The 72089-nt window shown below is 35.1% G+C and overlaps 4 protein-coding genes and 1 long non-coding RNA gene across 5 annotated transcripts in view; 4 read left to right on the top strand and 1 right to left on the bottom strand.

Annotated features, from left to right (window-relative positions):
* Nucleotides 1-17839: 17839 nt before the first annotated feature.
* Nucleotides 17840-20038, top strand: LOC111877654 (geraniol 8-hydroxylase). Its single transcript, XM_023874172.3, has 2 exons — nucleotides 17840-18922; nucleotides 19011-20038. Exons 1-2 carry the CDS (start codon nucleotides 17990-17992, stop codon nucleotides 19656-19658), a joined length of 1581 nt encoding a protein of 526 aa, XP_023729940.1. The 5' UTR covers nucleotides 17840-17989; the 3' UTR covers nucleotides 19659-20038.
* A 21980-nt stretch (nucleotides 20039-42018) lies between these two features.
* LOC111877655 (uncharacterized) lies at nucleotides 42019-43330 on the bottom strand. The gene is made up of 2 exons (XR_002845487.2): nucleotides 42532-43330; nucleotides 42019-42406 (listed from the first exon to the last, which is right to left on the bottom strand). It is a non-coding gene; the product is annotated as an uncharacterized LOC111877655 (long non-coding RNA).
* Nucleotides 43331-44387: 1057 nt separating this feature from the next.
* On the top strand, nucleotides 44388-46111 carry LOC111877682 (geraniol 8-hydroxylase). Its single transcript, XM_023874197.3, has 2 exons — nucleotides 44388-45317; nucleotides 45406-46111. The coding sequence occupies exons 1-2, from the start codon at nucleotides 44388-44390 to the stop codon at nucleotides 46051-46053; spliced, it is 1578 nt and encodes a 525-aa protein (XP_023729965.1). The 3' UTR covers nucleotides 46054-46111.
* Nucleotides 46112-62419: 16308 nt separating this feature from the next.
* Nucleotides 62420-64474, top strand: LOC111877657 (geraniol 8-hydroxylase). The gene is made up of 2 exons (XM_023874173.3): nucleotides 62420-63527; nucleotides 63640-64474. The coding sequence occupies exons 1-2, from the start codon at nucleotides 62583-62585 to the stop codon at nucleotides 64270-64272; spliced, it is 1578 nt and encodes a 525-aa protein (XP_023729941.1). The 5' UTR covers nucleotides 62420-62582; the 3' UTR covers nucleotides 64273-64474.
* A 7384-nt stretch (nucleotides 64475-71858) lies between these two features.
* LOC111877613 (secreted RxLR effector protein 161-like) overlaps nucleotides 71859-72089 on the top strand; it is a 666-nt gene continuing 435 nt past the window's right edge. The window contains exon 1 of the mRNA XM_023874132.1: nucleotides 71859-72089. This exon is cut by the window's right edge and continues 435 nt beyond it. Within this exon, the coding sequence (XP_023729900.1) occupies nucleotides 71859-72089 (231 nt within the window).

Below are 72089 nucleotides of genomic sequence, written 5' to 3'. Positions count from 1 at the left end.
TGGTTCTTAATCATTAAGACCTATCATAAAGCATAAAAGGTACTCTCCCTTCTTCTTAGAATGGAGAAACTTTTATCTTTCTGCCTACTTGATTCTTTTTATTCGTTCTGCTATTGATTTAAACCTTTTTTAATCAATTTAGAATTACACTTAATCTTATAAGTATAATCATATTTACTAAACCTTTAGTAAACCATGACGAATATCTTTGTTACTCTTATGGTGGACTTGATCAACACGCAACTTTGTGTATTCGATCTCCTAGTCCTTCACTTGACACTTTGTCAATGAATTAGTCTAATTTCCAAATATGAAATTTCTCATTCATCGTGCAACCAAGTTGCATGATTCCAAGTTTATGTCCAATTGAAACTTGGGCGATGAGAAACTCTCCCTATTTGGTAAATTCTCGACATTTCCACAAACAACATAATTAAGAATCAAATCCATTATTGCTAATATTAGAAACCTTCAAACATCAATTTTCATGCATGCCATTGCAAGGATAAATAATATAAAATCAAAATTTATTTTATTGCAGAAAAATTTGTCCTTACAATGCAATTCATTGAAAAACTATGCTAATACATATTTCTTAGCAATCTAACTCTAACTCTAAGTAGTAGCTCAAGAATCTAATCTTCGAGAAATGCAATCGAAATCCATTCCTTGACGGTTAGATTCTGCTCACTTCTTCCCTTAAGCTTCCTTTCTTTTCTTCGATCCTACAAAACATCAATTGTAATCTTATCACATTATGTATTAAGAATCTAGAATAGAAGCTTAAAAGAGTTAGTTAATGGATTTTACCTATATTAGAGCCATATGTTTTGACTCTCCCATCTCTTAGATCTCTTAGGTAAATGGGGCAGCTTCGTCTCCAATGCCCTTTCTCTTGGCAATAAAAGCAAATTGACTCTTTTGGAACAGGACATGGAACTACTTCAGACATTTCCTTTCTCTTATGATCAAACTTTTCGATCATAACATGTCTTTTGTTGCCATTGTCTATATCCATAGAGGTCTTGAAGGCGGATTCACCAATCAACTTTGTTTTTCTATTGCGCCAAACCATTGCTGATTCAGCGACAATAAGCATATAGGTGAGATCTATAAGGGTCACGTCGCAGTTTATCACATAGTACTCTCTTACGAACTCACTATATGAGTTAGGAAGTGACTGAAGAACCCAATCAATAGCCATCTCCTCACAGACAACGAATCCCAACATTCTTAACCTATCAATGTGTGACTTCATCCCTAGGATGTGTGCACACACCGACTTTCCTTCTTTATGTTTGCTTGCCAAAAGGGCTTGAGTGAGCTTGAACTTTTCAAGCCTTCGAACTTGTGGGTTAGGGAGAATAATTGGAGGAGGTGGAGCAAGTGAAGCATGATTTCTTGTTCCTCGATCGAATCGTGGAATACCATCTTCATGTGGAATGCTTGTTCCATGGGATTTGGGAAGACCATAGTTGTCGAACTTTGACATCTACAAAATGGGAGAAAAACGACTTCAAGTTAGTTGATTGATTGAGTCCTTAGTAAATGACCCAAATGAGATACTAAGGCTAGGACCTAACACAATATGCTACAACCTAGAAAAGGGATGCCGTAATCTAGTTGCAGAATATTTGAAGGTAAGTGAATGACGATTCACTAATTTCCACCATGAAAAATGAAAAAGAAATTTAAGTTTTAAATCTATGAAAACTCCTAGATCCTTTGAGATTCATTGAACATTTTAATGGCATGTTTAAATCTCGATATGCCCCTCTAGTTTGTGACTGGGATGCCGAGGATCACAAAGCGGGTGTGAATAACCATGCAAACTTACATGGTGCCCTCACATGTTACATTCACCTATTCGATGTGCAGGTAAACCACACACGCTCCACCGAACTATGACAAACATTTTTTTTGAACCGGCAAATCTAATCTACTCCTAAAATAATACCACCTAATTCCACCTATGTCCACAACGGGACTTGAACCCTCGACCTCAAAGAGGGAGGGCACCACCGAGTCACCCTTTGCTACCTTTGCTTAGAACCATTTGGTGTGTCGGTAAACCACACACGCTCCACTAACGTCTTTGCAAGGGCATAAAGTGTAATTTCATGGAATTGCACTTTTGCCTAAGTAACTAAGATTGGGAATTTGTAAAATATTTAGTTACTTTTGTAATTCATTATACTTATAATGGAAGGTTTCGTCCTATCCTACCCGTTCGGCTAACGACCCTCCACTAGTCAAGAGTGCGGTGGGTAAGAGTGGATACCCATTCAATCGCCATTTTATAGGCAATTTCCTTAAACACTCCTTATAGACCAGCTTCGTGAATGAGGCCTACTAACGGTAAGACTGACTTTTACTCATACATATATATAATGTTAGACTTTTAATGTTATATATAGTATAGGGTGTATTTTACAACTTTTAAAATACTAGGTGGTCAAATTTAATAATCATACTTTTAATTTAATTAAATTGTAAACCAAAACTTTTATGGATTTATTAAACCTCTTTTAATTATACACCTTAATTAATTAATAAAACCATAAGGGAGTGATTTGAACTTTTCAAAACAATACTAGGGTTTTAGAATTTAACATTCCTAATTAAACTTTTAATCAACTTTTAAATTCCAAAACTTGAGGGCAAGTTTTGAAACATTTCAAAATATTAGGGTTTAGAATTTAAATATACATCAACATTAAACTATTAATCAAAATTTAAATTCCAAAACTTGAGGGCAAGTTTTGAACCATTTCAAAACATTAGGGTTTCAACTATTTAAATTTCAAAACTAAAACTTTTGAGTTCAAATTTAAACTATAAAACCTAAAGGGGGAAAATATGAAACTTTTCATAATACAAGGATCAAATAACAAATAATCTAAATTAACAATTAATGACATAATTATCCATATTTGATTTATTTAATGATTTCTTACAAAACAATTTACCAATTTAATCAAAATAATTAATCAATTATCACATAAGGAAACAAATATTTTATTAATTGATAAATATCTTCAATTAGATCAAGAATATGGTCATATATATCAAAAAATCGGATTTATATTGATCTAATATGATAAGGCAAGTATCCTCAAGCAAAAACAACAAGAAATCCTGGTTTTCCCTCATTCTGACCAGCCGACTCGTCGAGTCAGGCATGGACTCGTCGAGTCAGCATGGACTCGGCGAGTCAGCATGGACTCGGCGAGTTCATCTAGAGACTCGGCGAGTTCAACAAGCAGAACCACAAAAAACAAATTTGTTTTTAACATACAAGGCATCAATACAATAGAAACCAATCTAGGCTCTGATACCACTGATGGGTTTTGCAATAAGAACATCCTATGTGCTCATAGAAACCCTAATGCTTGGATCTAGGTTTCTCTATTGTACATGCAAGTTATCCAAGACTATAAACCCTAGATCTAGAATATGATAACCAATATAACATATAATTAGGGTTTAGATCATACCTTGATTGTTATATAGCAATAACAATCCCAATTCCTCCTTGTATTGACTTTAGAAAGCTTAGAGTCACAAATGTCACTCCTCTAATTGTTCACAAACACCAAGAGCAAGAGGATGAAGAGGAGAGAGGATGGAGGCTGCCCTAAAACGTGTGAAACCCTAGAAGGATGCTTAGCCACGTTTTTGGGTCATAAGGGATCTATATATATAGGAGGTTATTAGGGTTATCTAACAAGGAAACCCTAATTTAGATGCTTAAGCCCTAATCAACCCATGGACTCTTTTCCTTAAGGCCTTGGACGATTTCTTCTTGGGTTTCCCCATAGAATTCGTCCACTCCTTAATATAAGGCAATCCATAGCCCAAATTGCAATTATCTTATAATTACAATTCTAGTCCCTTAAGTTTAATTAATCTCTTTTAGTCACAACACTAATTACCAATTAATTATTGACTAATATTAGTTAAACAATATGATTTCCCCTTTAATATATTATTCCCATAACATATTAATAAATCATATTTAATCCTTTCTCTCCATAATTCATCCTATCAAGTTGCTTTGGTGAAGACAACCCAAAAGGACCATGCACCATCGGGTCAAGTACATACCAAAATAGTTATGGACTTAGACACTAATCCAACAGATGGTACCAAGGCCGACCCTTTGGATTGTTATCCTGGTTTATCGTATGATCGTATGCTATAGTGATTTGTTAGATCTATATCCTTGTATATAGGATGATGTTATGTGTAGTTATCTGTTAGATATGTATCCTGGTATATAGGATGATGCTATGTGTGGTTATCTATTAGATATGTATCCTAGTATATAGGATTATGCTATGTTTAGTGATCTGTTAGATCTGTATGATTGTTTGTATATGCTAGCTAGTGTTTGATATGGTATATGTTGATATGTGCTGGTGGGTTGGGTTGAGGCGGTCTTGCTGTATGCTGAAGACCGAGAGACCCAGGGCGGCCCGGATAGACTGCAGCCCAGAGGGGTGTACCAGTCAGGTCGAAGTCCCGAAAAACGATCCAGATAGGCTAAAGGCCCGGTGAGGCGGTCCAGTCATGCTGAAGGTTCTATAAGCAGTCCAGATAGTCTGTAGGCCGGTAGGGCGTTCCAGTTAGACTGAAGGCTCTGTATGCATGTTGTTTGATGTCCTTATTATGATTATGTGTTGTTTTGGTACTTTAAGGGAAACTTACTAAGCGTTGGTTTACAGTTATGGGTTATGTTTTAGGTACTTCATAGGATCGTGGAAAGGTGAAGGTGTGACCGTAACATCCTCATGTTTTGGACTTATGATCTTGAGAAAACTCTGATATTGAACATGTTCTGAAAACTATGTTGTAAACAATTTATGATTTTGGGTAGATTTTAAAAGTTTAAATTTTTCATGATTTTTATGGATATTACATGAGAAGTGTGTGAATCAATCGATGATGCGAAAAACGAGGAAGTAGTAAGTGTCACACCATTCTAATGTGATATGCCTAAGACGCAATCTTCCCTTTCCTAAGAGCATCTCTAACCTACCCCCAAACTCTATTTTTCCCATTTCTTGTCTCATTCTCCTTTAACCCTACCCCATTTCTACCTCAATATTTGGAAATATGAATAGTATTCCCCCCAAATGTGGAGAAACACTATTCATTTATCCAAAAGTGGAGTTGAAGTTTCAGTTATCGAAATGTAATATATTAATTATAATCTAAATGTAATATTTAATAATTGTAATATCCTATTGTATGCTAAGTTATATTAACTAATCATAAATATAGAGTTAATATTTATTTATTGAATTCATATAAAAAATTAAATATATACTAAAGATTTGAAACATGGTAACATATATTATAAAACCTTATAATTGAAATATATCTTATAAATATGATAACATATTCTAATAAAACATACAATACTAGATGATATAATAACTACACACATTATTTTACATAATATCAAAGGTGAACGTGATCCTGACGTACAAATTCAAGTTGCGAAATAAGAGGTCGAAAATCGATGGATGAAGACAGTTAATTCTAATAATTTCTTGCTCGATATAAACATATTAATAAATATAGAATATATATTTGTTATAAATATAATCTTATTTATATAATCATTATTCATAATAAATTAATAATTAAATCAAATTTATTATATATAAACCTTTTATTTTGTTATAATTTTATGTAATATAATTTATAATATTATTGTAATGAAAAACTATAATATATATTTGTTATAATCTAATTAGTAGAGGAGTGTGTTTGACTATATATATATATATATATATATATATATATATATATATATATATATATATATATATATATATATATATATATATATAAGTTACAAAAATAAAATATACTAACAATATACTTTTTAGTGTAAAAAATTAAGGAATGTTGGAGACGAAACATTATTTTATCATATTTTTTACTCCATTTATAGGATAAAAAATAAAGATGAGTTGGTGTAACATCCGTAAAAATTCATAAAAAATTTAAACTTTTTAAACCAACCAAAAATCATAATCGTTTACATTGTAGTTTTCAAAACAAGTTTAACATAAGAGTTTTTCCTAAAAACACAAAACATAACATGAGGAGGTGCATGATCAAGCCTTTTCCTTCCCATGATCACTTGAGGCACCTGAAACATAACCCAAAACTGTAAGCCCAAAGCTTAGCAAGTTCCCCTAAAATACCAACACAACAAATGACACATATACAATAACAACATACTATGGGCCCAATCAACCATCGGGTTGGAATACCCCAGACCCCTCAACCATTGGGTTGGAATACTAACATACTATGGGTCCAATCAACCATCGGGTTGAAATGCCAACATAATAACATACTAACATACTATGTCCTCAACCATCAGGTGGGAATGCCTCGGCCTGTTGGTTTACGCACAAAGCAGTGAAGCCTCAGCCACCGACCAAACATGTGCTCATAATACAGATAAGCATACTATTAACCAACCAACAAACAATTAAATAGATCTTACAAATCACTAAGCATAACATTATCATATCTACCAGGATACCAATCTAACAAATCACTATAACATAACATCATCCTATCTACCAAGATGCAGATCTTAACAGCACAAAAACATGCATAACAAGATATCAATCCAGGTGCCAACATTGGTGCCTTCGACCCGCAAGTACAATGAGGAAAACTCACATCACACTGCTGAATCACACTGAAAGTCTCCGGCTGGTAGCTCACTAAAATCCCTACACTAACACAACATAATAATATCCAATTAATAATTGGATTACAATCCTTGACTAATAGATCACACTTAGGGTAAATGGCCACTTTTACCCTTTCTTTAGATGGGCTAAGACCCAGGCCCAAATCTTGATCCAAAAAGGCCCAACAATAAATAATCATAGAAGGCCCATAATTGGCCTAATTTTCCAAATTGGGCCTACTCCTATTTGGGCCATACTCCAAGGTCCAACACTTCACTTTGCCCAAAATACTTATAATCAGATGGACCAATAATGGCCTAAGCATCTAAGCCTAAAAGGTGGCCCAAATCTTGAAGCCCAAACTCGAAAACCCAACAGGCTGAGTACGTGGGGCGTACCCAACTGTATGCTCATCGTACTCTGCATTGACCGAAAACGCACCGCTGACCACCTATGCCCAACGTATGCCTTAGTAAACCCGACGTATGCGGTGGCAATGCAAAACTTGATTAATTAAGAACTTATCTCATTCAGTCCAACGTCCAAATTTCAGATCTAGGTCCAAAGAGGTGTTCCAAACCATAAAGTTTCCAACCTTATGGTCATGCATGTCTTAATAAGGCCCAACATCAAGATTTTAGCTTGTCTTAACCACTAAGGACCTCATGCATGCACCAAAAGAGCCAAGATGACATTTTTATGACTTATTGCACCTCATTTCTTCAGAAAGGACAAATCATTTGGTCTTATAGTAGCACATACTCATTAACACCAAGAAAAGGGACTAAGAACACATAGATTTCCCTCATGGAAAGATCTAAAAGAAAACAAGGCAAAGATTGAAGCTTTATACCTTCTGAAGCTTCTCAAGAAGGTAAGAATCTTAGATCCACAAGTTGCTCCTTCATGAAGGCTTCTCCAAGGATCTTCTTCTTCCTCTAACACACCACAAAGCATACACTTGAGCTCAAAAAGGCCCACTCAAAGATTAGGGTTTGCAAAAACGTCCCAAGGGAATAGAGGCTGAATGGTGGAAAGGAAATGAGCCAATATGATGCTTAAATGCCCTTCAAACCCTAAAATTTAGGGTTTCTTCTGACGTGAGTATGCCCAACATACGTGTACACCCACCGTACTAGGGTGTGCCCTAGTACGCTTAGTGTACACACATGTATGCTTAGCGTACTCCTCCAGCTCATTTGACCAAAATACCACTAGGGCTTCAAGGCATAATTCTTGGACTTAGGGATCAAATTAACTTATAACTTAAACCAAATGATGAATTTGAAAATATCTGAAATCCGAGGTATTACAGTTGGAGATGGTCTAATTGCCTAATTTTAATTCTGCTAACCACCCCCACCCCAAACACAAACATAACTCCAGAAAATTCAAGGGAGAAGGAAGGGGGGGGGGGGGGGGGGGGGGGAGGTAGTGACTAGTGAGGTTATTTTTCTATTTTTTTTATCATTAATAAAATCATACTTCTTCAAGAATGCTCCGTGATGTATGGAAAAAACCATTTCACCCTCACACAGTTAGCTATGCTTAACAACAAACAACTGACGAAAGGACCAAACGTTAAAGTTTTGAAACTAAAGAGACCAATGTTGATGACCTAAAAAGTTAACGACCAAACTCGATTTTTTTTTTAAAAATCACAATGACCATTTTTTAAGATCTGACTTTTCATGATAGTAAACAATAATGTGCGATCGGTGATTATTAAGACTGTTTCACATTTATTTTTTATTATTAAATAAAAATCCTTATATTTTACAGGAAAAAATAATGAATGATCCTTGGCTAAACAAAAAATCCTTAGCATCATCCAATAATATATGCAAAAAGGAAAAATATCATTAAGAATGGAAAACTTACCTATATGAACGCTTTTTGTATACTTTTAATCAGAATTTATGTTTTCATAAGTATTTATTTAAAAATAATAACTCTGATTTTGATTCATCATCGACAGCAATTTTGATTTATTATCATTAAAAATAATTATAAACGATCAATCATTAACCCAATCTTTTTATTTGATTATATATATATATATATATATATATATATATATATATATATATATATATATATATATATATATATATATATATATATATATATATATATATATATATATATATATATATATATATCAAATCAAATAATAAATATTTTTTACACAAATAAAGTAATACACATAGAGGTCACGTCTCTACCATTACCAATTATGAAATAAGAAACTATGTATATTCTTTCTTACGAACTTGAACATGAGACCCCTATTATGTAATATAAATGCACGTCTCGAATACGACTATCACCACCAAAATTGAATGATCATCAACAACCCTTTTTGCACTCTAAAAATGTTCATATTGCGTTGGTACACCCGTTACCTATCAAAATTTGGATTCGGGTTTCTTGATACACCTTTTATTGAGCCGTTTCATCCTAACTCAGAACCTGTAGAATGCGCTGTGTGTTTATCTACAATCAAAGAGGATGATGAAACAAGAGTGTTGAGATGTAAACATCTTTTTCACAAAAAATGCTTGGATCGTTGTGTGGAATACAGGCACACAACATGCCCCTTGTGTCGGGGGTGTTTAGCTGGCCCTCGTTTAGTATCCGAACTTGGCTGGGAGTTGCTCTATCTTGGTTTCTCTTTTGTTAAGACTTCAACTGATGACGATTACTGTAAATGGTGGCTACGTTGATTCATCAATCATCATCATGTATTCAATTAATTTTCATGGAATATTATTAATATCTTGATCGATCAAATATGTACGTACGTGTTAATAACGTTTATAATTGTAAATCACTATGAATTCCATTCGTATTTACTTGTATCAATTAAATATATACATTGCACAACTCACAAGCAAGTATATATATATATATATATATATATATATATATATATATATATATATATATATATATATATATATATATATATATATATATATATATATATATAGATAGGTTCAAATGTTTTCACTATCTATTGTGTACCTGTATGATTGATTCTAGACCAATCATTTTAGTTATTTTAAGAAAATAATTAATGCTTATTAAATGCTGAAGATGTAATTAATACCTATTATATCTTCAACATGTAATATGCATTAATTACTTTTTTAAAATAACTAAAATGATTGGTCCAGAATCAGTCATACAGGCACACAATAGATAGTGAAAACAAAATAACCTAACCCTATATATATATATATATATATATATATATATATATATATATATATATATATATATATATATATATATATATATATATATATATATATATATATAGTTCCTAATTACTAGAAAACAGGAGGCATTATATTTCCAACGTAGCGATGTGATCATAGTTTACTGACAAGAATATCAGTTAGTGAGTAGCGACATACTAACATTGGTAAATTTTGTTATGGATTCGTTTTGAAACAAACTACGATCGGATACATTTTGAGATACTATTTGTGTTGGATTGCCAACGGAATGGTTTTTGACATATTACCAACGAAATCTAATCTTTTGTGACTGTCTTTGTGAAATTTGGGATGGATTTCCACTTGAAATAATTGAATTCCAGGCAAATTAGAGCCGAAATTCCTTCATAATCCGTCGACAGTGACAGTTAAAACCCAATCATCCAATCATGTGTTACAATTTCAACCACAAATATAATGAGTATAAATCTACAAAATATCCAAATATATTCCATAAACATAACAAACACGTGTCTTCAAAAAAATATTTAAATAACAAACATAATGAATGGAAACAAAGATGCATTAATTTTCGCTTTTAAAAATTTGTAGGTTAGTGAAGTTGAAATTCGTTTTGTGCAGTAGCAACAGTAGAGAAATGTTTTTTCCGTGATGAAGTTTGTTGAGTCGAATTTCTGGACAAGTTGTTAAATAATTGTATAATTTGTACGGTGGAAAAAGAAGAATTTATCAAAGTTAAACATGATAGAAATTGATTCCAAATGATGAGACCTCAATAACAATTGCAAAAATAACATTTAGTTTTACATTTTAATGTTATTCTATTTTTTTATTATTTATTTATTATATAATAGATCCTAATTAACTTTTGACATGATAAGAGGTTGATTTTGTACAAATAAAAGTAGCTAAGTTGGTGAGTGTGGTGTCACACTTGTCACGGTCTACGTAGACGTCACATCACACTTGCCACATTCTTATCAAAAGTTGTCATTTGGTATGTGCGAGTTCTCATACTTGTCATGCTATTATTTATTTATTTATTTATTTATTTTTAAATATACAAAATAAATCTTTCAATCATAACAATTTTTAAAAACTAAAAATTCATTAAACTTAAAATAAAAACATAGAAATTCAAAATAACAACAAACACACCAATAAAAAATAGAATTTAAAATTAAAAACATACAAACTAAAATTACCAAACTTAGATAGACCTAAAGAACATCTTCATCGGAAAATTGACCTTCCAAATTGTCGACCGGTTCCGTGTTAAGATCAATGTGATTGACGTTTTAAATATGTTCCGTCAAGTCCCTACGAAGAACATGATGCTTCTCAACATCATTAACTAGTGCCCTCCTCGACATGTACTCCACGCTTCCAACCTCAAAAGCTTGTGTCGGTAGAACGATCTCGTTTTCGTTATACTCACATATTGCATTTATTTCGTCTTCGAGAATCATATTATGCAATATGATACAAGTATACATCACCTCGCTCATTTTCTTCTCCTCCAAATACGGTACGAGATATTTAAGGATATGCCAACGTTTTTTCAAAGCTTCAAATGCTCGTTCAACATCATTTCTCACTCGCTCTTAAGCTCTCTTAAACTTCAACCTCTTCTGATCATTTGGACAATACAACGACTTCACAAAACAAGCACACTCCAGATAGATCTCATCTGCCAGATAATACTCGTTCCTATACGATGTTCTAGTTACTTGAAAAGAAGAGTCTGGTGTAGTCCCTTTGTACATGTCATTAAGTAACGAAGACATATTAAGAACATTGATTTCATTAAAGGAGCCAACTGAGCCAAAGAATGCATGCCAAATCCACATATCCTGTGACACCACCGCTTCAAGTATAACGGTTGGATAACCATGATCACCTCGGGTGTATTGCCCTTTATGGGCATTCGAACAACAACCCCATGCCTAGTAGAGGCAATCTAGGCTTCCTAACATTCTAGGAAAGTTGTGCACATTTGAATGATGAGTATACAATTGTTGGATGTTACTACAAGTAGGTTCGTGCAGATATCGTGGACCATATAATCTCATGAAATACTTGCAAAATTTGTGAATGCTAGTTCGTGCAATATGTCCGAACATCCTAAGGTTCCCCTCCAGTGCATCGGGGCAAGTGGCATACACTAATTGACGAAGTGCAGCGGTGCATTTTTGTATAGAAGTAAAACCAATTACACCTCTAGCATTGCGACTTTGTTGAAAAAATGGACACGTTGCCGTGACGTTGTTGACTATACGCAAAAACAGATATTTATGCATACAGAACCGACGAAGAAAATAATATCCTATAAAGTTGGCATCACCCACAAAGTAGTCTTGCATGAGTCGATCATTAGCCGTCTCACGAAATCTTTGTATGTATCTTCTCTTCCTCCGACGTGCATTCTCCGCATTTTCTTCTTGTAGTTGTTCGATCATATGCTCCGCCTCCTGAATAACTTCTATAGTCGTTTCAAGCAAGGCATCAAACATGCCCGATAAATATGACGAAGAAGTCATTTTGAGAGAGTGTATTTGAGTTAAGTTGATGTTATGAGTTAAAATGGTTTGAAGTTGTAGTATTTATAGAAGGTTTTTTTTTTTAAATTAAATGAAAATAGCCGTTGCCAGCTACCCCATCTTCCCATTGGTCAACAATAGTCGGCATATATTAACTTTGATGTCGAGCCAAGGGGTCGACCAGGTTTGCGTCGATGTTGTCGAGACCCTCGCCAAGCCCACACCCACCAACCTTATAGTTTTTTTTTAACATTTCAACTAGCGGCAACTAGTAACTACGGTCTATCCCAAGGCCTTCTTTAAATATTATTAAAAGAGAAACTTTGTGACATCACTTTCAACAATCAGGGTCATTGATTTGTTTAATTCATATATTTTCTACCGTTAGATCGTTATGCTGACATCATCATTTGGTCAACTTTTTTTTTGTCCACCAATTTTATGAAATCTATTAATGAAAATTACTTTTAACATTAGGAAATCTATTAATTACAATTAAATCTAACCAAAAATAAAATTATTTTTAAAATTAGGAAATCTATTAATTACAATTAAATCTAACCAAAAATAAAATTATTTTTAAAATTAAGAAATCTATTAATGTCAAATAAATCTCACCAAAAATTAAATTATTTTTAAAATTAGGAAATTTATTAATGACAATTAAATCTCACCAAAAATAAAATTATTTTTAAAATTAAGAAATTTATTAATGACATCATCATTTGGTCAACCTCATCCCTCATTACCCGTTTCTTTTGTTCTGGTTTGAAAATCACTAACACAGTCATTATTTTCTTTTCAATTTATTGCAGGGAAGAAATTATGAAGATCAATGGTGCTAGAAGATACATAAGAAAGATTCTCCCACTAATTTCAATGATGCGTACATCTTCTTTCACAACGATTCAATCGATTCTCCCTTCTACGACCTCGAATCCAGATACAATTTCTCTTCCCATGTCTCTATACGTAGACAATCCATAATCTTATCTCTTTGATTCCTCATTATGTAACCTCGAATCCCTTTCATCTTATGATCACAACCGCAAGCACTCATCTATTTCGTCTCCTTCTATTTCTTCATATTTCTTGTGTTTCACCTTAGGGCTCTTCTTCTTCCAGCCAGTTATTTGTTTCTCCGTACAACGACTTATAATTGATTTGTTAGGTTTCGATTTCTAGTGTTTATTTCTCAATTTTGATGAAAAAAACCTAATTTCTACCCTTGCTTTCAGGAATTAAGGGAATCGCCACTCCTTCTTCGCCTCCCTTTTTCTATCTGTTGCAGAAACTAGAAAGATGACATACATACACAGTTAACGCCTTCGTCTTTTTGATTTATTCATAGGTTTGTTTTCTACACCACTCCAACCTCTTGCTTTGCATTTTATACGATTTTCATTACTGTTTTCTTCCTTTCCCTCATTTTTTTCACCATTTTCTATATATATATATATATATATATATATATATATATATATATATATATATATATATATATATATATATATATAGCTTTTGTTTGCTTACTTTTTTCTTCAGGGCTATCTTGATGTTGATTTTGGGTTTTTGTTGAACACAATTATGATATGTGTTCTTGATGTTAACTGACATTCACTCAGTACCTCAAGAATATCTATCACCATCTTGCAAATACCATTTTTTTTATCGTATCAGCAAATGAAGATAAACAAAAAAGGGAATAAAAAAGGAGTCGATTTGCATCAAGTAACAATTCAATCTTCAAATATGTTTCTTGCTAGATTTTTTGTTGTTAGTGTGATAGTTAAATATATCTCTTTTTTGTATTTGTTTTTAGTTGTAGAAAACGATAGAATAGACAAAGAAGTTGTCGTCAAAAGATATTAGGTGAGTTATCCAGAGTTCAGATTGATTGAGTAGTTGGTAAAATAATATAAAAAAGTGGTCAACATTTATTTGTATGATCATAAAAAATAGAAGTGGATAATTTTATAATTTTGCCTCTAAAATAAGATGGAACTTTTCTTTTGGACTAAAAAAGAGTATCAAAAAACTCCCAAAATAAGACGCCCAACACTCAAATGAACACGCTTATTAAAAAAAATAAAAAATGCTTTTATTTTTTACTGAATTTCTAACATATTTTTCCTATTTTATGTAGATACCAACCAGTTTCTTTCATGTTGATCCTCATCCTAGAAAACTTGCAATTGGTTCGGATGAATAATGAATCATGAATCATTAATATACTATGATTTTGGTATGATGAGGGAGATTAAATCCTTGACCAGAAAAAGACTGATAGATCTTTTCATGCAAATTATGAAAAAGTTGCAAAAAATGTATGAATTTTTTTATTTATTTTTCTAATACTGTAAAGCAGGGACACCATAATGTAGTTTTTTAGGTACTCAAATAGAATTTATATTTGGATTAAGATTAAAATATTATGTTATCATTATAGATTATGAACAATTTCATAAGTATTGAAGCGCTTCAACCCATTGGAGACATGTCGTCAATATGTAAAAGTTGAGAGAAGAAGTGTGAGAAAAATATTTGAAGCTCTGGAGCATTTGAGGTTATTAGGTATGTATTGTATGTAGTTCTTTAGTTTATATTCATATCCTTAAGCCGTTATTAGATGCTTAAGCTATTGAGACAAAAAAAAATTGTAATGACCGTGTACTATCAAAGTTTATCATCGAGAAGATTTAGGATTTTTATGTATAGAATGTTGATTATCAAAACAAAATATATCCACTTCTAAGAATTTATAAAATTTATATATTTTTCAGTATAACCAACGAAAGAATCGTGTTTTGCCATCAAGTTCCATATGACCTTATTTCTTACTTTCTTAGATAATATACCATCGAGGTAATGCGATACAATCCCCTTCATTGGAATAAAAAACCAACCGTGAGACACTATACTTGGGAATCTTAGTAGTTAGGTCGTTCTTAATATTCTTACATTTGAAGACCAAACGTGTTCTAACCTTATTTCATAATATGCATGCTTTCTAAAAGTGCAATTCTTATATGATTTATATGGTTGTATAACTTTTTATTTTTTTAACAGAAGCAAGAATCGCACATGAGGAGAGTCGAAGTCTGTGTAAAAGGGATATGAAAGTGGATGTTACTCAAAAATGGATGTTGGAAAATCAATTCCATATCCTTCACTTGCATTAACCAATACAATTGTTTTCCAAGATCCAATATAGTAAAGTCGGATGCATATGTTGTCAAAAAGGATCTCAGTTTTGGCTTATTTATTTATTTTTAATTTCCTTATAGGTAAATTGACATTTGCATTATTAAAATGATGTATGTGTGAAGTAAGTATGAACAAAGAGCGGTTCTTTTTTGCAACCATCTAAAGTTTGGTAGATGACCCTTTTACACTTCTTTTTTAGGGCGTTTTATTTTCATTTTTTTTGTAAAATCTTTTAACTTTTGCATTATAGGAGTATTGATTATAGACTGCACATCTATACGAATTATTCTAACTTCTTGACAGCTCAATATGAAGTCACCTCATAGGAATTCGACATTCAAAAAGCTTTTTAACTTGCCACCAAATGAATTTCTCATCGGTGATTTTGCCATGCTCTACATGAGAAAATTAGCCCTTCAGGTATACTCGGACGGTTGTATTTGACTATGGACTGCACATGTACACGAACTGGTTCCTTATTATAGTTTCCGATTCATTTTTGTAGAGTAGACTCTTCTTATATTCAAGAACTGTTGAGTTTTATGCCAACTTATTGGTACACAAAACAAGGTTTTCATTGCAACTGTTTTTTATTCTTTTATTTGTTCTTTTAGTGTATGATACAAAATTAGATGAGTTAGGTTAATGTTATGACTTATGAGCTATCATTTTAGGGTTTTATACCATTTGTAGCATTGTACTCTAAATTTTTTTCATACAACAAAATTATGTTGTTTTTTCTTTTGTTTAATCCCAAAAAGAACTTAAATGAAAATGAAAAATAACATATAATTCAACTACAAAGACAACTTATAACATTTCAGATTCTAGAGGACATTTGATAGTTTTCATATAGGTCGCACTCGTGTTCTCCAGGTTAAACTTTTTTGTCAGCTCAAGAAAAAAAGAGTAATTTGCCCCTTGATTAAAATTGACTTATATTTGGAGATATGTATACATTGATACTAATACGCTGAATAAATGTTATGATAAACACACGACAGACAAACACAAGGGTGTTGTCGTAACTTGAGTTAGCAGTAGATTTACTTACAGGATTCTTGAAAAAAAAATTATGTTATTTGCTAATGTTCAATGATTGTCAACACCAGTCTTTGGTAACTTCATCACCTTAGAAAGTTAAACAATAACATCAGAGGGGAGAGGAGTGTAAACATCATATATGTCTGGAACTAAGAAAATCAATGGTTGCAATAAAAAATGCAAAAGAGCTTGAAGGAATAATTCTTTTTGAAAGGTTAATTTTTTTTAAAAAAAAATAACTTGTTGCAATGAGTCAAATGTAATTCCTACAAGTGTTTGAGGACCCTACTACACCAATCATATTATTATTATTACAAATCAATAAAATATTAACTCGAAGAAAATATAAAAAGTTGTAATTTTTTTGAAAAACACATGAACTTATTGGAAGATCATTAACAAATCGACTAATAACACTAAAAGCTCCTAATGTAGCACCAATTTGTATTTCATTAATTGATACATCAACAAGAAAAAAAGACAATTGACATTGGTTCCCGAACCTAAGAAAAGTATAAATTAAAAAGATATCGTATTGAAGGTACTCATATGTGACAAGGTCGTCCAATTAATAAAACAAAAAACGTTGTTTACAAAAAGGTCCTTTATCTGTTATAGATATTCAGGCATTTCAATGTTTTTTCAATGTTACCAATAAAACTAATTCTATTTTTGTTACTTTCTTTTTAACTATTGTGCCAACTTTTTATACTTTTATATGTATTTTTTATATGTTCCCCGTGTTTTACGCGGGCCATAATCTAGTTTGATTTCTATAGGTGGGGAATGTGAGTGTCCTTGTATCTATTTTTTTCATTAATAAAATTTATCGACCCCTTTACCAAAAAATAAAAATAAATAATTGACTAGTGCAATAATTCATTTGACTTATTTTGACGCAGTTTTGTTGCTTATTTATTTGTACATATTCATGAGTTCATCTTTCCATATCTTTCAATATTTCTCTTTCAAAATTATTTAGGGTCACCTTGGTTGCACGTCATATCATCTATTTATAGTCTACGTAACATTTTCTTGGCTTTAGCAAAGTTTTTCCTTTTTTGTGTAAATATTCATGTCTCGTTTTGTTTAATTTTTTAGATAAGATGGACCCTGGTTATTCTTTGTTTATCCACCACTTATATATAAACCATTCCTATTTATATCCATCTCTCTAGTTTTATATTTCGTCAAGATTAATTGTGATTCACTTTGGTAGCTTCACAAAATGCTATCAGATACCCAGTGGTCATGGTGGTCGGAACTAATTACCAACAAGAAAGACGAGTTCACATTCCAAGTCCTCACCATTTCAGTCATTTCGTTAATGGCTATCTTATGGTACAGATCACGGAAGACATTATCCACGTTGCCTCCTGGACCTCGTGGTGTTCCGGTGGTGGGGTATCTTCCATTTCTTGGCGCCAACTTCCACCATGAGTTCACCAAATTGGCCCAACGTTATGGCCCCATTTTCAAAATCCAACTGGGAAGTAAGACCTACATCATTCTCAGCTCCTCAGACTTAGCTAAAACTGTGCTCCATGACCAAGACGATATCTTTGCTAACCGCGATCCTCCGGTGGCTGGGCTGCTCGTCTCCTATGGTGGCAAAGATATAGTCTGGTCTAACAACAACTCATACTGGCGTAACCTACGTAAAGTGTTTGTCTACGAAGTCCTGAGCAACAAGAACCTGGAAGCAACTCAATCTTTCCGGCGAGGTGGAGTGAGAAAAACCATCAAGCAGGTGTATGAAACAATGGGAACCGAAGTGGAGATTGGTAAGATCGTGTTCTTTACATCCCTCAGTGTCATAACCAATATGATATGGGGGAAAAGTTTGGTTGAAGATGAAAAGAACAATGATGTTGGGGTTGGATTGCGGGAAGTGATTTCAAAGATATTGGAACTTCTGGGTGCACCGAATGTGTCGGACTTTTTTCCGGTGTTGACGAAATTCGATTTACAGGGGGTGCAGCGAGAAATGAAACGTCAATGGAAGACGATGGATAGGATTTTGGAGAGGATAATCGAGGAGCGACTTGCCATTAAAAAGGATGAAGCTGGAAGAAAGGATTTCTTGCAGATTTTACTAGAGCTTAAACAACAAAATACTACATCGGGTTTCAGTATGACAGAAATCAAAGCTCTTCTCATGGTATCTTATATCATATACTGCTTTTTTGTTTTGATATCCAAGAATCGTTTTAATTTGTTTTTTTTATGCACCATCTTTTCTCAAACAGGACATTGTAGTTGGAGGAACAGACACAACATCAACAATGGCAGAATGGACAATGGCCGAGCTTCTGCAAAATCCCAATGAAATGAAAAAGGTACAAGACGAATTAGAACAAGTTATAGGGAAAAACAACATTGTGGAAGAATCTCATCTTCCAAAATTACGTTATTTAGATGCAGTAATTAAAGAAACATTCCGGTTACACCCTCCACTTCCTCTCTTGATTATGCGAAGTCCAAAACTACATTACATATATTCAGCCATTAAGGTAGGTGGATACACAATTCCTAAGGGTTCCAATGTCTATTTAAATGTCTGGGCAATACATAGGGATCCTCAGTATTGGGAAAATCCTCTAGAATTCGATCCTAATAGATTTTTAATGGCTGATGGAAGAAACAAATATGATTACAGCGGATACAATACCAACTTTCTCCCATTTGGATCTGGTAGAAGAGGTTGTCCTGGAGTTCCCTTGGGTGAGAAGATGTTGCTTTACCTTTTGGCTTCATTGTTGCACTCATTCAATTGGATTTTACCAAATAATAAAGAACATGAGTTGTCTGATAAATTTGGGCTTGTTGTGAAGAAGAGAAACTCACTCATGGCTATCCCTTCTCAGAGGTTACCAGATAAAAATCTCTACATGTAGTAGAGACTAGAGGCAATCATTTGCATGCCTAACAATTTCTTAAGGGGCTTCTTCAGAAAAGCAACCAATGTACTCCCTCCGTCCCATATTAATAGTTTATGTTTCCATTTTGGTTTGTTCAAAAATAATTGTCTACTTCTAAAAATAAATATGTCTTTTACCATAATATCCCTCATTATTGGTTAAATTACCATAAAATTAAATGCAACTACCATAAAATTAAATGCAAGGTAAGACTGTCTTTTTCTTTAATAAAGTTAATGGTAATTAATGTTTTCTTAAACTGTGTGCTTTTTGTCTGTGGACTATTATTTTGGGACGGAGGGAATACTTAATTTTGTCGACCCCTGTTCAAATTTTAATAAAAACCACTTGATGAATTTGTTGTGGTTATTAAATTAAACATGTTTACTTGTTTAGTTTAGACGGTGCTTTTACATACTTTGAATTATAATGAAATATCTACATATAATTACATAATGAATCAAATATATTGAAGGATATGTTGCGGTTTAAGCATTTTTACAAATAACATAACAATATCATGCAAAATAATAATGCTAGCGAGAATAGGAACATAATATTTCACGTTGTTCATATGATTACAATGATCGGTTATGTTTATAGGAGAACTCCATAAAGAGATTTTATTGCTTACTACCTATTTGTACCAAATGACTTACACATGATTTCGGTTACACGAACTCAATGATTATATATATATATATATATATATATATATATATATATATATATATATATATATATATATATATATATATATATATATATATATATACTAGGTTATAACCCGTGGAAACCACGGTTCGCAAAGTAAAATAACATTCAAATTATAAAAATTAGTAATCATTATTAATAGATTTGCAATCATTAAGTTTTTTACAAAATTTAATAGGTTAACTGTAACTATAGCATTTTTATTTTAAATTAATATGATCATGTTGTTGATGGAGGAAATATAGAAAAGAAGTCTTCTCACCGGTCCCTAACAATAAAAAAAAGTTTATTAGCAAACATGAAATAAACTGAAAATCAAATTCATAAAACCCTTCGATCACAATTCATGTAATCGTGTAACAATTAATATGTTAAAGTTATCATAGTTTAATTTTCTATTCTGCTAAATCTCCCCAAATACGATTTAACAATTTCCTTCCATAAATGTAAATTGAGATTATATTTTCCAAAAAGAACCAAACGAATTGTAACACTTTAGCTTAGGAAGAATAAGTGACGCACTTACAATAATAGAAGCTAATAAACTCACATCGTCTAGATGCCTTTATAGTTAGATTAACGAAGGCTAAGAGAATTCCCATCAAATAAGGTTAGAGGTGGACCTGTAAAAGTTCCATTAAATAAATAATTGTTCCCTTTTGGTTTGGATTGTGGATGAAAAAATTGTCCACCTTAAAATCAACAATCAAAGATAATTAATAGCCCTCAAACAAAAGTATAACAAAAACAACCCACACAACCAAGTGAAAAAGCTATAATATAATGAGGGCAACATTTCTATAAAATTTACAAAATAAAAACTCATTTACAATTTGATCAGATAAATCAAACAAAAGTATAGAAATTAGATTTAACCAACCTTTAAATTATATGTGAAGCTAGACTAATACTATTGTTTAATTTAAATTATTAATAATTTATTGATTTTATATATATTTGAATTTGTATTATTATTTTTAACATTTCTCAAATAAACAGGTTCCCTTTTCCAGTTGATAGAAGGGTAAATGGCCATTTACTTTAATACAGATGATTGATTCAGTTTTTTTAATCATTTATCTTTTTAGTACCTTATTTGTAGATGACATAGTAAGAAAAGAAACATGCCCTTGGTTATAGTGCTTAAAAATGTTAACCGATTAGATTAGACAAATAAGTTTTAGTTGGTAGTTAGGTAGCACCTATATTCAATAAACAAAACCATATCAGGTGGTGGAAAACCAAAAAAATGCAAAGTACATTGCCTTTTCATGCCCAAAATAATATCAGGTGACTGGAAACCCAAAAAAATAAAGTACATTGCCCTATTATGCAAAAAACCAAAATGAATGGAAACATAGAAAAATAATTTAAACCTGAGTATTTTTTCAACATCATACTGTTTTTAGCATCTTGCATTCCCTCAATACCACTATTTGAAAGGTTAGTGAGTTTAGACAATTTTTTAGCATCAAAATCTTTATAGCATTAATTTTTCAACATGTATGCAATGTTTTTTCAAGTGATGGCTATAATTCTATACTTTTAAAGCGACAACAAAAGACTTTTTACTGCATCCTACATTGTCTTGTTGCCACTGTTGAAAATTACGATGATTTTGTCTTTTTTTTTTTTTTTTTTTTTTTGACAATTTTGCCTTGTTGTTTCTCATGAGGGCATTTAAGTAATTCAATAGATGAAAAATTAATTCCATGATATAGAAAGAACTCCACATTTTGCTCATGTCCTTTTTTTCATGTGCTAATGAGTCGAAACAACAAAAAATCCAGTTAGTTATAGCAATGTTCTTTTTATTCAAATCACTAAAAAGCTAAAAAGAAAAGAGTTTTGTTTAGTACAAGGGTGTAACAGAAAATAATGAAATTATGATGCTTTACCTTGTTTGCTGCCATGTCACAGATGGAAGTCTTGCATCTAGTTATGTTTTTCATAACCATTAAAAAATAAGGCATAATTTAACAATATTAACGACAAAGGAAACATGTTTAACTCCAAAAAAAACATCACCATAAGCAAAATCTGCATAACTTTCAAACAAAAAAGAACTTACAGATGTGAGGAGAAGTATTATTAAAACGACTGATCCACCTGTCATCCTCGTGGGAAAAATACATTAAATATTTCAAGCATAGCTACATATATCCAGTACAAATTCAGAAAAGAATCTATGTAAATATTTCAAAAGTGTACCTTTAGAAAAAGTGTGATTATCTCTATGAAACTTGTAGAAACAATGTTGAGCAAACGTAAAGTAGAACTGCACTGCAAATTCATGTAGACATTTTATCAAATGGTTGTTGTGCACATTAAAATCTATTAAACCAAGTTAATCGATTACATGAGTGGTGGTGGTTATAGATAGTATTGAGAATATTCTGCCAAACGATGGAGAACATGGTGAGTGGTGGTGGTGGTTATAGATAGTATTGACATTGACGGAAGATAACCAAATCAGCCGTAGTTAAACTCAAAATCAAAACCCACATATTTCCAATACCGTCGAGTGGAGAGAAAGAAACCTGGGAGAATTAGGATTAAATACAATACATCAAACAAACTCTTCAAATTAAAAGTGTTCATATATTCACATAGTTGTTATCAAATTACAAAAAGAAATGTTGAATTAGTTCCTGATTTCTAGGGTATTCAACTAAAGAAGGCACAATTTAAATTTAAAAATTCATTGATATCACTAATTAAATGGCTGATTTTTCGGGTTCAGCATGGAAAGTGGTATAATTTTTATGTGATTTTAAAATTTAAAATTGATTTGGATATGGATTGACGAACTGAAGCGTACATAGGCGGGAAAGTTTTTAGTGTATTGCCTCTTGTATTGCCACGTGGCAGATTTGTAGTCTAAGAGTTTGACAAGTGGATTCTAGGAGAGGTTTTTATTAGGATTATATATATATATATATATATATATATATATATATATATATATATATATATATATATATATATATAAAATATAAGTGTATAATAACCTAAACTATCTCAAAAAGGTCAAGCTCATAAAACACGGACGAAACTTGCACACGACTCGTTTTAATATCATAAATGATATATGAACTAGTCCACAAAAAATTTCTTCCTTTTGGTTGAGGGGCAGAGCCAGGATTTGAATATAAAAGGGGCTTATAAAAAATTATCGAATGACATATTACTGTAAAAATATAAAAAAATTCTCATATATAACAAATTGATTTTTTTTGTAGTGATCATGGACTAATTTTTATAATTTTAAACAAAAAGCAGAAATTTTCCTATTTATAACACCAAAGGATTTTTAAAAAGTGAAAAAATTCTTTAAAGACATACAAATTAAATTTATTAATATATAAACAAATCTTTATAGGATACAAATGAAATAATAAAAGAATTATATTATAATATATACGTACATAGAAAACAAAAGATGATTGACATAGGGTATAGGCTATCTTTTCTTTACAATCAATTATTTATACTTTTACTTCATTTTTCCCCAAACTTTTACTATTCACGATTACATTTATATAAAAAGCTCCAAGGAAAAAATATTGGTTAAGAAACATACGATTCATTGAGAAAACCCACATTACTGATTTGTTGTGAGCGAGAGTTAAACGATGATCGACACCACACGACTTGAGGTAGTGGTTGATAAGTGGAGACGCAAAGCCTTTACAATGATTAAAGCAACCAATGAATCAACAAATGGCTAAGAAGTAAAAAAAAAAACGTGAGAGTAGAGACTAGATTTGTGGGAGTAACAACTGAAAGCTCAACAACGTATAATGGTAACCTCTTGAAAACGAGTTTTGAATTTTTTGAAAGATTTCAACCTTAGTTTTTTTACTAGGAATTGGTGCTTTCCAAAAGTATTTAAGTTTTTTTTTTTGAAAATACTTATCTGTCTAACAACTGAGAGCAAGTTTTTTAATTTCTATAAAAGATATTTAATTATTTTAATTAAAAAATAGAGTTATGGGACTTATATCAACTTATTGCCTCATTTTTAATTTGTGAATGTGTTCATCTGTGATAATATAATGGAGGCATTTTTGTATTTTGTTTAGAATTATATATAATTTTTTTTGGACAAGTTAGGAGGGGGGCTGATAAATTTAACAACATGATGGAATTAATAAAGATTAAGAAAAGATTATACTTGAATGATGCAGAAAGTTATACCTGAATGATGCGTTGGTTTAGTTTGATGATAGATTGTGTTGAATGATTAGATGATTATATGGATATGTTTGGATAGAACTCTGCTATTCAGAAATAGAACAACTATTTCAACAGAGAAGACAATTGAGATCAACTCAAGTCTTAAACACTCAAACTTAGGTTGTTTATTTCATTTGGGCAAAGGCCCTATTTATAGGCTCAAGAGAGCCGGTTACAATTATTGTTGCAATCGTTCGATTTTTTTGCGGCCTCATGTTTGATCTACCTAGTGGCTAAAGGACAAATGGTGAATCAATGTCTGTGATTCCGATTCATATACAATAACTTTTTTTTGTCATACACAACAATTTCTTGCAAAATATCAATTTTACTTTTTCCTCAATTTTATGTAACTTTATATTTTACCCTCTCTCACTAAAATATATATTTTTGACCTAAACGTTACATGAATGCATTTTTTTTCTTTTAACCCTTCCCCTAAATAAATGTTTTCTACCTAATTACTTTTTTCATACATAAACTTAAAATATATAAAACACTCGTATATATTTTTGTTGACACTAACTTTTAAAATTAAAAACATGTTATATCACCAAACGTTTATTAAAAAAATGTTATCAATCAACCATCCAAAATAGAAAATTAAACAAACGTCGACATAAAAAATAAAAAGTACTATGACATACTCAAAAGGATTGTCTAAATCAGATGTATTTAATAGATATACATTAAAATCTATTAAGTTTTGATCATTCGCTTTATTGCATCTTTGTGATGATGCACAAATTGTGTCAATGATGTTTTTAGTTTTGAAAATGTTTGAGATTGGTTGAATACATGTAGAAGAGATAAAATCATTTAGTAACCATTTCAATAAAATATCATTTAGTTATATTTTTAAGTGGAAGCTCACACTGCAATATTAAAGAGCCCAACAAAATGTCAAAATTCAAGTCCATTTTTTCCAAGTTCTAAGTCCAAGCATGAAAGTTTGATCGTTCAAAAAGTTCATAAGGGAAAGTGCTCATCTACGCTTTTTACTTCTTATGCAAGAAAATACAAGAAAATAGGAAACAAATAAATCTTGCATCTAATAATGAAGATTGAAAGAGTTTACCATGATCGTGTTCTTTTTTGGATGCATAAAATCTTCATATTTGTCATCGATAGAAGGGGAGCCATCGTCTTCATCACCCTACATGAACCTAAAAACACCACCATTAAAACCAACCTTTCTCCACCAAACGCAGCTTATACCATCACCAAATTGTCACCCTTCATCACCATCAAACACCCCTAAATCCACCCTAACCAGGAAGACGTCTTACCATATTCACAACTTGAATGTTTCGCCATTACCTGACACAACCAAAACACCAATAGTATCACTCCATTACAACCATCAACCACCTTCATCACCCTTCACCAGTTTTAACGAAATCTACCATTATCATCTCACCACATCCAAATCACCCACCATACACTACTAGTATCCTTCCTCTATTGTAAAGCACCTCTTGCCCCTACTACCTCTGCCACAGGCTCTCCTTAGACCCATGTCCGTTCTTTTGCGGCCTCATGTTTGATCTACCTAGCGGCTAAAGGAGAAATGGTGGATCAATGTCTGTGATTCTCCATTACTCATAGGAGTGTAAGGATGCTCAAAACTCATCAGGTTCATGTAATGCTTTCGTGAAGACATCATGCAACTGATCAATGGATCTTACAAAATGTATCTCAACATTACCATCTTCCATGTGATCTTTTGAAATGATACCTCAGTGCAATGTGTTTCGTCTTTGAGTTTTGCACTGGGTTATGACAAATGCGAATGGTGCTTTCATGTTAATGCCATAATCATGAAGTTGGCTTTGAATCCGTATGACCTGTGAAGTGCATGATGCAGTAGCTATGTACTCTGCTTCAGCAGTTGAGAGGGATACACAAGTTTGCTTTTTCGTCTGTCAACTTACGATTTTGCCATTCGAAAATTGGCATCCTCCCGTTGTACTCTTTCTATCCAGGCCGCACCCTCCTAGATCAGCATCTCAAAATGTTTGTACGAAGAAACCTAAGCTAAATGGATATCATATGCCTAGTGAGGTGGTTCGTTTTATGTACCTGAAAATGTTCTCGACAGCTACCATGTGGGGTTCGCGAGGATTCGCTTGGAACCTAGCACAATAACAAACGGAAAACATAATGTATGGTTGACTAGCTGTTAAATACATCAATAATCCTATCATCTGATGATAAAAGGTCATATCAGCTGCTGGTTTTTCTAGAGATGGTGTTAGTTTAGTTCAGAATGCCATTGGAACCTCCATTTTTAAGTCTCCTACCATTCCAAACTTAAAGATGACGGTCTTTGTGTAGGTCTCCTGGTTAATAAAGATACCCTCTTGACTCTATCTTATGTTCAAACCAAGGAAAAAGTTAATCGGACCCATGGATCTCATCTCAAATTTAGTTTCCATCAACTTTTTGAATTCAGCTGTTAAGTTGGGGTTAGTAGATCCGAAGATGATGTCATCAACATAAATTTGGACAATCATCAAGTGGTCACCATCTTTCTTGAGAAAGAAGGTTGGGTCGACTGAACCTTGTTTAAACTTAGCATGTTTCAAAAAACGAGTAAGGGTTTCATACCAGGCTCTTGGAGCTTGCTTTAGATCATAGACCGCTTTGTCCAGAATATAGCAGTGGTTGGGATACTTCTCGTTTATAAAGCCTGGTGATTGCTCCACATAAACTGTCTCCTCTAGCTCCCCATTCAAAAAGGCACACTTGTCATCCATTTGATAAACTTCAAAATTCTTATGTGCCACATAAGCTCGAAAGATGCGAACATATTCTAGCCTAGCAACAGGTGTGAAGGTCTCTTCGTAGTCAATGCCTTCTTCTTGTCAATACCTCTTTACGACTAGTCGCTCTTTGTTTCGTATAACATTTCCCTCTTTATCAAGCTTGTTGCGAAACACCCTGTAACAGCCCGGAATCCCAGGTATTATTAAAATTATGTTTTTGGGGTAATTTAAGAGGGGACTCGGCGAGTTGGAGCCTAGACTCGCCGAGTAGGATCGCGGACTTGGTCGCGGGTCCGCGACTGGACTCGACGAGTCCAGATATGGACTCGGCGAGTCGACGCTGTTCAGCAGAAACCCTAACCGTTCAGTTTGGATCGTATTTAACGCCTCTTAGGCCGTCATTTTCAGTCTTTTGGTCAATTGAGAGAAACCCTAATCGCTGTGGACGCCTAGAGCAAGGGAGAAAGCTTTGGAACTTGGAAGAAGTGGTTAGGCAAGAAGAAGAAGGATTTGGCTAAAGGAATATCAAGGAGGATTGAGTCCTGAGATTTGGGGGACACAGAGAGTGCGATTTCAGGTAATAACTCGGACCAAATCTGTTATTTTGATGTATTTATGAAATTAGGGTTTATAGAACCCATTTAGTGATTTGATGAAGAAATGCCTTGTTACCCCACGATTATAGTCATGTATTAGGACCTTTAGAGGTCCAGAAGGTCCCATGCATGTGTACTTCGGGACGAGACCTATCTCAGGAAGCAGTTACTCGTCTGCATGGCATGGACTCGCCGAGTTGTTCTTCAGACTCGGCGAGTAGCTTGAAGATGTGCTGGGACTCGCCGAGTTGTTCATCAGACTCGGCGAGTGGAGTCGGGGTAGCCCCGCGATTCTTCCACGAGGACCTCGTCGAGTTGAGAGGTATACTCGACGAGTAGAAAGGGAATATTCAGGAATCTGTGAGGACGACTAGACTCGCCGAGTCGCCATGGTACTCGCCGAGTCTAGTCGAGTTGACGTTGACCAGAGTTGACCTAAGTCTGACTTCTTAGGGATAGTCACACTTAGCTGATATGAGTGTTAATGAGTTATGTAATGTTATAGGAGGGTTGTAGCTCGTTGGTTTGTGCGCGAGTGATTTCAGGAGTTGCTAGCTTTCAGCACTTACGAGGTGAGTCTTCTCACTATACTGTACCCGGAAGGGTTTGACTGTGTGACCGGAAGGTCGGATATGATATGTGTTATGTATGCTATATGTGGTATGTTATATGTTATATGTGCTATGTATTATGGGCCGGAAGGCGATATGATGTGTGATGGACCGGAAGGTCGGCGTGGGTAAGGCCGGAAGGTTTACCCAGCAGGGACGGAAGTCCCCTGAGACACATGGACCGGAGGATGTGTGATGGACCGGAAGGTCGGCGTGGGTAAGGCCGGAAGGTTTACCCAGCAGGGACGAAAGTCCCCTGAGACACATGGACCGGAAGGTCGGGCCTGGAAAGGCGTATGTGCGTAAGTTGTATATTGGGGAACTCACTAAGCATTTATGCTTACAGTTGTTATGTATGTATGTGTTTCAGGTACTAGCGAGGACCGTGGGAAGGCGCCGGCATGATCGATACACACTGAAGAATGTTTCATGATCTTGGGAGTTTGAATAATTGTATTGACTGAATAATTAAACTGCTTATGCCTTGGTTTTAATGGAAATATTTATGTTTTAAAAATGAAAAATTTTGTTTGAAAACTTTGAGTTGTTACAATTGGTATCAGAGCCAGGTTTGAGGGATTCGGGTACACCTTCGGGGGTAACTGAACTCAAACCGAGGATTTGAGGAAACTTTTCAAATAAAGGCATAAACTTTGGTAAATGGTTTTGTGGTAAGCAAGAAAGAAGCAGTGTGTACGATCAGTCAGCGCCCGAACGGTAAAGATCCCCAAAATACCTTACAATATTATATGATATGAATTGTTATGCATGCTAGAAGACTAGGTATTCATGATAGGACTAGAGTGGCCTGATTTGTGATGCCTTAGTCTAGGGAAGTTGCCTATATGTGATGCTTTGCTAGTATGCGGGTAAATAGAGCGTATCAGAAGTAGAGTACTCACTATCTGGAGTTTGGGGAGGAGGACTTGGGATGAACATTGATGCGGTGTGGTCGGTAGTATTGGGCCCGTACTACCGAGGACACCGGGTCAGTGGGAGGCCCAAGTAAGAATCCCTGGATATCTGGGACTGAGTAGGGTTGCGTGTCGAGTACGATTATACTCGGTAGAATCTCTGATAGTTTTATGTTGTATTTCAGAGATATCATGGTTAGACCGCGGCACGGGGCAAGTTCGAGCGGTATGAGTGACGAGGATATTCGTCAGATGATCCACGAGGAGGTGGCGGCGGCGATCCGGGCTGAGATCCCGGAGATGTTTGGGTCTATCAAGACCACTCTGATGGAGACGTTCGACGAGCGGTACGCCGCATTGACTGAGGCTGCAACCGCTGCAGCTACCGCAGCTGTGGCCGCTGCTAGGCCACAGGGGGGTGATTCATTGCTGTTCCGAGAGTTCAGCAACACGAAGCCACCAGAGTTCGATGGGACGCAGGATCCGATTGCTACGATGAGGTGGATCGCAGATATAGAGGGGTGCTTCTATACTTGTTCATGCCCGGAGCACCTGAGGGTACGGTTCGCTTTGAACCAGCTCCGTCTGGGAGCGAAAGACTGGTGGAAGTTCGTGACAGCGAATTTCACTTCGGCAGAGACTACAGCGGTGACATGGGAGGGATTTACTGCCATGTTCAGGGATGAGTACGTTCCCCCGGTGGAGAGGGAACGATTGGTGCAGGAGTTCTTAACCCTCAAGCAGGGTACCGATTCTGTTGCGGTGATTACACGGAAGTTTCATGAGAGGGCGATGTTTTGCCCTGAGCTGGTGTCCTCAGAGCAGTCTCGGATGAGCCGATACTTGGGTGTCTTGAGGAGGGATATTAGGGAGTTTGTGTCAAACTCCACTTACCACACTTTTGCTGAGCTTCAGGCGAATGCCAGGAAGCGCGAGATCGAGTTGGAGACTCAGGCTAGGGAGGAGGCCGAGTCTCAGCGGGTGGATCGGCGACCGGCTCAGTTCCAGCCGGCAGCCAAGCGGACCAAGTCCGCTGATTCGAGGACAGGAGGTTCGAAGGGTCGCACTTGCGGGAAGTGCGGCAAGAGTCATGATGGAGCATGTCGATCTGGTGCTTGCTACAAGTGTGGCAAGGAGGGGCACATTGCTAGGGAGTGCCCCAAGGGATTTTCGGTTTGCTTTCATTGCAACCAGACTGGCCATAGGAAGGCCGAGTGCCCTCAGCTTCTTCAGGGATCTGCACCTGCTGCCGGAGTTACTACGACTCGACCGGTGAAGGCCGAGGCCCCGAGGGCTCGGGGAAGAGCCTTTCAGCTGACAGCGGAAGAGGTCCGCGCTGCGCCCGATGTTGTGGCAGGTATGTCGTAATTCATGTAATTATTTTAATGTCGATATGTTATGCTTATGTTGTTATGCGCGTAGGTACTTTCCTTGTGAACTCTGTGCCTGCCTTAGTGTTATTTGACTCGGGTGCGAGTAGGTCCTTTGTGTCCTTGGCCTTTAGTCAGCATATTGGCGTTAGTCGTGAGTCGTTGAGTCGACCTTTGAGAGTCTCTATAGCTGACGAGAAGGTGATTTGTGCTACGGAGGTTCTTCGGGGATGTGTACTAGAGATTTTCGGGGTTGGATTCCAGATTGACTTGATTCCTATCGCGATGGGGGATGTCTGTGTCATCGTGGGCATGGACTGGTTAAGCCGGTTCGGCGCTGTCATCGACTGTGAGCGTCAGTTGGTGACTATACGAGACCCAAGTGGGGGAGTTCTTTCGGTATACGGCGAGGGTACCCGTTCGGGATCAGCTTTTTGTTCGGCCGCTAGGGCGAGGCAGTGTCTACGTCAGGGCTGTAAGGGTTTCGTGGCGTATGTGATGGATACGCGGGAGGTTTCTGAGAAACCGAAGTCAGTTGAGGAAGTTCCGGTGGTGCGCGAGTTTTCAGATGTCTTTCCCGAGGAGTTGCCGGGAGTACCGCCTGTGAGGCAAGTAGAGTTTAGTATCGATCTGGTTCCGGGGGCAGCGCCTATTGCCAAGGTGCCCTATCGTCTTGCACCTCCAGAGATGCAAGAGTTGTCCTCGCAACTCCAGGAGTTGCTGGGAAAGGGATTCATTCGGCCGAGCAGCTCGCCATGGGGAGCACCTATTCTGTTCGTCAAAAAGAAGGATGGTTCACACCGGATGTGCATTGATTACCGGGAGTTGAACAAGCTAACGGTCAAGAACCGTTACCCGTTGCCGAGGATCGATGATTTATTCGATCAGTTGCAGGGAGCATCTTGGTTTTCCAAGATCGATCTGAGGTCAGGATACCATCAGGTGAGAGTACGGGATGAAGACGTCCAGAAGACAGCGTTTAGGACGCGATATGGACATTATGAGTTTGTGGTGATGCCTTTTGGACTCACCAATGCCCCGGCTGTGTTCATGGATCTCATGAACAGGGTATGCAGGCCGATGTTGGATCGGTCGGTGATCGTATTTATCGACGACATTCTGGTGTATTCGAGATCGAGAGAGCAGCATGAGGAGCATTTGAGGGAGGTCCTTGAGGTATTGAGGTCGGAGAAACTTTATGCAAAGTTCTCCAAATGCGACTTCTGGTTGCGGGAGGTCCAGTTTCTAGGGCATGTGGTTAATCAGAAAGGGATATTGGTTGATCCGGCCAAGGTTGAGGCGGTGATGAGTTGGGAGGTGCCGAAGTCACCCTCTGAGATCAGAAGTTTCCTTGGGTTGGCAGGGTATTATCGGAGATTTATCAAGGATTTCTCCAAGATTGCAGTGCCACTCACCAGATTGACCCGGAAGGGTGTTACGTTCTCATGGGGGCCCGAGCAGCAGACCTCCTTTGAGACACTTCGCCAAAGATTGTGCGAAGCCCCGGTATTAGCTCTTCCAGAAGGGATGGAAGATTTCGTGGTATATTGCGACGCATCGATTTCGGGATTGGGTGCAGTGTTAATGCAGAGGGGTCATGTGATAGCTTATGCGTCGAGGCAGCTGAAGCCTCATGAGGCGAGATATCCCACGCATGATTTAGAGTTGGGGGCAGTGGTGTTCGCTCTCAAGATTTGGCGTCACTACTTGTATGGGGTCCGATGTACGATATACACGGACCATAAGAGTTTGAAGTATTTGATGGATCAACCCAACCTAAACATGCGTCAGAGGAGGTGGTTGGATGTGGTCAAGGATTATGATTGTGAGATCCTGTACCACCCAGGCAAGGCTAATGTGGTAGCCGATGCATTGAGCCGCAGGGCGGAGAGCACTTCATTGCGAGACGTATGCTTGAGACTGACTGTGATGACTCCAGTATTGGACGCCATTCGTGGGGCCCAGGCGGAGGCCGTGCGACCAGAGATGCAGAAGAAAGAGCGGGTTGTGGGGTTAATCTCAGAGTTTGTCAAGGATAGTCGAGGCCTTATGACGTTTCAGGGTCGGATTTGGGTACCGTTCGTAGGCGGTACGCGTACTACCTTGATGGAAGAGGCTCATAGATCGAAATTCTCGATCCATCCTGGTGCTACAAAGATGTATTTGGATTTAAAGAAGGAATATTGGTGGCCCTGTATGAAAAGGGACGTGGCATGGTTCGTTGAGAGGTGCTTGACCTGCCGTAGGGTTAAGGCTGAGCACCAGAGACCGCATGGCAAGTTACAGCCATTGGAGATCCCCGAGTGGAAGTGGGAACAGATTACTATGGATTTTATCACCAAATTGCCGAGGACTGCTAGGGGAGTTGACGCAATTTGGGTGATCGTGGATAGGTTGACAAAGAGTGCACACTTCCTTGCCATCAGTGAGAGTTCTTCGGCGGAGAAATTGGCGGAGATATACGTGAGAGAGGTGGTATCTCGGCACGGGGTGCCGATCTCGATTGTGTCAGACCGTGATGTGCGCTTTACTTCCAGATTCTGGAAGAAATTTCATGAGGAGCTGGGTACTAAATTGCATTTTAGTACCGCATACCATCCCCAGACAGACGGTCAGAGCGAGCGGACAATTCAGACACTGGAGGACATGCTCTGAGCGTGTGTGTTAGACTTCGGGGGTAGTTGGGATGCGTATTTACCATTGGCAGAGTTTTCCTACAACAACAGCCATCATTCGAGCATTGGTGTGCCGCCTTTCGAGCTGTTGTATGGTAGGAGGTGTCGGACTCCCATCTGCTGGGGAGAGGTGGGACAGAGAGTGATGGGCAGCACGGAGATCATACTCCAGACGACAGAGCAGATTCAACAAGTGAGACAAAGATTATTGACTGCCCAGAGCCGACAGAAGAGCTATGCAGACAGGCGCCGATCCGAGCTTGAATTTAAAGTCGGCGACTTCGTTCTCCTGAAGGTCTCTCCTTGGAAAGGAGTGATTCGGTTCAGGAAGAGAGGCAAGTTGGGGCCCCGGTATATTGGGCCATTTCGTGTGATTGCAAGGATAGGTCGGGTAGCCTATCGGTTGGAGTTGCCAGCGGAGTTGGGTCAGATCCATGACACTTTTCATGTGTCGCAGTTGAGAAAGTGCATAGCCGATGAGTCGGTAGTGGTTCCATTAGAGGATATTCAGGTGGATGCGAGCCTGAATTACGCGGAGAGACCAGTGGCTATCAGGGATCGAAAGATCAAGGTTCTGAGGAACAAGGAGGTACCTCTGGTGTTGGTTCAATGGCAACACCGCAAGGGATCAGAAATGACTTGGGAACCGGAGCGCGAAATGCGGGAGCAGCATCCGGAACTATTTGCAGAATGAGACTTCGAGGGCGAAGTCTAATCCAAGTGGGGGAGAATTGTAACAGCCCGGAATCCCAGGTATTATTAAAATTATGTTTTTGGGGTAATTTAAGAGGGGACTCGGCGAGTTGGAGCCTAGACTCGCCGAGTAGGATCGCGGACTTGGTCGCGGGTCCGCGACTGGACTCGACGAGTCCAGATATGGACTCGGCGAGTCGACGCTGTTCAGCAGAAACCCTAACCGTTCAGTTTGGATCGTATTTAACGCCTCTTAGGCCGTCATTTTCAGTCTTTTGGTCAATTGAGAGAAACCCTAATCGCTGTGGACGCCTAGAGCAAGGGAGAAAGCTTTGGAACTTGGAAGAAGTGGTTAGGCAAGAAGAAGAAGGATTTGGCTAAAGGAATATCAAGGAGGATTGAGTCCTGAGATTTGGGGGACACAGAGAGTGCGATTTCAGGTAATAACTCGGACCAAATCTGTTATTTTGATGTATTTATGAAATTAGGGTTTATAGAACCCATTTAGTGATTTGATGAAGAAATGCCTTGTTACCCCACGATTATAGTCATGTATTAGGACCTTTAGAGGTCCAGAAGGTCCCATGCATGTGTACTTCGGGACGAGACCTATCTCAGGAAGCAGTTACTCGTCTGCATGGCATGGACTCGCCGAGTTGTTCTTCAGACTCGGCGAGTAGCTTGAAGATGTGCTGGGACTCGCCGAGTTGTTCATCAGACTCGGCGAGTGGAGTCGGGGTAGCCCCGCGATTCTTCCACGAGGACCTCGTCGAGTCGAGAGGTATACTCGACGAGTAGAAAGGGAATATTCAGGAATCTGTGAGGACGACTAGACTCGCCGAGTCGCCATGGTACTCGCCGAGTCCAGTCGAGTTGACGTTGACCAGAGTTGACCTAAGTCTGACTTCTTAGGGATAGTCACACTTAGCTGATATGAGTGTTAATGAGTTATGTAATGTTATAGGAGGGTTGTAGCTCGTTGGTTTGTGCGCGAGTGATTTCAGGAGTTGCTAGCTTTCAGCACTTACGAGGTGAGTCTTCTCACTATACTGTACCCGGAAGGGTTTGACTGTGTGACCGGAAGGTCGGATATGATATGTGTTATGTATGCTATATGTGGTATGTTATATGTTATATGTGCTATGTATTATGGGCCGGAAGGCGATATGATGTGTGATGGACCGGAAGGTCGGCGTGGGTAAGGCCGGAAGGTTTACCCAGCAGGGACGGAAGTCCCCTGAGACACATGGACCGGAGGATGTGTGATGGACCGGAAGGTCGGCGTGGGTAAGGCCGGAAGGTTTACCCAGCAGGGACGGAAGTCCCCTGAGACACATGGACCGGAAGGTCGGGCCTGGAAAGGCGTATGTGCGTAAGTTGTATATTGGGGAACTCACTAAGCATTTATGCTTACAGTTGTTATGTATGTATGTGTTTCAGGTACTAGCGAGGACCGTGGGAAGGCGCCGGCATGATCGATACACACTGAAGAATGTTTCATGATCTTGGGAGTTTGAATAATTGTATTGACTGAATAATTAAACTGCTTATGCCTTGGTTTTAATGGAAATATTTATGTTTTAAAAATGAAAAATTTTGTTTGAAAACTTTGAGTTGTTACACACCCACTTTAACCCTACAACAGATGCATCCTTTGGAGTAGGAATCAGTCTCCAGACTTTGTTTCGTTTGAATTCATTGAGTTGCTCCTGCATCGCTTGTACCCAATCCGAATGGTCCAGAGCAATATGAACATTTTTGGGTTCAACTTTGGAGATGAACGAATTAAACATGCAATATTCTACTTTGGAGAATAAAGTAGTTCGCTTCGCCTTTTGTTGTGCTCTTGTAAGAACTCCTGAAGATGATTTACCTATAACCTGCGTTTTTGGATGATCTTTAGTTCATTTAGTTAGAGGAGGATAATTAGGATCATAAGATGGATCCAATTCAGCATTTGTGTCCTCAAATTCTGACTATATATCCGAATCATCATTTTATACATCCGAATCATCATTCGTATTATCTTTCTCCCCCTCGAATGATGTGAATGTCTCTTCTTCAGGTGTCAAATTCTCCCCCATGGAGTGGACTTTCGTAGGTCTACTGTGGAGTAGAGTGCTCCCCTTGAAAAGTTGCATTGGAAGTGGATTTAGATCCCTCCCCCTGGAATGTAGTGTTTGTGGCATGTGGGTGATTCACACTTGGTGGATCTTTGTGCATATCTTTCGCAGTGTCGTCAGTTATTTTAATGAATTCATCGACCTTGTTGTCAGCTGCTTTTGATTCAGATGATATAGCCTTCTCTGTCTCATCAAATAGTAGCATGAATTCCTCATAAATAGTAGAGAGTGGAATCATAGTTGGACTTGGTTTAGGAAGAATCTCCTTCAATGGACTATCATTCGTTTGAGTTCTCTTCAAGTAATTGTCGTCGAATGTGACATAGTAGGTTTCTTCTATCTTTTTAGATCGTTTGTTGAGAACCTGATATGCCTTGGAGGTCAGCAAATATGCCAAGAATATACCTTCGTCAGCCTTCGCATCAAATTTGTTTCATTGTTCCTTTGAGTTAAAGATAAAACACCTGGAACCAAATACATGGAAAAACTTAACATTAGGCTTAGGATTATTTATTATTTCATAAGGAGTGATAGAAAATCTCTTATTAAGAAAAGATCTGTTTGGGTGAAGCACACAGTTGCAATCGCATCCGCCCAGAAATAGAGAGGCAGATTTACGAAAGACATCATAGTTCTTGTAGCTTCGCACAAGGAGCAGTTTCGCCTTTCAAAGACCCCGTTCTGTTGTGGAGTGTAAGGAGTAGAAAAGTTGTGTGAAACACCTTTCTCAGTAAGGAATTCTTCAAACGTTTGGTTTTTTAATTCCTAACCGTTGTCAATGTGAACATTACGAACCAGCTTTCGTAGTTGTAGCTCATTCTGCTTTATGAAATCCTTGAGTCTTGGCGTTGCATCATATTTCTGCTTAAGAAAATACACTCAAGTGAAATGTGAAAAATCATAGACTATAACAAGAATATACTTATTACCACCAACACTTTCAATTACTAAAGGACCACAAAGGTCGATGTGCAAAAGTTCTAGTGGTTCAATGACGTTCGTGTTTACTATGGTTGGATGACTTTTCCTTCTTTGTGCTTGGACTTTAGAAGCACTGCTTTGGTCTTCTTTTCTAAGATTTCAGACCCTTCATCATCAAAGGATACCTTTAATCCTATCCCAACAACCAACTGTGAAACACTTATGAGATTGTGTTGCAGGCCCTCTACATACGCCACTTTACGAATTGAAAACTCTCCATTCGTTATCATCCATAACCTTTAATCTTTCCAAGAGATTTATTTATGTACTTCACATTTCCACCATCTTTAAGTTCTCTAAATTCTCGCAGTTCTTCCCTCTTACCTGTCATGTTACGCGAGCAGGCACTGTCGATATACCATTCAGTGTCAAACTGCTTGTCACGAATTACCTACAGAGATTAAGTAGATTTAGGAACTCAAAATTGATTGGGTCCTTGTGAGCCTTTTACAGAAAGAGGAAAAGTAAATGCAAGATCAACCACATAAGTGCGTTTAATTAATGTGGTGCCATCTTTCTTTGTTATTGTAAAAACTTTTATCCTATTATCTTTCAAGTTTGTATCTTTTGAGGAAGATTGTTTTTGTTTGTTCTTGATTTGATTCTTCATGAACTCTTTTTCAACTTTCCTTACATTAATTTCAAATTTCTTGATTGGAACTTTATGATCCGAAACTGGCTTTCCTTTTCCTTTAACATTTTTCGATGTTTTGGTATAATATGAAGCATTTATGGTTTGAGAGTGATGAGGTTTTGATTTCTCCATAGGCTTCTTTGGATTTAAAAAAGTAGGTTTTTGAAAAACTTTCCTTTCAAAATCCTGTTGGTTGGGAGAGTGATTTTTGCGAGGAGCTCCTCGGGTTTGCATGCGAGGAAACTTTCGCATTTCGATCTGACAATTTTCATTTCGAACAAAGTTGGGATTCTTGGATTACCAAAACTATTTCCTTTCTTTGAGATTTTTGTTGTATCTCGCATTCCTTTGTCATTTATGAGCTGCGAATGACTTGTGAACGTTAGTCTTCAGTTTCAGCTTTCTAAATGACGTGTGGTTTTGCACTGACAACTTTTCACTTGGAACATCCTTGGTTCCACTTGGACTCCCCTTTTCATAGCTTGAGCGATTATTGAGTAGTTCTGCTACTTATCTTCCTTTCACTCTCCAAGAAGTCTTTTCCGACAGACCCTTAGTTTCTTCTGCATTATCTATTGGGACAGAAAAGAAGTGCTCGTCACATCCATCCTTGTTATCATCATCAACCAGGGACGTTAATTCAACAGTTTGATTTTTGTTTAGACCCATGGTTGCGAAAACCTGGTTAGCCACAGTTTGAACCTTTGGGAATACAACTGCTTTTTCTTTTAAAATCTTTGATTTGTTTTCAGAAAACCGTGCGAATTCAACAGAATTTTCATAGATAAGATCTTTCGCAAGTTCATATTCGCTTTTAACAAATTCCGAACAGTCAATCTCATCCTCTACATAGATTTCGCTCATATCACTGTCCTCATCAAATTCAGATGTATTTTCAACATTAATTTTGTTATCTGAACTCAACTTGGCACTCAACGAGTTGAACTTCTGCATAGTATTAGATTTAATCTGCCTTTTGTCATTTTCATCCAAAAGCTGCTTTAGCATGTTCTTATGGTCTTTGGACATAATGTATGATTCAGTTTTCTCCAGACCTATCTTGCATGCATCTGAGGTTTCATCAGTCAAAACGATGGATTCGCACTAGTAACAATCGGCGTCAATTTCGTCCTCCATTAATTCAAGGAATGGTAAGATCATCTTGTGAATTTTCTCACCAATCTCACAATCAAGGTGCAATTGAGTAATATTAAAATAAAGCCTTTTTGAAATCAAATAGAAAATACTACGTTGTTTCAAAATCATTAAATTATCCCGTTGCAAGTAAATTAACTAATCCCTATACTTAGATAACTAGGACTCTATCTTCTCTATCCACATGCGTATGTCCTCACTTTTGATGAAACCATGTTGATTTGATCTGTTAGGTTAGAGTTTGTCAAATGAGTTCTTTTTAAACTGTCACTAAAGCTTGAAAAAGTGCATCTTAAGTCATTTAGTTCAGTTTCATATCTAGACAAAGGTATATTAAGAGATTCAACAATTGAATTTACCTTGTTGATCATCTGTTCACATTTGCTGATTTGCTCAAGAGCTGCCTTTGCAGCGAAGCAGTTATAATCCCGACATCCATTATACGCTCCATAACTGCCATCTGTAGTATAGCCTCACATTTGTGATACATTGCTCGTCACCATCAAGCATCTACCTACAAGCAGCGAGCTCCCTTCTTTCGCAACGAAACTCTTACCATGAGTAGGCATGCGAACCTTTTCATCTTCTGAATCGGTTGACCAGACCTCAACCCCTCCTAATTTATTCTTAGCATAATTTTCCTGCACAATCAAAGCAGGCATGGTGTTATCAGCACTCTTTTTCTTCTTAATCTCCTCCAACTTTTTGAGATGGTATGCTTCGTCATCTTCTCCTTCCTTCTTCTCATTTAGCCTTCACAACATGCAATCATTGGCTAAGTGGTTTTTACCATGAAAATAATTGCAGTCATAGCTGGAGTCACCCACGACCTTCTTCTCCTTCTTTTCTTTTTCTTTCTGAGAATTGCTTGCATTCTCCTCTTTCACTTTCTCAGAGTTGTAGCTTCCCTGCCATTTTCGGTTCTTATTATTGTTGAAGTTCCTTTTGCGAACCTTTTTGGGTTGGACACCATCATTGCAAACTCTTCTTTAGACAGTTCACAATCAGAAAACTCAAACTCTGAATCATCATCTTCTTCAACCTTCTTACCTTTTGTGATGAGAGCAAGTGAACCCATTCCAAAAACAATCTTTGCTTCTTTCGTCACTTCAGCTTCATGTGATTTGAGAATTCCAACTAGTATTGCCAACGAGTAGTTCTTGAACTACTCATGTTCTTTTACGGTTGAAACTATAGCCTTCCACTCAGGTCTAAGTCCATTCATGAACGTGAACTTTTGCTCGATGAGTTCTCGTCCAATCATATGCTTCATCATCCTACCGAGAAGATTATTATAGCGATTAACAGATTGTTCCAGACTTTCTTTAGGCTTTTGCACAACTGCACCAAACTCCGAAAGCAGTTGAGTCTAAGTAGAATGCTCCAAATCAGTGTCAGTAGAATACAGTTCCTTAAGCCCCAGATACCTTTTGTTGTATCATATGAGCTAACCAAACAAAAGGTGTCTGGTGGTAGGGCAAACATAATAATTCTCATAGCCCTGACATTTCTAATTAACTTTTCTTTCTCATCTTGTAGAACATCATTTACTTCAAGAAGAAGCTTGTTATAATCATTCTGAGTTTTAATAACTCTCTTGGTTCCAATATGAACAAACTTCCCAATAGTGATGGCTTCCTAGATCAAATAGCCATTGTCTTCTATACCAAGAGCGTAGTCTTCAAAATGCAACGCCCACACTTCATATTCACTTGGGAACAAGATTGGAATCATGGTTGTGGATCCAATGCCACTTGATAGATTTATCAAATTAACGTGAGAGTCTTCGGAATGCATCTTTATATATCGAACAAAACCTGTATAAACCAGATGTGTAAACAAGATTAGGGTAATATCACGATCAAGATCAGCGTCAACAGTTGAACTAACAATAACGGCTGAAACGAGATCTAATAATGGCGGAAACCCTAAAAGCTTCTTTTAACAGAAGAGATGCATATAGATTACATAGTCTCCTGCTCTGATACCAATTGTTGAGATCAAATCTCTAAAGATTGAAAGATTCAAACAGGTAATAGAAAACAAGAAGACAACAATGGATCAAAATATGCTTAATGATTCAAAGTCACGCTTTAGAAGAACTCGATGAAGAATTGCTACTGTAGGCGTGTAGGGTTATAAGACTATTTCTAAGATTACAAAACATGGTGCATGCATGCACTTTAAATACTATAACCCTAATAAATAAAGACAGGTGGACAAGCCCAAGCCCGTTTACATAAATGGACTATTAATTAGAACACAATGACGCAACACTAAATCCCAACAATAATCTAATAAGAAGTAGTAACTGGTGGTTTTTTGTTGTTTTTCTCTGTGATTTTGTGGTGATAGAAGATGGTAACATATTCAAAGATATATCGATAACTAACTCTAATACAAGGGTAGAATTGTCAAAAATACATTTGTTTCAAACCTTGGTCTAAGACTGCGGCTCCTTGACCTTCCTCAAGTATTAGGAAAAAAATCATATCCGTTTCTATTTATTTATTTCATAATCATATATAACTCATATTATTTTGCATTAGGCCCGTGAGTAGATAGTAGTAGAAGAACAACATCATATGAAAAGACCAAAAGGTTAATTTGGCAAAAGGTAAGAAATTATTAAAATTTTATTTACATAAGAGAAAAGGGGCTCCTTTTGTTCGTCAGTGGCTGAGATTAATTTAAGATAAGAAGAAGAACCTTGAATCACAAATGAGTAAAACAGTGATGAAGCAAAGTGACAAGCAAGAAATGCATTTGAAAGGATTACCAAGAGGCACAAGCTTCGAATACCATGAACAGGCTTCAAAATTATTCCATTAAAGAATGACATAATTTACTGAAAGAACAAAAATAACACAAACTCACACCTTTTTATATCAACCATATTTTTCTAAGAGCATGTACACACAAATACATACATAGAAGCCAGTAAATAACATCAATTTGGAACAATATAATAAGTAAACAAATATGGACTTTCATCAAACACTTGGTGGACAAAATAATTGCACATGTAACATCCACGCTTCTCTCCATCTCTTCAATACATTGAAAAAAATGAAAATAAACTGTCCTCAAGGGACAGAAAATAAGGAATAAAATCAGTTCATACCCTTGGTTGATATCCACTTCAGTTCCCATATGCATCTTCAAAAGCGATTAAGGCATCAACAAAATCTCCATGTTTGCGCCTCTTTTTCTTGTGCGTGTCTGCAGTACGCATCATCAATTGACCATTCCTGGACCAAACGAATACAACAAAGAGTGTTATCCCACTATAAGGCCGCTTATCAGTCCCACAAAGAATGACATTCTTTAAACAAAAATGAAATTGATAACAACAAACTAATTTTAAAGAATTTACCTTTGTTTAAGACTTTTCAAACGAAATTGTAGCCAAAAGTGTTCATATGACGGAATCAAATCAAGAAATTGAAGGAACCGAACTGAGTGTAGCATTGAAACATTGAACAGTATCCGAACATTACAGAATATTATGAGGATAATTGTTATTCATGAGGATTTTTAGACATAGGATAATATTTAAAACATAGAGATAACTAACTGTAAAGATTTTACCTTAGTTGAAGACTATTTAGACGAAATTCTTTATCGATAATTGTGCACAAAAAGAATTAATTGAAGAAACTCATTGAAACATTGAAAATTTAAGCATAAGTCGATAAAGTTAGCTTAGCCGAACAATTTTCAGCCGAACTTGAATCCATAAACGTTGACATCAAATGAAGCAAGTCAATACACTGAGTGAAAGATAGAAACATTAAACATAGTCGGATCATTATATAGGTCCGATTTCTAGGTCGTGGTTAGGGTAGTTACCCGCCTCCATATCATGATGATCAAAGGAGTCTTTGGAAGGAAACTAAAAACCTGTTGAACGTGGGAGGAGAAAACGATAGGTGGTGAGGAACGTGGGGAGGAGCTTAAAACGGGCTACAACCTCAGATTTTGAGTTATTACTGTGGAGATTGAAAGAAAGTGGAGTTTAAACGGTTGACATGCGTCGGACGGCTTTAGAATCACCTTCAACAATAGTATAAAGAATATCCAAACATATTCCATATACATAACAAACACATGTCTTAAAAAAATATATCTAAATAACAAACATAATGAAACGAAACAAAAAATATCCAAACATATTCCATAAACATAACAAACGACGTGTCTTAAAATAATAGGAGTATATCTAATAACAAAAATAGTGAATGGAAACCAAGATGCATTAATTTTTTTCCTTTAAAAATCTATAGATTAGTAAAGTTAGCATTGGTTTTATCGGTTGCAACAGTGGAAAAATATATTTTTTGTTTTTATAAAAACATGTTAGGAATCGATTCTAAATTATGAGAACTTGTAGAAAATAATTATAAAACTTACATTTAGTTTATCATTTTTAATGTTATTATACTTTGTATTACTTTTTTTTTTATTTATTTATTATAAAGTGGACCATAATTTAACTTTTGATCCTAAAACAATATTTATTATATTACGAATAAAAGCTATACTCTTCTAGCATTTCAAGTAGTGATAATTCTTTTTAAACAACAAATTAATTTACTCCTAAATATTACATATGCTTCCTAAAGAAACTTGAATTCATAATCTTTCATTTGAGAGGGTCACACGTTACCACGCTAAACCAAATGTCATTTGGTAATTAGTGGCAACTAGTAACTATCTTTCAACTTTGAACTACTTTTATCAAAAATACTCGTAATTCAATAAATATGCAATAGCTCATTTGACTTATGTCGGCCTTGTGACAATATAGATGATTGAGTAGGTTATTTATTTGTACATATAGTATTCATCGGCTCATCTTTCAATATCTTTCTATATCTCTTCTTTCTAAATTATTTGGGGTTTTGTATAGTTTTGGTAATCATCTTGGTTGTACATCATATCATCCATTGATTAAGAAAAAACTGAACCATTTAAAGAAGCTTCTTTCGTATTGGTAAAATAAATTGTTTCGAAACGAATGAGTTTGAAGTAAACTAGATTTTAAACCACTTTGATGAATACTTGTTTAAAATTAGAAAACATCCTTGTTACTACGTAACATTTTCTTGACTTTTAGTGAAGAATGAAAATGGAACAATTGATGGTTTCGTGAACGGCAATAAAAAACCATTCGGATTTATATCCATCTCTCGTTTTGTAATTCATCAAGATTAACTTTAGCTTCACAAAATGATATCCGATAGCCAGTGGTCATGGTGGTCGGAAGTTACCAACAAGAAAGACGAGTTCACTTTCCAAGTCCTCACCATTTCAGTCATTTCGTTAATGGCTATCTTATGGTACAGATCACGGAAGACATTATCCACGTTGCCTCCTGGACCTCGTGGTGTTCCGGTGGTGGGGTATCTTCCATTTCTTGGCGCCAACTTCCACCATGAGTTCACCAAATTGGCCCAACGTTATGGCCCCATTTTCAAAATCCATCTCGGAAGTAAGACCTACATCATTCTCAACTCCTCAGACTTAGCTAAAGCTGTGCTCCATGACCAAGACGATATCTTTGCTAACCGCGATCCTCCGGTGGCTGGGCTGGTCGTCTCCTATGGTGGCAAAGATATAGTCTGGTCTAACAACAACTCATACTGGCGTAACCTACGTAAAGTGTTTGTGTACGAAGTCCTGAGCAACAAGAACCTGGATGAAACTCAATCTTTCCGGCGAGGTGGAGTGAGAAAAACCATCAAGCAGGTGTATGAAAGAATGGGAACCGAAGTGGACATTGGTGGGATCGTGTTCTTCACATCCCTCAGCGTCATAACCAACACGATATGGGGGAAAAGTTTGGTTGAAGATGAAAAGAACAATGATGTTGGGGTTGGATTGCGGGAAGTGATTTCAAAGATAGTGGAACTTTTGGGTGCACCGAATGTGTCGGACTTTTTTCCGGTGTTGACGAAATTCGATTTACAGGGGGTGCAGCGAGAAATGAAACGTCAATGGAAGACGATGGATAGGATTTTGGAGAGGATAATCGAGGAGCGACTTGCCATTAAAAAGGATGAAGCTGGAAGAAAGGATTTCTTGCAGATTTTACTAGAGCTTAAACAACAAAATACTACATCGGGTTTCAGTATGACAGAAATCAAAGCTCTTCTCATGGTATCTTATATCATATACTGCTTTTTTGTTTTGATATCCAAGAATCGTTTTAATTTGTTTTTTTTATGCACCATCTTTTCTCAAACAGGACATTGTAGTTGGAGGAACAGACACAACATCAACAATGGCAGAATGGACAATGGCCGAGCTTCTGCAAAATCCCAATGAAATGAAAAAGGTACAAGACGAATTAGAACAAGTTATAGGGAAAAACAACATTGTGGAAGAATCTCATCTTCCAAAATTACGTTATTTAGATGCAGTAATTAAAGAAACATTCCGGTTACACCCTCCACTTCCTCTCTTGATTATGCGAAGTCCAAAACTACATTACATATATTCAGCCATTAAGGTAGGTGGATACACAATTCCTAAGGGTTCCAATGTCTATTTAAATGTCTGGGCAATACATAGGGATCCTCAGTATTGGGAAAATCCTCTAGAATTCGATCCTAATAGATTTTTAATGGTTGATGGAAGAAACAAATATGATTATAGCGGATACAATACCAACTTTCTCCCATTTGGATCTGGTAGAAGAGGTTGTCCTGGAGTTCCCTTGGGTGAGAAGATGTTGCTTTACCTTTTGGCTTCATTGTTGCACTCATTCAATTGGATTTTACCAAATAATAAAGAACATGAGTTGTCTGATAAATTTGGGCTTGTTGTGAAGAAGAGAAACTCACTCATGGCTATCCCTTCTCAGAGGTTACCAGATAAAAATCTCTACATGTAGTTGAGACTAGAGGCCATCATTTGCATGCCTAATAATTTCTTAAGGGGCTTCTTCAGAAAAGCAACCAATGTACTTGATTTTATCAACTATTGTTCAATTTTAGTACAATCAATGAACTTTATTTGGTTAATAAAATCCGTTTAGTTTCACCTTACTCAATATTATTTTACATACTTTGACTTCTAAAGAAACATCGATAAGTTATCGTTATCTAATTATATATTGAGCCAAATATAGTGAACAATACGATAGGGGTTAAGCATTCTGACATATAACAGAATGATTGCACACATAATAATAACGCTAACGAGAATAAAAACATAATATTTAACGTCGTTTATATAAGAGCATGATGACCTAAACTATGTCAATAAGACCAAGCCTAAAAAACATAGAAAACCCTGTAGAAAATGACCCAATATTATCAAACAAATTAGGCCTGACAATCGTGTCGTATTCGAGTTGGCGGGTCAAAATATGTCAACCCAAACACGACCCATTTAAATATACAGGTCACGGGTTGGCGTGTCACGGGTTGGCGGGTTTGGAACATAAACTCGTATATGACCCACAAACCCATTTATTTATACGGGTTCACAGGTTGGTGGGTTTGTGGGTTAGATTTGGGTTCGTGGGTCAGATTCCATAAATAAAATTAACAATTAAATATGAATAAATTCTTGATGGTTGATGCAAACATATCTGAATTTTAGACACTTAACTACTTAAGTCTTAAAGTCTTAAAGATCCAAATGAAAATTAAAAAACATTTATAGAAACATGTTCAATGTCTCAATCGCTCATACAACCATACGCCGATACGCCATTTGATTTAGGGTAAAAATGAGGAAAATCAATTGGTTACAAACTTACTTACGATCTTATGAGTTAGGACCACAAGTCAAATATCAATACATTTAAAAATAAAAAATATATTTTTTTAATTAAAAATATAAACGGGTTGGCGGGTCAACCCATTTATTTTTTGAGAAACTCATATATGACCCGTTTAATAAACGTGTTGGCGGGTTGGCGTGATGAAAAACTCAATCCAAACCCGTTTATTTCGTGTCGTATCGCGGATCGTGTCGTGTGTCGTGTCGAGAATTGCCGCCCCTAAAACAAATGTCCAAAATAGAACACCAAACAATCTCCCATATTAAAAATTGAAAGAAGTATGATGGGCTCAAATAGGACCCTCCAAATCAAACGTATCTTGTGGATATAGGTTTAGATCAGTTAAGTTATTTTTATCATCCACTTTATTGTGTCTTTGTGATGATTCTACCAACTTAAATTTTGAAAGATCTATCATCGTGGAAGTTATCATCATTTCTTTTTTGATTTAGGAAGTATTATTGTTGCTCATCCATTGAAAAACCATATTTGATGACTCACAAGTTTAGTAATCATTAAAAGTACATGTTATTTCTTGTTTAAGGGCCACCTTTGGTACGTTGAGCGCAATTCCTTAAGCAGCTCATCTAGTCTATTGGTATCTTTATCATGTAGATTATTTTGGAAAATTATCTAGAGTGTGTTAGTTCCATGCCAATAGTTTATCTTGTTAGCACATGGAAAACTCATAGTTGCTATAAAATGATCGGTGCAATTAGTCATACTACCTAAAAATAGAGATAGGTAATAAAGGTTAACAAATAACAATAAAGAAAAATATTACCATCTTTTGCAAAATCATATTGTGTATATATATCTCCTTTAAGACAAAGTGAGATACTTAATAATTAAGCTCTCTAAAAAATGACATAATGCAAGTGTGAGGAACTTAAATTCTCTCATTTGAGAGTTTCTGTTTAATCTCATTAAATTCATGCTCATTTGTTTTATTTCTCACTTCCCTCATTAACATCAATTCTCTATCTTACATACTCATGCACAGTTGATTATATTGTCTAATGATCTTTAAAAACAAATTTGATCTTGTGAAAATAGTCTTGGGACATGAGGTAACTAGAGGTGTTTCATCCTCACAATAATACACTTATACTTCAACATTCTTTACTATATTGATCAACTCTATTATTGTCAATTTGTTTTAAGTTTAAAGGTAATCTGCTTATGACCAAGGGTATAATTGTCAACACGAGCATATACTCCACAAATTTTTTAATTTCTTTTATGAATCTTATATTTTAATTTATGCAGATTATCATTCCAATTATACCGTCAATCATAAATACTTCCCAAAATAATTATATGCATAGTTTCAATATATAGAATCCAGACATTTATGATTAAATTGTTTAATAAGGAATATTATTTTTAAATCTTTTCAAAATCATGTACCCTTATCAACTTAGAAACCATCATTTAATTTAATCTTATTAAAAAGGATTTAATTCATCTATTTTTGATAAATATGTTTATTTAATATAAAATCACAGCACATGGTTTCCAATTATATCTCTATATTTGTTAACTAACTTTAATTCGTTATTATCTTCACCAATATCATTTAATTTCATTCTTTGTATAATCATTTTTTATGGTATGTTATGATATTCATCCATGCATTTACTATTCTCTCCAACATTATGTATTTTATCTTACATTTTACAGTATACAACATATATGGATACTAACAATGGAAGAACCAAATCAAAAACATCGCCATGCCCACCACTATCAGACATCACAAACGGTAAACTTTTAATTTACTATTATCATTAGACGTTCAATACATCACAAACGGTAAACTTTTAATTTACTATTATCATTAGATGTTCAATACATATAATTTATTGATTTTCTTTTTATGTAATATATATTCGCGTTAAATTTGATATTTAATGTCTAATATATTTTCATTTCATCCACCTTTATCATACTTATTTTTTTTTTTTGAAGAATGTATCTTCTACATCCCCAATAATTATCGAGTTATTCGAAAATGCCCGAAATTACATTCAAACTCATCATCCCATAACGTCTTACGACCGAATTTGCAACCTACAACAATTTCATCAAGGTCGCCACTTTCACAAATAACCAATCAGGGTAAATTATTAATAATTACTTTTATATTATTCTTTCATTGTCAATCAAAACCATATAACGGCTATTCATTTTTCCAAATTTAATAATTGTTATGATACTAATAAACAATTATAAATGGTTCGAATACGACGCTAACTTCAAATGTTCAAACAAACAAAAATACGACAACTTTCAAGGATGTAATGATGCATCACAATTTTGATAAAAGTTATCCTATTGTTATATTACTAATTATTATATTTTTTGTATTTAATTGATTATAAATTTAATTTCAATATATGTGCTTTAATATTACATATACATATTCATATTTTCCTTGTCATTTCCAGTACATTTTTTTTTCCAAAAAATCGTATCTTCATAACTCCTGTTTCTCAAGTTACTCGAAAAGTTACTCCGTCACCTTCAACATCATCCTCTCATAACCGTATACGGCAAAATGTGCAACATTCATTTATTTCTTCAAGGTCGTCACTGTCACACACACATGCATATATATATATATATATATATATATATATATATATATATATATATATATATATATATATATATATAAGAGATAGGTTCAAATGTTTCAAACAACTATTGTGTGCATGAATGCACCAATAGAAATTTAGGAATAATTAAATAATTAATAATTATTATAAGGGTAGTTATGTAACTTAACATATGATAATTAAAATAAAATCCCTTAACTCATGGGAATTACCATAAAAAACTGTTTGACCAACTCTTTAACCCTAACCTCTCATATCGTACGTATTATAATTTTCCTCCTCTCATTTGCGTATTGACGAACAAAGCTTCCAACCATCAACGACGATTTGAAGATAGAAAAATTGATGTCGGTGATGACCTTTCTCTCATTCTCGTCTTCTTCCCTTATGTATCAGCCTAGCCTACTGGTGGTGCAAAATCCATAGCAATGGCTAATTGATAATACAGGTAGGAAAAAAAATGGTAAACAAAGTTGTATTTGTGAATGAACGACTTTGAAGTTCCTTCCTTTTTGGTTTGTACCAGGTAAATATTTTGAAAAGAACAACTTAATTTTTTAATTTTTTTGTTCTTCTTTGTATTTGAAATTGAAATTGGTTTAATTATGGTGGTTTGAATTTGGTTGTTTTTTCTTCGATTTTATTCTTTAGGAAAAAGATTGAAGTTATGATGATCATTTATTCTTGATGTTTTTAGTTTCATTCTGTGAATTATTGATGTATATCTTTGATGAACAGTGCTGTGTAATCCTTCCAGAATATCATCTTTGTATCTAATATGATTAGGGTAATTTTTCCAGAATGGAATCTCGAATTCCAATTCTATTAGAATGAAATCTCGAATTCCAATTTTGTTAAAATTAAATCTTGGATTCCAGTGATTAAGTTCCAATTCAACCTAAGCATTGAATTTTGTATGAGCTATCATGTCTAAAACTTGTTATTTTTTCTGTACTTACTCATTGGTTTGTGCATTTTCTTCAATTTTTTACTTATGGGTTTTTTTGTAGTTTCATTCTATGAGAATATAAATATTACATAAAACATGTGTTGCTAGTAATTTTGACATAATACATTTATACATGCTTTAGAATGTTTATGCATATAGAAGAAAAGACTATGATTTAAGTGCATTCTATAATGTATTCTTTTAGAATTTATTTATATAAATGCATTATGTTAGAATGTCTTTGAGAATGTTTGTTAACAACAAGTATATTTGTTTAACTGTTAATACTACCGAGTAATGTATCTTATTCTTTCAGAATTGCATGAAGAAAGAATTTAATATTAATCATACAAGAGAAATATTTGGAATCAAGTTCAACAACAAGTATATATGTGAAGATCAAGTTGATTATATGGACCATTGAAGATGATCAAGTGTATTTGTTTAATAATTTCATATTCATGAATGTTGTTATAATATGTATATAACTATATTAAAATGTATATGGATATTAGTCTGTAAGAATATATGTATGAACTAGGTGAATGTTCGCGCATTGTGCAGAAACACGTATATAGTTGAAGTCTATACAAATATATGTTTTTTTTAATATAGCAATAATATTGTTGTTAAATTTGATATAATAATTCGTATACTAAATTGATATAATGTATTGATTATTTTCAATTATATGATAATATATACATCTATTATAACTATATAATCTCAATCGTTTGAATGACTTCTACCCGCGAGTTACACAAGTATAAAATTAAATATAATGTATGGTTTAATGTTATTTATAGTTGTTGTTATTGTTAATTAATTTTTTTTAATTTATTTGATTAATGCTTTAACTTTTATCATTATAATTATTTAAAACATCAAACATTATTTTTTGATTTTAAAGGTAACAATATAATCATTTATATAGAGTTATTTTTAACTATTGTGATTGTAAGTTATTTTAAACTACTTATTTGAAAACTGTTAACGATTATAAAAGTATCTTTAGGAAATATTTTAATTAAATTGATATTACAATTTACTTTTTGTATTTATCACTATAATTTATCACTTTTAACTATTTACAAAATACTTTGGTTTTTTAAGTGGAACTGAAATTTATATTTAAGTTGACATTGTAATGTTATATTTAAAATAACAATTTAAGTATTTTATCCAAACTGTTCAAAAGTTGTAGTTTTAAATTGATAATGGTTACATACAACAACATATTAAATCTAATAAATTAAGTATAATATGTTAAAAGTTAAAGACATAACTTTATAAGGAGAAAAAATATATTATTTTAGAATTAAAATTTAGTATATTTATGATTACACTTTATGCTTGATATTTATTTAACCTTATTAACCAACTTATAATCATTATTAGAAAAACACTATAGTTAATCATTTTTAACTATTTACAAAATATTCTTTGAGTTGTTTAAGTTAAAATAAAATTTATATTTAAGTTGACCCGGTAATGTTATTTTCAAATTAATAATTTAAGTATTTTATACAAATTGTTCCAAAATTGTATTTTTAAAATGATAATGGTTTACCTCCAACAATATATTAAAACTAATAAATTAAGTATAATATATTAAAAGTTCAAAAAATCACTTAATAACTAGAACTAAATATATTATTTTAAATTTGAAATTTAGTTTATATATGATTATACTTTAGGTTTGATTTTTATTTAACCTTATTAACCAACTTATAATTATTATTAGAAAGAAATTGAAAAGTCATGGGAGTTTCAAATGAATGTGGTGAAGGGAAAAATTCATGGGAGATTCCAATGAATGTGGTGAAAGGAAAAATGTTTCCTTTATAATATAGTATGATATGATATGATATGATTTGTATTTAATTTCGGATGTATATTAAGAATAAAATCATAGACCCAAGTTGGATGTATATTAATAATATCTTATTCTTAAATCAGGTCAATTGTCAAATATAACTGCATTGAAAATGTATTCTGCAAAAATAAAATCGAAAATATATTTACTAGTTTATGGTTGGCATTCTGTCATTTTACAGAATAAAATCGGATTTTAAATTTGAATTAATTTAAATTATTCAGATTTTTAAAAATAAAGGAATTAACTATCCCTTAAAATCCCGAAATTTCCTTTTTTAATATAGGTAAATTGACCAAAATACCCTTATGCTGAAAATTGTGTGATTATATGGTGCATGTTATCCTATTGTAATATCATAGACTCTCAGATCATAACCTTTGATTATATTCCATCCGGTGGTCCAGATCTGTGCATTCTGGCACACAATAGTTAGTAGAAAAGAAATAACCTAACCCTATATATATATATATATATATATATATATATATATATATATATATATATATATATATTTGGTTAAAAAATTTATTATGTCTCATAATATTTATATCCATGATTTTGTTTTCCTATTAATTTAGTTCAAAAAAGAAAATTCAACATCTCATAATTCGATGGAAAATACTTTTTCAATGGAGTTCTTAAGTCTTCATGAGCTAATTGGTTTATTGGATTTTATAAATCCATTAGTTAAGCAATTTAGAATGGCATGTGATCGATTCAGATCGAATCCAACAGAGCATATTAGGCTTAAATTGATTAGGACAAGAGAAAAGGATGGTAGACATTATAATCTTCTTACTACAAGTGAGGTTGTTGCACTTATTGTAGGTGACATTGACGGTTTCGATTCACGAGATATTGTTTTGGAAACTCAAAGTCATTAACTTCAACGTATTAATGAGTTGCATCCGCAATATCTTTTATTTTAATATATGTTATTGTTCCCTTATGCCGAAGATGGATTTCGATTGGATATATTATATCGTGGTGTTGAAGAACCAGATTCCAAAGGACAAATAACACCGACAATGCGAGAGTTTTTTGGTTATCGTATACAATATAGAACTAATGAAATATCTTTGATATTACGTTCCAGAAAACTCTTCCAACAGTTTTTGGTTGATTCGTATACAATGGTTGAAAATAAACGACTTAATTATATTCGGTTTAACCAACCAACATTACATGTCGCTCTTTATGGAGACTTGGTCGAGGCTGCTCAAGAAGGAACTGAAGATGCTTCTGTGATGGGAACCGTATTATTATTTCGTCTTCTTTTACGGGTGACATCCATTAAATGCAACATAATTAATTAGACGCAATGACTTTGGTTAACTGGTTTGATTATCCTCTTTTTTTTTAACCGTTACATGTAATCTAAATGGCCAGAGGTCGTTGAATCTGGAAATCTTAAACCCGAAGACAGGCCCGATATTTTGACAAAAAAATTCAAAATAAACTTGATTCACTAATCACTAGACTCAAGGAAGAAATTTTTTTGGGTGAAGTCAATGGAGGTATAAATCTAAAATGTCATTATTCATTTTATTTTATTTTGATTTTATAGTATTATGCATTAACCAAATAACTTATTTGCATTATACAATTATATATATATATATATATATATATATATATATATATATATATATATATATATATATATATATATATATATATATGATCGAGCTTCAAAAAAGGGGTCTCTCACATTGTCACGTATGTCTATTTTTAGAAAAAAAAAAGTCTAAATTTCCAAATTCCGAAGACATAGATCGTGTTATATGTGTTGAATTGCCACATAAGTAACTTGAACCATATTTGTATCAAATTGTTTCTGACAACATGATACATGGACCTTGCAGCAATTATTTTCCATTTATACTATGTATGAAAAATGGCAAATGTTCTAAAGGATTTCCAAAAGACTTTATAAATGATACGTATATTGACGATGATGGTTATCCAGTTTACCAAAGACACGACAATGGAAACAATGTCGTGAAAAATGGAGTTTCTTTGGATAATAGGTATAAAAATTAAATTTTTATTTATATAAACATTTATTTCTTTATAAGTGTTATCTTTTATAGGAAAGATATGTTAAATGATCTTAATTTTCTTTATGTTGTTCCATATAATATGATACTTTTGAAGCAATACCAAGCCCATATGAATCTTGAGTGGTGTAATCAGTTTGGATCGATAAAGTACCTTTTTAAGTATATTAACAAAGGTTCAGACAGGATCATCGCATCTTTTTATGACGCCAAAAATAACAAAAAAACAACATAAAGAAAATAACAATCGTGATGAAATTGTTGAATATTACAATTGTTGTTATATTTCTGCTTGTTAGGCATGCTGAAGACTTTTTCGGTATGACATTCATTATAGAACACCACCTGTTGAAAGGTTGTCGTTTCACTTACAAGACAAACAACCTGTTGTGTTTAAACCATCCCAACGTGTTACAAATGTTGTTTCTAAACCAACTATTGTTGCTTCTCAATTTTTGGCCTAGATGGAATGTAATAGCTACGATGAAAAGGCAAGGGAGTTATCCTATGTTGAATTCTCAACTCAATATGTTTGGAATAAATCAGATAAAGTATGGACAAGAAGAAAAACAAAGACAGTTATTTAGCAGAATTAATCATGTGTCTCTCAAGTGTGGTGATGTTTATTACTTACGCATTTTGCTCAACAAAGTAAAGGGTCCTACTTGCTATGAAGATATTAGAATGGTTAACGGGACCGTTTATGACTCTTACAAAGATGCTTGCTACGCTCTTGGTCTATTAGACGATGATAGAGAGTACATATTATATATACAAGAAACACATCATTCGGCCACCGCTTCTTTCTGCAGGTCTCTATTCGTTATGTTGATTACATCAGATACTCTATCCCGGCCTCATCATGTTTTTAAAGAGACATATAGTTGTCTTTCTGATGATGTCGTTCACGTTCATGAACAAGAAATAAGCGTGAAAGGTACATTTTTAAATAAACTAAACCATTTACACAAAAAACATTCCCACTTCAATTGATATTATAAATAAATTATTTTATAATTTTTTAATGTTTTCAGGCTTGAAGCTAAAACCATAAGCAATTTACCACCCAACGTTGTCGTACATTGAGAAATATTTATTGAGTTGTGGATTGAGTCTTAAGAAAATACTCAATATGTCATTACCTGATCATAAATATATTCAAGATTCTTGCAATATGTTAATTCAAGATGAGCTTAATTATGATCCGTCCAGTCTTGAATTTGAACATCACTGCATTCAAAATTAAATGTCAAGCAAAAAAATGTTTATGATATAATTATGAATGCAGTTAAAAAAAAAGGCGGTGTCTTTTTCCTCTATGGTTATGGAGGAACATGAAAAGCATTTGTTTGGAAGACATTGTCTGCTGCTATTAGATCTAAAGGTGAAGTAATTATTAATGTTGCTTCAAGCGGAATTGCATCACTCTTGCTTTCTGGTTGTAGGAAAACGCATTTAAGATTTCATATACCAATTAACTTGAATGTGAATTCATTTTGTTCTATTACGCCAGGTAACAATGTAGCTTCCCTGTTGAACAAAGCGAACCTTATACTTTGGGATGAAGACCCAATGATGCATCGTCATTGTTTCGAAGGAGTTGATAGGACACTTAGAGATGTTATCCTTCTATTAGACATTGATAAACCATTTAGAGGCAAGACCATTGTATTTGGAGGTGACTTTCGACAAATTCTTCTAGTAATACAAAGAGGAAATCGTTCAGATATTATGCAGGCATCATTACATTAATCAATATTATGGAGTGAATGTATAGTTTTACGTTTGATTATAAACATGAGGCTTCAAGTCGGTTGTCCAAACAATGATTTCGAAGACACAAAGTCATTTGCTGATTGGATTCTTAAAATTGGTGAAGGTACTATCTGTGGTCCTAATGATGGTGAAGTTGAAGTTGAATTTCCAGAAGATGTGATTGTTCCATCTATGGGTGACCATATTCATTCAATTGTATTTTACATTTAATCATCCTTTCAGAACCATCTTGATGATCCATCGTATTTTCAAGATAAAGTTATTTTGGTCCTTACTAATGAAGAAGTTGATGCTATCAATGACTACATGTTAGAATTGATGAAAGATCAAGGGAAAACATATCCGAGTTTAGATTCCATATGTGAGACCAAGGCAGAAGAAACTTTCGAGGAATCAGTATACTCTCCGGATGTGTTGAATGCTTTTAAGGCCTCTGGAATTCCCAACCATAAACTTATACTAAAAAAGGTGTTTCGGTCATGTTGCTTCGTAATATCGACCAAACCAGAGGACTATGCAATGGTACTGGATTACAAATCGTAAGGCTTGGAAGACACGTCATTGAAGCGCGAATCATATCTAGTAAAATTTTCAACGAGACTACTTATATACCTCACATGAAGTTGACCCCATCCGATAAAAAATTCCATTCCGTTTTCAACATAGGCAATTCCCCATAGCAGTTTGTTTCGCTATGACCATTAACTAAAGTCAATGACAATCATTATCAAATGTTGGAATATACTTGCGTAGACATGTTTTCACCTATGGTCAGTTATATGTAATTGTTTCTCATGTAACAAGCAAAAATGTTTGAAGGTACTCATATGTGACGAGGAAGGTCGTTCAACTAATAAAACAAAAAATGTTGTCTACAAACATGTCCTACAATGTTTATAGATATTTATCGATTTCAGTGTTTTTTTCTTCACATTTCAATAATAACAATAGCCATAAACTTTCATTTATAATTATTATGCAATATATATATATATATATATATATATATATATATATATATATATATATATATATATATATATATATATATATATATATATATAAATGTTTTTATATTTTTTTAATATGTTCCCCCGCGTTTAACGCATGTTATAATCTAGTTTCCTCCAAAGTTAGGACTTTTATGAAAACTTATTTTTTAACGTTTTTTTAACAATGCTCTTACATTTTCTTATAACTACTTTTACGAATTAGTCCAAACGTTTCTTACAAAATTTCCTCAATAATTTTTTATAACTTTGTTTTCAATGTTTTTTAAAACTTAATATTTGTTATAGTTTTTTTTGTACAACTTTTGCAATTTTGTTTTCAATTGTTTACATATTTATGTCTGCAAATGTAGATTTATTTACATAAATAAATTTTTATAACTTTTTTTTATAGTTTTTCTGCATATAAATATAAAAATATTTTATTTATTATTAATTCTATATTAAAATATATATTAGGAATTATACGTACATAAGTTTTTATAATTTGATTTTGAAATTAATTATACCGATATAATTTTTTTAGACGGTATGGAATGGGGGTTATCCCTCCATCCAACACCACCCTATATTACCAAGTGTGAGCTTTTGTGGTTGTGGCTATGCTTGGTCACAAGCTCTTTTCTTCCTCTCTCTCTCTGACTCACTATTCTTCTTCCCACTCACTAGCAACTTAATAGTAGAACACCATTTATTAAGGTTTATGACTTGATTGATGTGACAGATTCATAAAGGACCGGTCCAGACAGTGGGCAACCGGGCGACCGTCCATGGCCCACGTCTCCAGGGGTCCAAAATTTATGGGCTATGTAGTGTATATAAATAAAAAAAATATTACCTAAATGATTTTAAAGTCTAAAGTCAGTTCAAACTCAAATTAGCTCAAAAGATAAACAATTTAACTATTTGTTATTGCTAATTGAACATGTATATAGTAAAGAACAAATGTTTTTTTTTAATATTTATTATATTTGTCTTTGAAGGACATTTTTTTTGCCCCGGGCCATATATACATTTGGATCGGCCCTGCATTCAAGCATAAATGAATTGTGATGCATTCTGTTTAGCCTTACGGCTTCCGTTGCAACGTATGGGCGTGCAAGCAACCTGGGACCAAATGAAATTCATTGCAAATGTTAAGTTTAGAAATGATCCTTTGAATTTATGGTGGTTTTCCTTTTATATTTTCAGATTTGATGCAATTTGTGACAGAGTCAAAGGGTCAAAGGCATGATGGTTCCGGAGATAGGGTAAGCAAGGTACTCAAGTAGAGAGGAGATTAAAATGAAAATGATGGTGAGGAAAAACAGACTCCATTGAAGGGTATTACTGGAAGCTCGTTTGTCGTTTGGTAGAATAGTTTTACTAAAATTATTTCTTTGAATAATTAATAAACCCTAAATATGATTGAGGGGCATAATTATCATTTTCTTTTAAAATTATGTAGATGTATAAATAAATGCGTAGAAATAATAGCTCCCATTATGTTGTGGTGTAAATTTCGTCCACATCATATAAACATTATGTTACGGTGGAAGCTTCGAGCATTTTGTTTAAATATTAATATCTTCGAAGCCAATCTTGTGGTGTAAGCATGCTGCATGTAGAATTAGGCATGTGATGTTGAGAGACTTCAAACACTTTTTGCATCGCCTCATAGACAAAATTTATGGCTGATAAACGTGATAAAATTAGTAACTTACTCATAGGTCGGAGAGAGTAGTGTTATCGAAACCGTACTTCTTTTGTTGCCACGTAAACGTCACGTCATTTTTACCACAAAAGTGCAGTTCCTTGTCACACTCAATGAGTGGTGCCATACTTTATTTAAAAAATAAATAAATAAATAAAAACTTTAATTTCTCCCCACCCAATCACAAAACAGTCAAATTATCTACACCCAATCACAAGTTGCGGCCATTTTTTGCAGCACTACGGTTTGAACTGCACCAAACCGCACCCAGGGGACGGTGTTCGCTGCTTATGTGGCGAAAGCGCACTCCTTGGAACCGCATCACACCCTCCAGCCTTACAACTTACAAATGTTTTAGAATTAATATTTATTAAATATTGGGAAAATGTCACTGTATCACATTAAGGTTGTGACAATTGTCCAATTTGATCATTAATTTTTTTTTTTGCACATTAGGCCATTAAAGTCATGTTTTACCTGTTAAATAAGGAAATATTCCAATATAATGTTTTACCTGTTAAATAAGGAAATATTCCAATATAATCCCGGTTTTACCAGTTACCTAGGTCTATATGGCTTTTTTCATTTTTTTAAAATAAACAAATCAAATATAATCTACGTGGCTTTTGTTTTCCATTTCGCCTAAATTAAAAAACCTAAATATTGTTGGAATCCTAAGTCGATTAAGACTTGGAGACCAAACAATCTAATTTATGGAAAGTTTAGTTTATAACAAGTTGGTCATAAGTTTCCTAGTCTAATACAAGTTGGTGTGTTAGTCTATATATACCTATCTATAATCGAGTTTATGATTATGAGAATAGATTGTAAAACATTGGTTTTGAGTCAGTTTTTCCATTTAATCAAAGAGTGAATTTTGATTACTTTTTTTGTTTTGCATTCTCATTTTGTAAACTAGAATTGGTATCAGAGCCAGGTGAAGACGGTGCCAGTTTGAGAGTCGGTTTCAAGAATACCGTAGCCTTTCGCTATGGGGTAGACGCAGCGGGAACCGGGTTCGTTTTAAGGGGGTGTGGATTGTTTTTGATTACGAGTTTAAGCATCTCAACAACAGCCTCGGTTTTTCTTGATCGGACTGGTTCTAAGGTAGAGAGAGAGACTAACCGGAAGCGCGGAATAAACGGACGGGAAGACATCAAAGTGGGTAACTTTGATTCGGTTCGTTTTGCGGGTGACGGAAGACGGTAAATGTGGTCGTGACCTAGTCTTGTTGTTCGGTGGAAAAGTTCTCTCGAAACAAGCTCGATTAAAGAGGTCAGGGTGGTGAGAAGAGATAGTAGGATGTTGATCGGGTTGAAGAATTCTCTAGAAGGACTTAAAAATTCGGGGGTGATTGTTGGAATCCTAAGTCGATGAGGACTTGGAGACCAAACAATCTAATTTATGGAAAGTTTAGTTTATGGCAAGTTGGTCATAAGTTTCCTAGTCTAATACAAGTTGGTGTGTTAGTCTATATATACCTATCTATAATCGAGTTTATGATTATGAGAATAGATTGTAAAACATTGGTTTTGAGTCAGTTTTTCCATTTAATCAAAGAGTGAATTTTGATTACTTTTTTTGTTTTGCGTTCTCATTTTGTAAACTAAAAATATTGTATCCTATCTTCCTCATCTTACTGACGCCTCATCTTCTTCTCCATGAATCTTTTCTGCCGCCTCCAACCAACGCCCAACCCTAGCCCGACAATCTCTTTTACGATGAAGGTGTTCCTGGAGTCCCCGACATTGATCTATTCCGAAAAACAGATGGCGAAATCATCGATGACGAAGCAATCGATAGTAGGAATCTGGGAGTGCGATGATTTGTAGGTGTCCAAAAATGTCTATCGGATTTTATTGTAAGGATTCCGACGAACAACAAGAGAGGCGACGACGGTGTTTCGATGAAGAGGGAAAGGAAGATGCGATCAACAGTGATTTAGTTAGATGAAATTCATTTGCAGGATAACGATTGGGACTTGGATTTGGATTCCGACCGTGTGGAGGTAAAATGTATTGAATTTGTTTCAACATTGCAGAGTTTAAATGCTGATAAGTTCAGAGACGTCCTCTTCGCCAATCTGATAAGTTCAGAAACGTCCGTTGCAATTTAATTCTGGCATTCGTTACATCATCGGCTTCAACTTCGCCGAAGAGTTTGAGATCGCTAGGCCGACAAATAAATTCCAACGAGAGCACAAGTCAACACAACAAGATTCATTTGTTTATGGTTAGCATACGTCAAGGTGAAAAAAGATATTAGGGCTAATTGTCTTTACTAAATTGACAGCCAAGATATCAAGCCTTGAAATCAGCTAATAACTGTTTGCTTTAATTTTGGTATTTTCTATTTTATTTAAACAACATATCCTAGTGATGTATTGACTATTGAGAAATTGAATAACTTCCTCTGTTTTGCTTATTTCCCGTTCTCTTGTTTATTTTTAGAGTTTGCGAGCACACGAAGTCTTGTGTTCTTAATAATTTACCGATTATCTTCGTCGGAAAAGAGTGCAGATTTGAAGATGATCGTAAATTGGAATTAAGGATATATAATAGAATTTGAAGATGATCGTAAAATGGAATCAAGTTGCAAATAAGATAAAGGGGAAAAAGATGTTAAGGTGGGTTTTATCATTTATTAGGTGGGGACACATACGTCTTACATGGTCAGCTTTCCCTACACTCCACATACATCTTACACGTAAGCATAATGCTTTCCCTACACTCCACATACATCTTACACGTAAGCATAATCGACACATCAACCATCCACATAGGCATTGCAATCGGGAAACCGTTTAAAATTGGGGGAAATGACTAAATTAACGGGTAAAATATGACTTTAATGGTCTAATGTGCAAAAAAAAAATTAATAACCAAATTGGACAATTGCCATAATTTTAATGTGCTAGAGTGACATTTTCCCGTAAATATTATTTTCAATTTATTGTGTTTAATAACATTGAACCTATATTTTTATTTACATAAAGAAATATTTATTGAAGTATCTCATTTTTGTAAGTTTTTCAATCTGATTTATACTCAAAACAACTGTTAAATGAACCATGTTGAACAAAAAAATATAATCATCATTTATTATATTGACTATTTATTAAAAAAAAAAAAAAAAAAACACTTATTCATACCATATTTTCTATTAACAAACATTATTTATTTTCTACCGGATGGTTTTTAAAATAGATATTTAGAGTAGTACTTTTACAACAAAGTCGCAACAATACAACAAAATGTACCTTCAACTCTTTTTCGATGATGACACTGTATCCATAAATCTTGAACATAATAACATTACTATCGGTTAAACTTTGTTGAATAGCTTCATATGGTGCATAAAACCCAAAATATCAAACATATAAATACATGATGATTACAAAATATGAAACAGAAATGATATAAATACATGATGTATCGTTCTCTTATTCTGTCACATAAAACAGCTTTTAATGCCCAAGAGGAGGGGGAACCCCCACAACCTACAATATCCTATCTTGAGTACAAACCACAAAAACATTTAACTCTCTATGACTTAATTTCTGAAACACAACCATATTTTATTTATTTATAGTATATATCAATTCTATCTCCCTTTGCATTTCATCAGCATCGATCTTCACAAAAATGATATCAGATAGCCGGTGGTCTTGGTGGTCGGAACTAATCACCACCACCAAGAGAGACGACCTCACTTTCCAATTACTCATCTTTTCAGTCATCTCATTCCCTATTTTATGGTACAGTTTCAGGAAAGCCACATTCCGGTTGCCGCCGGGACCTCGTGGCTTGCCGGTGCTGGGATACCTTCCATTTCTCAGCCCCGACTTGCACCATGAATTCACCAAATTGGGTCAACGTTATGGCCCCATCTTTAAACTCCAGCTCGGTCGCAAGACCTACATCATCATCAGGTCGTCGGATCTTGCTAAAGAAGTGGTGCGTGTGCAGGACGATGTTTTCTCCAACCGAGACCCTCCGGTGGCTGGGATTGTCCTCACATACGGTGGCAAAGATATCGTCTGGTCGGACAACAACTCATACTGGCGTAACCTGCGTAAAGTGTTCGTCTCCGAAGTCCTGAGCAACAAGAACCTTGAAGCTTCTCGATCTTTCCGGCGAGCTGGAGTCAGAAAAATTATCAACCACGTCTACGAAACGATGGGGAATGAGATCGACGTCGGCGGGATCGCGTTTACGTCGTCGTTGAGTGTCGTAACCAATATGATGTGGGGGAAAAGTTTGGATGAAAGGAACGAAAACAGTAATCTTGGTGTTGGGTTCAGGGAGGTTATTTCAAAGAGTGTGGAGCTTCTGGGAGCAGCGAACGTATCAGACTTTTTTCCGGTACTCTCCAGATTTGATTTACAGGGTGTGGAACAAAAAATAAAGCAACAATTGCAGAAGGTTGATGAGATATTTCAGAAGATAATCGACGATAGAATGAGCGTTAAACCTGAAGAATCAGTAGAACAAGAGGGAAGAAAGGATTTATTGCAGATTTTACTCGAGCATAAACAAAAAGACAATACATCAACTTTCAGTCTTACCCAAATTAAAGCCCTTTTCATGGTAGCTAGCAAGCCCTTTTATTTTCTGTTTGCTTTTATCATTTACATAACCCTTTGTCGACATCCCTTCGACACATAACAATAACATAACTCACTAAATTTTATTGAAACAGGACATCGTAGCTGGAGGAACAGACACAACATCAACAATGGCGGAATGGACAATGGCAGAGCTTTTGAAACATCCAGAGATAATGAAGAAGATACAAGACGAATTAGAGCAAGTCATCGGCCTAAACAACATTGTAGAAGAATCTCATCTTCCACGATTATGTTACTTAGATGCCGTGATTAAAGAAACATTCCGTTTACACCCTCCGCTTCCTCTGTTGATAGGGCGATGTCCAAATATGTCTTGCAATGTCGGTGGATACACAGTCCCAAAGGGTTCCAATGTGTTTCTGAATGTTTGGGCAATACATAGGGATCCAAAATACTGGGAAAATCCTACGGAATTTGATCCCAATAGATTTCTAAACCCCGATGGAACAACCAAATACGATTATTCTGGAAACAACACCAACTTTCTGGCATTTGGATCTGGTAGAAGAAGGTGTCCAGGAGTTCCTTTGGGTGAGAAGATGTTGGTGTATCTTTTGGCTTCATTATTGCACTCGTTTGATTGGACTTTGCCAAAAGACAAAGAACATGAGCTTTCTGATAAATTTGGGATTGTCTTGAAGAAGAAAAACCCACTCATGGCAATCCCTTCTCAGAGGTTATCAGACAAAAATCTATACATGTAATAGAAACCATCTGTGTAATACTAATAATATCTTAAGGAGCTTCTCCGGGAAAACCTAGCATGAAAACATGGAGGGTCTGAATTTATGTAAACTCTGGTGCGATGTGAATAAAGTTGTTGATCAATTTGATTTTGGTCATATAATGTTATCTATTTTGATACCTTACTTTGACTTATATTAAAGGGAAGTAATTATGCGTCTACTTAATGGTTTTGTAATTTTGTTAAATGAAAAGAAAAGATATTTGTTACCATATAAATTTTAGGTCAAGCAACAAAAATCCTAGCATATGGAGAAGATCTATTATTTAATTAAGTTCACAGTTTTATACTTTTATAATAGTAGTGATCACTATAAAACTTAAAATAGAAGACCAATATTAAATTATAAGGAAAAAAAAGTCATGTAAAACTATATACGGCGTTATCTCTTGGACTTTTGAACACAACCACCAAATTTTTTCTCACCTAATTTGTCGTCGGTTAACGCCATAGAAGTCTTTAGACAATCCAATACCTTCAAGGAAGGTATTTGTTGTTGACGTGGCCACGAACCACAATCACGAACACCATCCCAATGGTCGGTGGTGGCTCGTGGTTGTGGTGGTTTGTGATGCGTTTCATGGTCGACAACGCCCAATGAGAGAACGGGTCTGAGTCAGCCTTCTTCTTCTTCTTCTTCTTCTTCTTCTTCTTCTTTTTTTTTCTCTCTCTCTCTCTCTCTCTCTCTCTCTCTCTCTCTCTCTCTCTCTCTCTCTCTCTACACCAGAGTTGGTTTGTGGTTTGTGATGGCTAGGTGGAGTTGAGATGGTTCGTGGTCCGTAAGAAGTATTATGGATAGCCTTATATATACAATATTATTCTCTTTGAGTCATTTTTTTATTCTTTATTTGTCATTATATTTTGGAAAAAAAAATTTGGGTCATTGGTCGGTCACCAAGAGGTCATGATGATGTGTCGGTTTGACTTACATAAAATACTTTTCTTGGTTTGATATAACCTCATTTATGCCCCAATATTTTTTTGTTTCCCATTTACCATTATATTTTAGAAATCTTTTATTTTAGCCACTGGCCAATTATGATTATGTTTTTTGAAAGATAATAACTTAAAATGAAAATGGAAAAAATGAAGACAAGAATCGAAATTGCGCCTTCTCCTTGAGTGGCAATGTGTGTTAGCTAGCAAGCCAATGACTCTTTTATATATATATATATATATATATATATATATATATATATATATATATATATATATATATATATATATATATATATATATTAATTATTGGTTTTTGTTGTATTTAATGTATATATGTATTTTAGAATGAAGAAAAAAAAAAACTAATGTAAGTCTCGATTCTGAGACATCTAATAAACAATGTGAAATGTTAATCTTTGAGCCAATCAAAATTGTTAATTCAATTTTAACTCTTTTAAGAAACAATTAGATATTTCTAATGAGTAGTACTTGCACTTTAAATGCACCAAAAACTCTGCCCATGTCAGTTGCAGGGGCTCATTGGGGCTTAGAGTCTTCCCCAAGGTATTCCACCAGCGCACAACACCTCCTCTGAACTGACGTACTGCAAAGGTAGTCTGCAATTTGCCTCTGCAACCACACGTCATGAAAGCTAACTCCATCTCCGAGATCCAATCTATGACTCCGATCCGATCTTCCTTTCCGGTGAAAGTCGATGGCTTGCAAGTCAGAAAATCCTTGTACTTGCATCTATTCTTCTTGACCCCGTCATCTTGATTGTTCCTCCTTATTACTGGCGGATCAGCTTGACCAACGGTCCCACTGTAGTTACCTCCTTCTGACTGTCCATCATTCAGCTCGGGTTCTACGATTGGTATGGTAGCTTCCTTGCGATTCTGTTGGAGTAAACACATGGTTTCCTCCATTTGGTGATCCAACATCATCTGGATCATCACCTACACTCCGGCCATCGTCATTGGCTCATGAGCGGCTGAAACAACTGGTATTTGCTCAATTACTGGAGGTTGGAGTCTGTTTTCATTCGCATTCCCGACTCCACTGCGGGTTCTCGCCATTTTGATCTTTACACCGAATAGGGTGAATTTAGATCTGTACTTAGGATAGACGTTTAAATCATCCTTATCCCTCCGAAATGTTTATATGCTAGTTCTAATAATGTAGTCCCACCTTTAGAATCCTAAACACATATGGTTTCTAGATCTGATCGGCAACAAACCATAGATCCGAACAAATAATAGCATATAGCACATAAAATCAATTTAGGTATCTTTCCTAAAATAAACTAGTGCTTGTGTCTAAAATATACTAGACACTCATCTCTCAATCATCGCTTAGCATTCTAAGTTTAAGTCTAGAAATCCTACAAATGCCTAGTTCGCTTAAACTAATGCTCTGATACCAACTATGACATCCCCATTTTCACGGCCAGAAAATACCGATTTTATTTATGCTTTATAAAAAATCTGAGTACCTTTTTTTAATAAAAATGTTGCAGAATTTGTTCCCAGTAAAACATGATAAATATGTTATCAAAGCATTTCCGAAGAAAAGTATTTTTATTCATTTTAAAATATTTGGGATGTCATCGTCAATACATAAACATAAGCATAAATAGAACTTACATTCATTATCACTAGTGATTTATATCTCCTTAATCTCTCAATGTAATGTGACTTCATATCAACACCTGTGATATAAATAAACTGAGTGGGTCAAGTTGGGAAACCTGGTGAGTACATAGGTTTTTCAACCCATAATAAATAACTTTATTAACTTTATCAAACCAAACAAACCCGATTATCCGTTCCCGTTATCCTCACTTTACGTCCCTAAAATATCTAACACTAAGGACCTAGTCTAAGGACTTTCATCAAGGTGACAACACATGCTTCGGGGGTTCCTCAGCAATTCATGTCAAATAAGGCAATCATGTGGGGGATGGAGTACTGCTGGTGAGCACACAGTTTAAATAAACACCTACAGGTTGCGAGTCTGCTAGCGTTCCAATGGACTGTCTAGAATAGTCTGTGGTCGTCATCTATACTCCGCTAGATGACTGGATCATCAATAACATATATATCGAGGCCTCTCATTATTTTATTTGGTCACACAGCGACTATTAAATCTACCCATGTTTTACCCAACACGTTTTGTAGATATAAAATACATATACAATTTAAATCATTTAAAACGTGTATAAAAATATTTCACCCAACATAGACAGCAAGTATTCAGAAAATATGCACATATAGCACGTAATTTATATTAAATACTTCATATCTATGTGTAAGATGAAAGGGACCATGCACTCACTTGGTAAGGTGGTGATTCCGAACTCAGACAGTGCTTCGCTTCTTAAAAAATAATTTCCTTTAACGAAACCTAGTATTATTATCACTAGAGTTTAGTCTATTATTCGCCGAGATTAATTAATAGTCTAGCTATTATTACTATTATATAAACGTTAAACAATACTTATATAACTCATAATAATAGCTCAAGTACTTATTATAAGTTCCTAATAACGATACTATAATTAAATAAAAGCTATATTAAAAATGGCATAGGCGTAACTCACTTACAGCAGGTTTTATAGAAAACCGAGCTTTGCTTGGAGCAGCGTTCCCGAGCCAAAAATCTCTTCTTCTCGGGGGGGTTTCGGGGCTAGAGAGAGGTTATATATATATATATATATATATATATATATATATATATATATATATATATATATATATATATATATATATATATATATATATATATATAGAGAGAGAGAGAGAGAGAGAGAGAGAGTAAAGAGAAGAAAGAATGGGAAAGGTGTGAAGAAAATGAGGGTGGGAGAGGTTCTATTTATAGGGTGAAAAATGGCTGAACTTGGTGCCACATGTCACTATCTATTGGCAAAACTTGGGGAGAAAGCAATGGCCAAGATTGTGCCACATCACTCATTTTCTTACAGCACACTTCCGACTTCTAAAATCCGTAACTTTCACATACGACCTCCGTTTTTTACGTTCTTTATATCCACGCGTAGGTAAAAATAAGATCCACAACTTTCATTTTGACTCTGTTGGTTAATTCTCGACCGATTTTAAATTTAACAGTACGAGGAGATTATATTGTTAAATGTCCGCGTAAAATTCATAACTTCTACATGCGGACTCTGTTTTCGTCTCTCTCTTTTTACCGTTGAGTTCCTATTAATGAGATATTCAATTCTCAATTAGGTACCGTAGGCTAAAAACCGATCGATCTAAAATTCGAGTTTCGGGCTATGCACTGCTAAGCCAAATCTTAGAAATTTCATAACTTCCTCATACGAAGCCAGATTTGGGCGTTCTTTTTTTGTATATTCTCGGTTTAACGTGTCCTACAAATTTTGTTTAGATTTCTAAGGCTAAAACGTCCTCCATCGTTAATTCACTATTTATGTCTCCCGGTGTCGTGTCCGTTTTGCCGTAAACTTCGACGGACCATAACTTCTTCGTTATAACTCGGATTCCGACATTCTTTATATGTATGGAACCATTGAGACGTATTCTACAACTTGGTTAAGATTATTTATTCTAAATAATATTTTGTCGAAAAGTCGTTTTTGACCCCTATTATCTCTAAATTGACTAGCTCAGATCTACGGGCGTTACAGTGGGGGTGGGTCAAGCGATGAGGGGCAGTGGTGGTGTAGATGATGGCGTCGGAGGTAGTGGTGGTGGTGGCGGTGTTGGTCGTAGTGGTGATTGTGGCGGCAATGGTTATGTTGGTAGTAGTGTTGGTGATGGTGATGGTAGGTCGATAATTGTGGTAGTGGTGTTGGGTGGGTGTGTTTGTGGATGTGTGTGTTATGGGGGTGGGTATGGGTGTGTGTGTGTGTAGGGGGTGGGCTTGGGAGTAGGTGGGTGTAGGTAGGTAGGGGTGTGGTGGGTTGGGGGTGTTAAGGTGTGGGTAGGTAGAGGTGGGAGTAAGTGTGTTTATATTTTAGAAATATTTTGGAATTAGAAAAATATAGAAAACAATAATTATTAGTTTTCCAAAAAATTTCAACTTCTTTGTAATTTTAGAAAACGGAAAAATTTTATTTTCCGTGAAAAATTTAGAAAATAGACGAACTAAACGCGTTTTCAAAATTCTCATTTTTCTTGGAAATTTTTTCCGGAAAACGACCCATTTTTCCGCAACTAAACGCACCCTAAGGTTTCATTTAGTTACGGAAAAACATTTTTTATTTTCCGTTTTTCGTTTTCTCTTTTCAGTTTTTGTTTCAGTTTTCATTGAAAAATTTTGAAAACGTGTTTAGCTAAAAATTATTCATTATTCATTTTTAGCTTTAGAAAATTAGAAAACATGTTTAGATGTGTATTTTTCTATTAGTTTTTATTTTTAGAAAACGGTAGCGGTGATAGGGTGAGAGTGGGGGCGGCGGCAGTGGTGGGGAAAACGGTGGGGGGCAGTGGTGGTGTCGATGATGATGACGGTGGTGGTGGCGGCGACAATTGTGGCAGTGGTGGCAATGGCGACGACGATGGTGGTGTTGGTGGTGATGGTGATGGTGATGGTGATGGTAGGTCGGTGATTGTGGTAGTGGTGTTGGGTGTGTGTGTGTGTGTGTGTGTGTATTTGTGGGGGTTGGTGTGTTTGTGTGTGTATGTGTGTGTTTGTAGGGGTGTGGGTGGGTTTGTCGGTGTGCATGTGTGTGTGTATATATATATATATATATATATATATATATATATATATATGTGTGTGTGTGTGTGTGTGTTTGTGGGGATTGGTATGTGTGTGGGGGTGTGAGTGAGGATGGGTGTGTGTTTGTGAGGGTTGGTGTGTGTTTATGGGGGTTGGTGTATGTGTGTGTGTGTTTATGGGGGTTAGTGTGTATGTGTGTGTTTGTGGGGTTTGGTGTATGTGTGGGGTTGTGGGTGAGGATGGGTGTGTGTCTGTGAGGGTTGGTGTGTGTTTATGGGGGTTGGTGTGTGTGGGGGGGGAGGGGTGGGATTGGGAGTGGGTGTAGGTAGATAGGGGTGTCGTGGGTTAGGGGTGTTAAGGCGGAGAATGAAATTGGAAAGCCTTTGAAAGTGTTTAGAAGTGATCGAGGAGGTGAATTTACTTCTCTAGAGTTTAATTCATTTTGTGTAAAGAGTGAGGCGTTTACACACTTCAAAAAATTCAAAGCTTTGGTGGAGAATGAAATTGGAAAGCCTTTGAAAGTGTTTCGAAGTGATCGAGGAGGTGAATTTACTTCTCTTGAGTTTAATTCATTTTGTGAACAAAACGAAGTCAAACGCCACCTTATCGCCCCATACTCTCCACAACAAAACGATATTGTCGAACGAAGAAACCGAACACTTATGGACATGACACGAAGTATAATGAAGGCAATGCATGTTCCAAACTACTTATGGGGAGAAGCGGTAAATCACTCTACAAATCTAATCAATAGAGTTTACACAAGATTCCGTGGTGATACAACTCCATACGGAAAGTTGTATAAAAGAAAACCGAGTTTAGAGAATGTTCGTATATTTGGGTGTTTAGCACATACAAAAGTCGAACTGGTGAATCTAAAGAAGTTTGATGCAAGATCAAGACCACTAGTACATGTTGGTTCTGAATCGGGTACGAAAGCTTATCGGTTATTTAACCCAGTAACACAAAAAATAATCGTGAGTCGAGACGTTATTTTTGATGAAACCAAAGGATGGGATTGGATTAAAGAAGAAGGAACCAACAATGAAGAACCGGGCTCATTCATAATACCATGGGACTATTTGAGAGACGAGGCGAACAATAACCATGGAAATGATGTTAACAATGATCCGGTTGAACCGATTGAATCAAATCATGAGATTAGAGACGGAGCGGAAGTACAAGATAATGAACAACCAAGACCGGTAAATAATAATGTTCAACAAGGAGCTACAAATCAAAGACCCTCAAGAACAAGAGGACCTCCAAGACGATTTCAGGATTATGAGCTTGATCTTGATAATCTCGAAGAACTTCTTCTAACAACCAATGACGAGCCGGTATCGGTTGAAGAAGCAAAGAAAGAACCAGAATGGGTCAAAGCCATGGATGCGGAAATTAATTCGATAAACAAGAATAATACTTGGACTCTCGTGAACAAGCCTATGGGGGTGAAGCCAATTGGAATCAAATGGGTGTTTAAATTGAAGAAAAATGTAGATGGCACCATAAATAAATACAAGGCAAAGTTGGTTGTTAAAGGTTACGTGCAACAACCCGGTATTGATTTTCAAGAAGTATTTACCTCGGTAGTTCGAATCGAAACCATCTGGTTTCTTATTTCCTTAGATGCTACTCATGGATGGGAGCTTCACCAATTAGATGTTAAAACAACATTCTTACATGGAGAATTGAAGGAAACCGTTTGCGTATCACAACTGGAAGGCTATATAAAGAAAGGAAATGAGCATAAAGTATATCGCCTTACGAAAGCTCTATATGGTCTAAGACTAGCACCTCGAGCATGGAACACGAAGCTTGCAGGATTTGAAGAGTATGAAATTTCAAAAATGCATGAAAGAACCATCGGTGTACCGGAAAAGTGAAGGATCTAACTTGATAATGTTAGCAATTTATGTTGATGATTTATTTGTCACAAGTACAAATTTAAGCATGATCAAGAGGTTCAAATTAGAGATGTCCACGAACTTTGAGATGTCGGATCTTGGAAGATTGACTTATTATCTTGGCATTGAAGTTAAGCAAGAAGAATTGGGGATTACTATAAACCAAGAAGCATATGCTCAACGCATTCTAAAAGAAGCAGGTTTACATGATTGCAATCCGACCCAC

Source organism: Lactuca sativa, chromosome 3 (assembly GCF_002870075.4).
Source record: "Lactuca sativa cultivar Salinas chromosome 3, Lsat_Salinas_v11, whole genome shotgun sequence".
Taxonomy (NCBI): domain Eukaryota; kingdom Viridiplantae; phylum Streptophyta; class Magnoliopsida; order Asterales; family Asteraceae; genus Lactuca; species Lactuca sativa.
This window is presented reverse-complemented; position numbering and strand designations above follow the sequence as displayed.

Coding starts and splice junctions, on each gene's coding strand:
- LOC111877657 (XM_023874173.3), top strand. CDS start 62,583: ATGATATCAGATAGCCGGTGGTCTTGGTGGTCGGAACTAATCACCACC. Junction 63,528..63,639: donor AAATTAAAGCCCTTTTCATG/GTAGCTAGCAAG, acceptor TTATTGAAACAG/GACATCGTAGCTGGAGGAAC.
- LOC111877682 (XM_023874197.3), top strand. CDS start 44,388: ATGATATCCGATAGCCAGTGGTCATGGTGGTCGGAAGTTACCAACAAG. Junction 45,318..45,405: donor AAATCAAAGCTCTTCTCATG/GTATCTTATATC, acceptor TTTCTCAAACAG/GACATTGTAGTTGGAGGAAC.
- LOC111877654 (XM_023874172.3), top strand. CDS start 17,990: ATGCTATCAGATACCCAGTGGTCATGGTGGTCGGAACTAATTACCAAC. Junction 18,923..19,010: donor AAATCAAAGCTCTTCTCATG/GTATCTTATATC, acceptor TTTCTCAAACAG/GACATTGTAGTTGGAGGAAC.